This window comes from Dendrobium catenatum, unplaced genomic scaffold (genome assembly GCF_001605985.2).
Source record: "Dendrobium catenatum unplaced genomic scaffold, ASM160598v2 original_scaffold_101791, whole genome shotgun sequence".
Lineage (NCBI taxonomy): Eukaryota > Viridiplantae > Streptophyta > Magnoliopsida > Asparagales > Orchidaceae > Dendrobium > Dendrobium catenatum.
The window spans coordinates 243,201-315,289 of NW_021420229.1; the positions used below are offsets into that span (position 1 = coordinate 243,201).

General features: G+C 34.8%; 2 protein-coding genes across 2 annotated transcripts; one reads left to right on the plus strand and one right to left on the minus strand.

Annotated features, from left to right (window-relative positions):
• Window positions 1-11,964: 11,964 nt before the first annotated feature.
• On the plus strand, window positions 11,965-41,681 carry LOC110105512 (ABC transporter G family member 44-like). Its single transcript, XM_020835043.2, has 27 exons — window positions 11,965-12,066; window positions 12,402-12,529; window positions 13,874-14,113; window positions 14,201-14,321; window positions 14,432-14,520; window positions 14,584-14,668; window positions 14,787-14,946; window positions 15,043-15,119; window positions 15,268-15,321; window positions 15,424-15,514; window positions 15,613-15,914; window positions 33,124-33,405; window positions 33,488-33,804; window positions 33,886-34,046; window positions 34,460-34,563; window positions 34,659-34,815; window positions 34,903-34,992; window positions 35,064-35,194; window positions 35,301-35,630; window positions 35,716-36,006; window positions 36,108-36,191; window positions 36,424-36,557; window positions 36,638-36,865; window positions 36,966-37,162; window positions 37,221-37,495; window positions 41,337-41,411; window positions 41,550-41,681. Exons 1-27 carry the CDS (start codon window positions 11,965-11,967, stop codon window positions 41,679-41,681), a joined length of 4,437 nt encoding a protein of 1,478 aa, XP_020690702.2.
• Window positions 41,682-42,134: 453 nt separating this feature from the next.
• LOC110105513 (ABC transporter G family member 44) lies at window positions 42,135-53,174 on the minus strand. The gene is made up of 24 exons (XM_020835044.2): window positions 52,852-53,174; window positions 52,641-52,761; window positions 52,444-52,532; window positions 52,294-52,378; window positions 52,025-52,184; window positions 51,856-51,932; window positions 51,665-51,718; window positions 51,466-51,556; window positions 51,288-51,352; window positions 50,647-50,928; window positions 50,252-50,568; window positions 50,010-50,170; window positions 46,450-46,553; window positions 46,198-46,354; window positions 46,022-46,111; window positions 45,800-45,924; window positions 45,377-45,706; window positions 45,004-45,294; window positions 44,821-44,904; window positions 44,461-44,594; window positions 44,151-44,378; window positions 43,871-44,042; window positions 43,518-43,772; window positions 42,135-42,515 (listed from the first exon to the last, which is right to left on the minus strand). The coding sequence occupies exons 1-24, from the start codon at window positions 53,172-53,174 to the stop codon at window positions 42,258-42,260; spliced, it is 4,053 nt and encodes a 1,350-aa protein (XP_020690703.1). The 3' UTR covers window positions 42,135-42,257.
• Window positions 53,175-72,089: the final 18,915 nt, after the last annotated feature.

Sequence of the window (72,089 nt, forward strand, 5' to 3'; positions counted from 1 at the left end):
TTGGAAGAGAATTCAAAAATTGAAGAGATTGAACCATAATGAGTTTTGGCCAAAAGTCTGAAAATCCCCTTAAAGGGCATTTTGGTCATTTTAACATCTAGTTAAATTTGGGTTAAATTGGATAAAAAATATAGTTTAGTGATCAACATACCTTAATAAAGGTTATAGGTATGATCAAAGGCCTTGAGATAGGTTCCAATGTTAAAATTGACAAAGTGTTTTGTCTAGTGTCATAGGCCATAAATATTTAAAGGTTTTACAACATTTAGAAATCCATTCAATTTTTGGGACTAAAAGCCTCAGATTGAGCTCAAATTTGATGGGTTAACTCCAGGGACATGTCTAATCAATATGCAACTAACAAATCATGAATTTAAGGTTATTTGACTAGGTTTTCGGGTGATAGAAAACTTACCCACCTAGAAAGGGTTTTAAACATAGTCTTTTGGCGTTGGATATGGACTTAAGAATTTTGTGTTTCGATTGGATTTTGGACTTGGTTGATTGAGTTTGATTTATTGATAGCAATTAGAATAAAGCGAATTATTGGGATTGATCTGAGTATGATTGATGTTTGATTAGAGGTTGCCTTAGGATTTGTGATTAAGAATTGAGATGGGATTTAATCAGAGACTCGAGCTAAAATTTGGATGAGATCTATATGACCGACAGGTGGACAATTATCATCCCTTAGATTACTAAAGGGATATTTGGATTGGACTTGTTGACCTCATACAGAAATGAGTTCAATTGTCACTACCTGCTTCAGATATTTTTCTTGTACCTATGAACACACAATCAATATATATCTCTTTCCTAGCTCTTGCTGACCATCACATAATTAGGTACTTCTCAGAGATATTCACAATATTTAGCTATCTCAAAACTCTTATGCAATGAGCATATATTAAATCCATAATATCAAACTTTCCATAGGTGCATTAAATGCTACCTTCTTTTGCATCAAAATGAATCACCAAAGGGATTGATGGGCCCTTTTTCTCTGCACTCTTCACAAAGAACTTTGATGAATCACTTGAGGCATACTATATGCTCATTCCACCCATACTATATAAAAATTCTTTCTCAATAAATAAATAAAGATTTTTTGAGTAAAATTAAACATATTCCATTAATATTGGGTAACTTTTTATTGTATGTACTGCTATGAACTTACTGTATTTATAATCTTCATTCTTCTCATTCTAGTGCCATGTGATCACCTTTTTTAGGCCCAAAAAATAATATGTTATTGAAGTTGTTAGCTTCAAAATGTCATGGCACATTATTAGTTGACTCACTATATTGCATGGATAGAATGTCCATGCTAAAATAATCCTTTTTGAATGCTATTGACCACTTATTTCTTATCCTATAAAGCTCCTCCAACTAACCATTATCATGGAGGCTCACTTCTGTGATCATTTGACCCCATATTTATTTTTTGAACTCCTCCTCAGAGTCACACTTGTTCAAAAACTTATAAAAGAGTCATATAACTTTGTCACTGTTATTGATGCACCATACTTTTGATGGAACCTTCTTAGAGATATGTTATCTGCCCAGTCTATGACATGGGTGAGGTAATGTAACTTCTATGGGCCTAGCCATTGCCTGGTCTTAATCAATAAATTTTATTATTAGATATTTATTACTCATTATTCATATAAATATTCTAATCAACCACGTAAATAATTTAATTATTTTCTCGAACAAAAAAGTCACCCCAAGTAGAATATTTTGCCAATGATTATTAATCTTGATATATGATGTATAGACTAAATTATATTTATTAAGCATGTAACAAGTATAAAAAATGACCACATCTTTAAAGAGTTCATAATAAACCATATACATCCTATCAATCAAAATATAATTCAATAATCTATCAAATTCATTAATTTGTATGTCCCATGCGAGCATAGGGTCATCAACTTATTGATCATTAAATAGTTAAATTAAAGAATCGATGATCTCATATTTAATATTTTCTTTTTTCTCTTTTTAAATGTAGTTATATGCATCTGTCTTAGAGAATCCAACATTCTCAATACCTTCAACTTCATTGGCAAGGTAAAAAAATGCATCAACTATTCTAATTCCATCCTTTGTCATTATTTTTAGAACTGATGCTTTATCATCACTCATACTCTTATATGATCTTAGTAGTTATTTTTCATATGGACTAGCTAAATTATGATTGTGGCTTCCTATAATTTTTTACACTTTCTAATTTTCATCTTCATCTTCTATATACCTAATCATAGCTGGACAATATGTTCAAATATCTGATTTTTAATATTTCATTTGGAAATTCAAATTAGGATCCTTCTTGAAACAAGATTTTAAACAGACAAAATTCTTACATCTTATCTTTAGGGAATTCAACCAGTAATTATGATATTCTATGTGAACACTAAAATTAATATTATGTGCATACATGCAATACTTCTCGTATGTCTCCTTCTTACCATTATACACACCCTGTGTACAATGCAAAAAATATTAAGAGAAAATTAACACAACCTATTTATATATGTTGGAAATATCCACAAATGGAAAATAATTATCCTGTACCTGCACTATGTATAAGGTAAAATCCCTTTATACACACTGTGTGTACTAGTTATACACATTGTGTACAAGCTTTATTCTATTTGTCAACCTTGTTTACAAGTTGAATTTTCTTGTACATATTCTTTGTACACAATGAGTGTATAACTTGTACATAGTATGTGTACAATTTATACATAATATGTGTACAAGCTTATGCATAGTATGTGTTCAATGGTATATATAGAGGGCAAGGAATTTCTCTTGTACAAACACTATATACAAGGTGTACATAGTGTCTGTACAATCTTCCAATTAGTGTGTACAAGCTTGTGCATAATGTACATATAAAGGGATCCACAAAGGGCCAAGAATTCCCCTTGTACACACACTATGTATATGATGAATTCCTACAGTATAAATACTATGTACATGGTGTACACAGTGTCTGTATAATCCTTATATCCAAGTTTTTAATCATATTAATTATGGTTAAAGGCAAGACAATATTTACACTACTAGGAACATTGTAGTTTCTAGATGAGATATTTATGAACACAACATTTCCAAAAAAAAAAAAAATCACCATAACATGAACTGTGTACAAGTGCATAAGGTATTTAAAAGTGTAATTAACTCCTCAAAATATAATTGTAGAATACACCCTAACCCCTAAAAACTATACATTTTTCATAAACCCAATAAAACTTTGGAGGAGTATTAAATTTACTTATAAGTTTAAATCTACAGCTCGTCCAACCAAATTCACTTCTTTTTATTAAAAATTGTAATCTTTGCACTATCCTGTAAACTTTCTATGGTGTGCTACAGTCTTCTTATCTTTAAGTTTTCAACCTGAGCATCCTGTGAGCATGTCATCTCATTATAGAATTTAACGACATCCTAATCAGTCTCCATGCATCTTCATCGCTTGTTCCTCATTTTTCTTTCTTAGCATCTATAAAATGTTTTGTTCCCATAAAACCCTAAATTTTGGGGATGAAGCATGGGGTTTTCAAACAAAAAAAAAAAGAGCAAAAATTGAATTTATTGGATTGGGTCGTCATGACAAGCTTAATAAAAAAAAATCCACATGGCTACATTTAAAAAAAATAAAAAACTCGTGTCAAAACATGATTGCAATCCGAACGAGAAGCTATGTTTGGATTCCACACAGAATAATTTCTCAAGATTAGGGGCATAAAGTAGTGGTATCGAAGAGAGTTTGGGCTGATTTTAGTGAGATTTGGGTTGCATGAGTTTGAAATATGAAGGGTTGGTGGGGGGGGTTTTAAAGTTGGCTGATTTGTAGGTTGAGTGATTGGGATTTGGTTTTGTGGTTATGTAGTGGGCTGTTGGGCCTTGGAGGGTAGAAAGGTTAGGGAGATTATGAGGGAGGTGGTGGGCTGATTTGCTATTTGGTGAGTTGTTGGTGGGCATTAGTTTTACAATGGGCTGATCTCTTTTTGAAGTGGAATGGGCTGCGGTAGGTTGGACAATGTGAATACAACAATTGAGGATTAGAGTGTTGTTTTGAATGTCTTGGGCTGATTTGCGTTGAACGAGGATAGTGGGCTGATTTGATTAGAGGGAGCTGAAGTCTTCGTACAGGAAACATGATATGAGGTTAGCAGATTTTTTTTATTTTAATTTCATAATAAAAATTTATTATTATAATAATTAAACAGTAGCGCTCCTAATGTTAGTTTTGCCTTGATTTGTGCACATTCTCTTAAAATTCGTGCATCGTTTTCATGAAATTCATGTTGATTTGCATGCGTGATTCTATTTGGGCAAAATTATTATCTATTTTGAATATTGTTGATGTTCTGAACGTAATAGCAATGTCCGTTTTGTTATCGGACGCAATTTGGGCAATGCCGCGCATCTAGTTTGGTTGTCGATTGCTTATTTTAATCAATATTCCCTGATTTGACTTCGAGGAGCTCTCTCATAGGCAAATTCAATGTTCTAATTGCAATGACGCAGTCCGTTTACCAATCAGAGGTCATTCGACTCATCAAGTGATACGCCGTATAGACGCTCGTCACTTAAATCGTCCGATTTCCATTTTTTCCCTTTTTTTTTTTTTTTAGTTTAGGGGTCAACGCAAGCAATTAATTAATATTGTATTTTCCTTTTTTTTCCTTTACGACATGTGCATGCAAATATTTTTCAAAGCAATAAAATTTCTCTTATAAATTTGTGATTAATCCGATTTCTTGCTTCTTAAAATTCTTTTTGAATGAATTATGAATTATGAATATCAAATATGGATTACTAAATACTAAATATCAAGTGTCAAGTACCGAACATGAATTTATTTTACCTAAAAAAAATAATTTCCAAGTATAAGCTTTAATAAAAAAACTTAGAATATTATCATTATAATGACAAATATTATCCCTAAAATGACGATTGTTGAATATTTTTCAAGAAAAGGATGAATTTCAAATATGATTATTGATAGACAAAAATTGAATATTGTCCTTAAAAGAATGAATACTGCCATTAAAAGGATAAATAACCAAAATTATTGTTGATAGATGAATAAATATTATACTAAAAATACTTAGAATATTTTCTCCACTTCACAAAGAGCAAGTATTAAAGATGCAATGTGTGTTCAAGTAATTTATTCGTTGAAAAAGACTATCAAGGCATGCATATAAGTGCTTAAATCTTACTCATTCAATAATTTTCCTCTATACTTCCCAAGGATAAACCATCTCCTTAATGAGTCTCGCCTTATGCCAAAACTTTTGTCTTATCGGGGTGTCCATTTTGTACTTAGTAATTTGGCCAAATATTTAATTATTTAGCAATCCTTCTGAATATGAAAGAATAGCAAAAAAAATATGAGAAACTTAAAAATTTTATTCTTTCCTTGAATAAAAATTTATATGAGAAAAGTAAGGAGATTTTATCATTTAGGGAAATTTTTTTTTTCAATTCATATATGCTTCATATTCTCAGTACTACCTTGCCATAATAAATTTATAGTTGGTAGGCACCACAGTCAACTACTTTGTTGAAGAAATGCAGACCATCCCAAAGTATAATTCAACTTAGTGAGTTTATTTACAACATTCCTAGAGAGGCTTCCCCCTCTTTAATTTAGGCAAGATGTGATTTACTTTATTTTAAGGACTACTTGCATCTCAAGAGAAGTGATTTCAAATCAACACTTTTCATTAACATAGTGACACATATTTTATATATTCAAAGATTAAAAAATATATGTTTTTTAAATATTAAAAACCTTGGTTTAATTTAGGAATATTTCTTTTTAAAGCTAGAAGAAGAAAAGTAGAAAGCACTAAATTATGAGAAACTTAGAAATGCTCAAAACTATCCTATAGTTGGACTTTAATATTTTAACATTTGAATTCAGTATTTTAGATATTCCTTTTATTAGAAATTTAATGTTTATATTTTATCATTATAAGATTAAGAAGTTATCCAGGAGATGAGAGCCTATGATGAAATAGCTTAAAACCTATCAACCTCAGATCATATAATTTTGGTGAGAGCCACTTCTAGGGCGGTAGCTCAAGCATGGAATGCAAAGGACTTATAACTTTCAACCCTACCAAAACTTTGAGTAAGTCTAACTCTAGTAGACTTATAAGCATGCTAGGGAACTGCTATTAGCTAAACTCATATAATCATTTCTACAACTATGATGTCAAAGTCTTTCAGACAATATAAAATAGGGTATGCTATTTTTATTTAAGAACTTGAATTTATGACTTACCCCCTAAAGCCAAGAAGCTTGACCATAATGCTTTTATTAATTTTTTTTACTATATGATTATTAAGTGAGATGTACTTATTTTGAATATGTGATTCAAAATGTCATGTATGTTTTTGGGTTCCACAATGCACACCAAAAAAAAAAAGTAAAAAATTATTGGGCTTTGCCATAATACAAACTAGCCTAACTATATATAAAAATGGGTTGGCCTTTGTGTATCCAAGCTGTCTTTGAAGTACTCCAAGCCTCCAAGGCATCACCATATGGCTCATATTTTCTCCTTCAAGTTGCAAGCTTACAAGCCTCACATAGTTTTCATATCAGAAAGAATATTTATAAAAATAAAAATTACATAGTTGCTCCTACAAAATAGATGTTGGCACATGAAAGAAAGTATACATCATTCTTTACATTATTTCATCACATAAATGATAGGGATTTGTATTATTTCATTATGCACATGCAATATCTTGTATGGAAAATTTTTATCATAGTGAACAAATGCATGAATTTGTAGTCACTTTCTACTTTATAGAAATGATAGGGATTTACTGAAACTATATATCAATTAGGGGAAAACTAGTAATAATAATGATCTTAATTTATGATAGTATTATTATTCATTATTAATCACTTAAATTAGAAATGAACTTATAATCATACTTAAAAAGCAAATTATATTTTTAAAATTGGATTTATTTACTATCACTCAATATTTTAAACATAGTTTTCTTATTTCTTATTCCAGCTGTGTATCCTAGGAAACTAAGTGACATTTATTTGGTGCGTTAGATGTGTAAAGTAAAATGAAGGCATGCATTCTAATTATTAAGCTATTTGTGTGAAGTAAAAAGGATGCAGTGTATTGCTTTATGGAGTTTAAATAGCTCAGATAGCTCATTTTTAAGGAATTATGAATTCACTTGGGGGCTATTTGGTTTGCTATAAATGGGGTGTAAAGTATTCCAAATGCAAGGGCTTTGAAAATATTAGTGTTTGGTTTGAAGTAAAAGGAATACAGCGTAAAATTTGAAGTAAGAGGAATTCACACTCTAGTTCAAATCCAGTATATTTGGAATTCCTCCAATTTGGGCGATTTCTAAATACACCCAAAACTCACCTGCCATTGTCCCCGCCAGCCAGCCATTGCAAGCCTCCACCCATTGCCGCCGTCATCCACCACCATAGCTAACCCACCACCACCGTTGGCCACGACTGACCACTATTTTTATGCACTTTAATTATATTGATTAATTTTACTTCAAACCAATAAAATAAAATAAAATCTCGTGCATCCTTTTTACAATCATCCAAACAACTCCAAAATATTCATTTTACACAACATTTTTTTTTCATACAACCCAACAGCCCCTTAGAAGAATTCCAAATTTATTAGCTTGCAACATGTGTCACCCCAAACTCCATGTCCTTCAACTCCCTATCAATAAGCCAAACCTTGTATTCGATAACCATGTGCTCCATTCATGCTGTTTGTGCCATCCCTAACCCCACACTTTAGTCTCAACAACATTACACCCATTGTCCTCAACCCTAACCCCATGTGAATGACCTAGTGTCAGAATCAAACTGACTGCTAGCAATCATCCTTATTGTGCCTATAGATATTAATCAAAAGGCAATGCATTTCATAGTTTAGGAGAAATATTAAAAAAAGGAAATTTGTGAACTTATTTAATTTAAATTGCATTTAAAATACTCATGTGTTCTAAATACTTAACAACTAAGTAGCCCCAACTCAAATTGTCCACAACTTTTATCTTCATTTTATTTCATTCTTACTCCAAATGCTTCAAAATCAAAAAATAAAGAGTAATTAATAATTTATATCCTGCATTTTATACTCTAAATAAATTTAATTCAATATGACAATCTATTTTACTCATAATCTTATTAAAATTATCATAGAATAAAATATTTGCATCAAAATTTTAATTCATCGTAGCACTGCCATTTCTAATAATTGGGGATAATTTCAGATATTTTTTAAAGCTTTACTAAACATAACTATTTATTGGAATGGAAAAATGCTTACTATTTTAAAAAGCATAAACAATTAGTTGCAATTGTTTCATGAAAATGTTAAGATAAGACTTAGAGAAAATTAATGAAAAGTATTATTTAAATGGCATTTGATACATAGAAGCATTGACCTTCTCTTCACTCAACATTAATTAATCATCATTTCCAAGTGCAATAAGAGCTATTATTTAATAAAAAAATTTGCCATTTTTTTTTGGAGATTTTTGATTCAATTAAAGCCAAATTCAAACATACATCACATGCGCAAGCTTTGAACCCATGACTTTCTCGTTGGTAGCCAAAGCTCTGAACCAACATATCAAGGCGAGCTATAATCTTGTAGTTGACACAACCTTATTGATAATAGAATGCAATCATTAAGAATTTTCATCAATTGCTTGTTCAACAAAAATGGGCAAGCAAATCCTTGGAATTTAACTAATAGCTTAAAAAATTTGAGGTTTGTTTGGGATAGCTGAAGCTTTTTATAAATTTGGTTACGATGTTGTTATGAGAAAAGTAACTTTGAGTCAGTTTGGAATGGCCACACCTTTTATAAATATAATTATAAAATTGTTGTGAAGAAAATGATTTTTTTTTAAAAAAAATGTTGTAGGAAGCAGCTTCCTAGCTTAAAAATTTCATAAGAGTAGAGAAACAATAGTGATCAAATAAAAATTATGGTTGCAGTTTAAAGAGTAAAACAATAAGAGAATTATTCAAACAAAGTCTTATTCACTCAATCTATAACTTTTTTTTTTTTGCTTAAAATTTTTTTTCTTTTGGAATTAGCTTTTGGCAAGTATTTTAGTATTCATACATAAAGAATTGGCATGTTTACATTTTATTTTTACTGATTTATTTATTTATTGCTCGTGAAGAGATTTGCTTTCAATGAATGTATTATACTATGTACAATTTTGTTTGTGAATAATATGGTTTTTTTTTTTATTTTACTTTGGATAGTTTTAATTATTCTTAAAAATATAATTCAGTCAATTAATCCAACGACTATTTTATTGACACATTGAGAAAATCCCTGATGCTATTAAAAATGCATGTCCAAAACATAATTACAACATATCTTGTCTTGTATAGGATAACTTCCTGCTGAGATTCATTTGGAAAAAATTTAATGAGAATTTTGTTTCTAAATCATCAGAGATTTAATATTTTTTTTCCAGCTGGAAACCATTATTGCATAATGATGATTCTTTTAATGCTATATATATATACAGCTAATATTTTGTATATTATATGCGCAAAAGTGACTGCCATTGTAAATAACTATGAGTTCATTTTGTTGTCCATTCATCTAATGTTTTTTATTTTAATAATTCTATCAATTTAAATAACACATTCATATTTCAGGACAATATCTTAAAAAAATGGAAAGAATGCATTGCCATTATTCATGGATGTATAAATCTTGATTATGTAATCTGAATTGTATAAATCTTGATTATCTAAAGAATTGATTAAGCATACGATGGCTGGTAGGAGAGCCATCGACATAATTATTTTTTTAAAAAATTATATCTTGAGCAATATTTTCCCATGGCGGACTCCACAAAACTGATGAATTAGTTGAGAAAGCTAGGATAAGCTACAAAAATAGTTTGACAATTACTCAATGTGTTCATGAATGCGATAATATTATTAATAATAAGCATATATTTGTGACACTTATTGTATTTCAACTAGCAGAGTTTGATATAATATTAAGAATGGACTAGCTATATAGATATCATGCCGCGATAGATTATCATAAGAGAAGGATAAACATTTATATACTAGGTGTGAGAACCTTTAATTTTGATGGTATCAGAGGAGTATTAGCATGTTTTTTATGAATAAATAGATCCCTTAAGCTGATATTTCAAGGTTGTGTTAGGTACCTTGCTCACATGGTGGATAGCTACATGCCAAACATCAGTTTAAAATATGTTCTAATAGTCCAAAAATTTGCTTGTGTTTCCTAATGATTTTTCTTGCTTACACCCTGATCATGAGAACAAATTCACTATAGATCAAGTTGTGGGGATTACTCCAATTTCTAAGGCACTGTACCATATGGCAACGGTCAAGCTTTTAATGCCTCAGAATCTAATGAAAAAAAATTAAAACTTGGACCTAACTGTACATTGTGAACCAACACTACTCAACAAGTCACACACATCAATCTAAACTTTCAAATAATTCATTTATTATGCATTTAACCAATAAAAGTAGTTCATAAGAAATATATAGGGCTGAGCATAATATTACTTATAAATATCTAAAATAAAGCAGATTGTGCACTTAAAGTAAATAAAAAACACTTCATATATTAAAGAAAAAACTTATTCCTCCCATCAAACTTTTTGACTTTCAAAACTTTATCATCAGTTTGCGCGTGTGCTCTCTGGCAACTCTTTGGCAATCTAGGGTTTCCTTGCGTGAGCTCCAATTTCCCCTCTTGTGGCATGGATTTGTTACTTTTTTTCACTTTGATTTGTTTTCTTTTTTGATTCTTTGCTCATTTCGTGTTTTGTTATGAGTTTCTTTTCATTTTTCTGGCTTGGGGAGATGACGACTCTGTCATCATCAATCCCATCATCTTCTTCATTTCCTATTGGAAAATATTGTTCTTTTAAAAATATTTTGGTTGGCTCTTCTTCTTTTGCTACTAAACTTCAATTTGTTCAAACTTCCTTTAAGATTTTGTGGTCTCTCAGCTGGATGCTCCTTTTGCTTTAACTTTGGTTGGCAAGTTCCTTCTTAGGTGACCAAATCTGGATGTTATACACAAATTTTTTATTAATCTAAAACTTTTAGGTTCCTTTCATATTGATTTGTTGGATCAATGGCACATTGCAATTCAACTCTCTAATGATCTTGATTATAGCTACATTTTTTATAGGAGATTCTACTATATTTAAGCTTGCCAGATGCGGTTACTCAAATGGACCATGAGTTTTGATGTTCGTGAGGAATCCCCTATTGCTCCTATGTGGATCTCCTTCCCAAATTTGAGACTTCATTTCTATAATTCTCAAATTTTATTTGGCCTTGCATCGATTTTTGGTAGGCCTCTGCAAACGGGCCAAGCTACTACTTCTATCTCACATCCATCTATGGATCATGTTTTAGTCAAGTTGGACAAATCTAAGAAACATCCTAATGAGATCTAGATTGGGTCGAAGTTCAATGGTTATATATTTCCAAAAAGTTGATATTGAAAATTTGCCCATTTTTTATTCTCACTATAAAATACATGGCCATGTTATAAATGGGTATCACCAATTACATCCTCATCGTAAGGAAATGTTGTTCCTTCGGCTTCTCATGATAATGAGATTCTTATTCCTAATGATAGAGTGGTTGAGGGCAATACTTCTAAGCCGCGGGATAATATTGACGGCCCAATACCATTTCCCATTGCTCATAAAGAACCACCTTCCACCAATGTCAATTACTTGATGCGTGTACAGGGAGATAATATTAACTCTATCTCTTTCTTATCTATCAGTTGTGAAAATATGGATGAGCAAATGTTGTCTATCACTACTAATCAAAATATTCTTATATAATCTTCTATTAGTCCTTATATTTTTAACAAAAAATTGTCTGATATGGACTTTATGATGATCAATAATGTTTGTACTAATATTGTGACTTCTCAATCTGTTGTGAATGATCAGGAGGATGGCCAGCTTATTTTTGTGAAAGGAAATGTTGATAATGACAAGAATAATAAAGAAAGTGTGGAAGATGGCTATACCTTTTAGGAGGGTGAATTGCCTCAGGAGGTAAGGCAGGCAGGTATGCACATTGATAGTAAACTTCTCTCAAACTCTCATTATCATGGTAATGCTTTATTGATTTGGAGGATATAGATATTGTGGCTAAATATTTTGCTAAAGATGATAATGACACTAAGTATATCAAGTTTCAAAATATGAAAGATAGGAAAAACAAGAACATAATATTACAATCTCCTAGGACCACCCATTTGCAAACTACTTATTAGCACTTTTTTTATGATTAAATCTATTATTTGGAATGTTAGGGCATTGGTTGTTTCCCTTCTAGGTTAAGGGTTAAGAACTTATGTCGTATTTACAAAATTTATATTCTTGTTTTGCTTGAACCTCTCATTACTTCTGCTAAATTACTTAGTACTACTAATATTTTTGGGTTTTAAGTATTCTTTTTCGAATTCTGCCAATAAGATTTGGTTATTGGATATTTTACTCAAGTTTTGCACTGTAATATTAAAGTTTTAAATTTGAACTATTGTGCCTCTTTTGTATATGCTGCTTCTTCTCGCAATACTAGAAAAGTTTTATGCAAGCAACTCACTAGTTTTCATAGTATTTAAAACTTGCCCTGGCTTATTGGTGGTGATTTTAACACTATTTTAAATCCCTCTGAATGTGTTGGCGACTCTATTCCTATCTATCACTCTATGGACGATTTTAATAATATGATTATGGATTGTAATTTAGATGACACTAGCTTCTCTGGTAATAAATTTACTTGGAATCATGGTCATTTATGGCAATGGTTGGATCGGGTGTTGTTTAATGATTTTTTGTTGAACTCTTTTAATTATATTTATGTTGAGCATCTTAGTCATACTCTCTTTGACCATTCTCCAATGTTAATTACTCTTAAGACTAGGTATATGAGTTATTTGCCTCAATTTAGATTTCAAAATATGTGGTTGCTTCATGATTCTTTTATGTACTTGTTCTAGGAAAATTGGCATGTTCCTTTACATCTGGATAACTCTATCTTTGATATAAAGAGACTTTGGTTTAAACTGAGATGACTTAAGCAAATTATCAATTGTTGGAATCATAATATTTTTAAAAATATTTTTACTAATATATTAAATACTGAAGATAAAGTGAACACTATTGAGCTTAACTTCAATTGTTTCCTTCTAACAAGAATTTTAGTTTACTGAGAGATGCTAAAGATTGTATCTTTAAATTACAAGCTCAGGAGGAAGCATTTTGGAAATAAAAAGCGGTTGCGAAGCACCTTGTTGAAGGTGATAATAACATCAAATATTTTCATGTGTTGTTTAGGAGGAAATGTGCCAAAAACTCCATTAATAAAATCCATCGTGATGATGGCTTTATTACTCCATTAATAAAATCCATCGTGATGATGGCTTTATTACTGAGGATGTTGATGAAATTGCTAATTTGACAATCCAGCATTTTCAAACGTCTCAATAAGGATTTTACTCCTGCTCATATTGATAACCCCTCTATTATCCCTAATAATTTCACCTATTTCACCATAATTTTGACAATTTAACTTTAGCATAATTAAATACGTAAATGAAGGAAAATCAGTGCCAATCCAGCACCTAAAGGCCAACGGTTTCCTTTGCTCTATTTAAATCATTCTTTCCCTCTTTCCTCTTCATTCTCCAACAACAAAAAAAATGCTGGGAGGGGATCCGTACCTGTCAAGAAGCAGCGCCATTCCTTTCTCAATAACCGGTGATGGCACAATATCTTCCAGATCTTCTTCGAGGCAGAGAGACGAAGAAGAGGAGTGGGATTTGAGATGGGCTGCGGTCCAGAAGCTTCCAACTTACGACAGGGCAAGGTGGGGAATTTTGAAATTTGAAGATGGTGGGCTTAAAGAGATCGGGATCAAGAACCTCGGCTTTGTGGATCGGAGAAACCTGCTTGAGAGACTTTTAAGAGATGGAGAAGACAATGAGAGGTTTCTTCTCAAGCTCAAGGAAAGATTCAATAGGTATGAGTTATAAGTGTCAAGTTAGATAGACTTCGTTTTATGAAGTTCGTTTTTGTTAATTCCTAATGCTGCTTTGTTGATTCCCAGAGTGGGAATTGATTATCCAACCATTGAAGTGCGGTATGAGCTTCTAAATGTTGAGGCTCAAACACATATGGGAAGCCGAAACTTGCCCTCCTTCGTCAATTCAGTTCTTAACACAGTTGAGGTATACGAACTGTTCATCGTGGAATTTTCTGATACTTTTGTTTTGAGTACGCAGAGCTCAAAGCTGCGATGGATTTGTTACCATTTTTTTTTTTTTTAATTTTGATGTAGTTCATGGCCAACTACCTTCATATACTTCCAAACAAGAAAATACCATTTACCGTACTCAACGATGTTAGTGGAATCATCAAGCCACAAAGGTATCTAAATGTCTCTCACTTTTTATTTATCTAATGGTTAGCTAATGAGAATGAAATTTACAGGATGACACTGCTTTTGGGACCCCCCGGTTCAGGGAAGACTACACTGTTATTGGCTCTTGCTGGGAAGCTAGGTTCAGATCTTAAGGTCTAATAATTTCTACAGTAACTTTAATTATCTTAAGTTTTTAAATTTACTGAAGTGTTTTATAATCTATTGAAGCGTAAGCCAATGAAAGCAAATATATTAAAAGAAACTGATGCAGGTTTCTGGAAATGTGACATATAATGGTCATACAATGGATGAATTTGTTCCACAAAGAACAGCGGCTTATATAAGCCAAGATGATCTCCACATAGGAGAGATGACAGTGAGAGAAACCCTTGCATTCTCTGCTAGATGTCAAGGGGTTGGATATCGTTATGGTGAGGAAAAAATCTAAATTCTACATGATGAAAAAAGCCCAAAAATTTATATGGTTGCAACATTTACTCAACCTGTTTTCCTGTCTATGCTTGCAGATATGTTGACTGAAATGCTAAGGAGAGAGAAGGCTGAAAATATCAAACCTGATGCTGATATAGATGTCTTCATGAAGGTTAAATGAACAATTAACAATTAATTCATTGATAAACTTGTTATTTCAATCCATTAAACCAAAATTCTTTTATTATATTATGAAACTATCACCTTGAAATAAATCAAATAAAATGTAAGACTACAATATTACATGTTTAATTTTCCAGGCGTCATCAATTCAAGGGAACGAAACTGGCGTGATCACAGATTATACTTTGAAGGTATTCTTTGTAGTTGACCTAAAAATAACTGATTAAAAATCAAGGAGGAAGTAAGAAACAAAAAAATTAGGTAATGTTAACCTTTTTTAAATTTGGTAATAGATTCTGGGATTGGAAATTTGTGCTGATGTCCTGGTAGGCAATGAAATGTTAAGAGGTGTTTCTGGAGGACAAAGAAAGCGTGTCACCATAGGTAAATTTACTTAGTTTCACAATTCATTAAGCTATCATCGCTCTTCTGATCAAGAACCTGCATAGAATTTTATAGTTAACAAATCTATGATGACATAGGCGAGATGATCGTTGGTCCAGCACAAGCCTTGTTCATGGATGAAATATCAACAGGCCTTGATAGCTCTACAACTTTTCAGATAGTGAACTCACTAAAACAAATTGTCAGTATTCTTGGGGGAACCGCCGTTGTCTCCTTGCTTCAGCCAGCACCTGAAACTTATGAGCTCTTTGACGAAATCATCCTCCTTTCTGAAGGACGTATTGTTTATCAAGGTCCTCGTGAAGCTGTGCTCGAATTCTTTAAGTTCATGGGTTTTGAATGCCCCAAGAGGAAGGGAGTTGCCGACTTCTTACAAGAAGTAAGTTCTATTAGAAACTTTGTTACGTTAAACATTTCATGTTTTTTAAAGACGCTGAGTTAAAACTATTAGGAAAGGATATGTTTTATTATTTTCAAAAGCACATGCTATTTTCTTTAATATATTCCTCCCCTCTGATTGAGATTGCTGAATGTTTAACTGACAAATCACTATCACAATGCCACTAAACCATTGAAACTTCAGAGAAGTAATATGAAGATATCTCTTCTGAAGCTGTATGTAAAATATGGCGCAGAGAAGAGGGAATGGAGGAATAAGCGTATTAAGCCAGTGGTAATTTTTTTTAAAAGAAACCAGAAGGCCATAAATTTGTCTATTGAAATTCATATGTAACATATAAAGATTATATTTAAAACAAGATAGCATTTGAAATTTAGAGGCATCTTTCATGACCAGGGATATCTTTCTATAATATAAAAAATTTAAGGAAGTAGCATTGAATTTTAGGCATTTGATTTGATCACCAAATGCAAAGCATTTTAAATATATATCTATAAACATTCATCTAATCATCTTCACAGTTTCCTTTTAATTTTAATAAGCTCCCTTATGCATGTATACGAAACTATTTTAAAGCCAATCTTTCCTTTCAACATTCTTGACATTAGATTCTATAAATATTGTAAGCCTTTATAGTTAGCTTAATATTAGCTTGAAAAAACAAGAACAAAAGAAATCAATTACAAAAATTTTACATAGGCATACAAAAATTTATGTGGTCCAGTAAGTTCACTTATAAACACAACTACAAAGTGATCGAACAATCTACTAAATTTTAAATTGGCACATGGGGATATTACACTTCATATAAAACTTATGATAAAGATAAATACATCACTTTATATATATCATTGAACAAGTGAAAATGAACTACATGTTGCGAAGATAAGTACTAGACATGGAGAAGATGTTATTTATACTTGTTACGGGCTGGAACGTTCACGATAGTAGAGAGATAAAAAGCTTATTGTCTTAGCTTTGAATGAAGATCCACTACACATACAGATAAGAGAGAGGGATGCAAGAGTCATAAGAGATCGACACAAGGATTTTTACGTGGGAAATCCTGAAAGGGAAAAAATCACGGGGTCTGACCTAGTTAAAATGATTATACTAGTGTTTATTGTTGATTACAAATGAGGCCCTTCCTTGGGGGAAGGCTTTGGCTCAATGTAGAAAATATACATTATATATAACACATTACATGGTGGGAATGGGAAAAATCTTGTGATATGAGAGTTTTTTCTTAAGAGAGTGTTGGTCTGTTCATTTAGTCGGTAGGACCGCAAGTGACGGTGGTCAGAGGGATAGTAGTCGGTGGGTGACGGAGGTTGGAAGAACCGTAGTCGGAGGGCGATGGAGGTCGGAGGCATTGGAGGTTGGAAGGACCGTAGTCGGCATGTGACGTAGGTCGCAGGAACCATAGTCATCTGGCAACAGAGGTCCGAGGGACTATAGCGGCGGTCGAAGGAGGTCAGAGGGATCGTAGTTGGCTGATGAAGGAAGTCGGAGGGACCATAGTTGGCGGGTGATGGTAATCAGAGGGATCATAGTCGGTGGGCGATGGTGGTCAGAGTGATAGTAGTATGTGGGCAAAAGAGGTTGGAGGGATTATGTTCGACGAGCGACAGAGATGGGAGGGATAGTAGTCGATGGGCGACGATGGTCAGAGGGAATATAGCCGATGGGCAACGATGGTCAGAGGGCCCATTGTCAGCGGTCGATGGAGGTCGGACAGATTATAGTCGGTGGGCGACGGTGGTCCAAGGGACTATAGTCGACAGGTGATGGAGGTCAGAGGGATCATAGTAGGCAGGCGATGGAGGTCGGAGGGAATGTAATCAGCGTGTAATGGAGGTTGGAGGTGTAATAACCCAAACAATAAATTTTTTTAGAAGTCATTATAAGTCAAATTTAAAAATTATCTTTCCCATAAAATAGGTATCATTGTGTTTTAATTACAAGATTTTTTTCATAATTTTTGACACTCTAAAAATTCTTAAGAAATTGATACCTGTCGGTACAAGTGGGGATTTTTGGATCGTTAGATGTCCATTTTGCAAACTGTTTAACCAATATTTTGTAAATAAAATTATTTTATTGATATTTTTGAAGCCGAAAAAACATTTTAATGAATTTTTTAGTATTTATTTGAAATTTTTCGCCTGATGATTTTGAAAAAGTTGTGATTTTTGCTTACTCTGAAATTTCTTTTGACACCTAAAAATAGTGTTTCAGTTCAATTAAAGCTTTAGAATAATGTTTTACACAATCTCTAAGTTTGTTAATTTTTGAAAATGTAAATTTTTGCTTAGTACGATTTTGTTGCCCACCGTTAGAACAAGTTGATCATGTGATATATATTGAGCAAGTGCAATGGACATTGACATTATGTTGACACTGATATGATATTTCTGAGCATGTGATACACGGATATAGTTATTTTTATATGATTTTACTATGTTGACATGATTGTGATAGTCTTTATTGATGTTTTGATTTGATGTTTATATAATTTCTCAACTGATTGTAGTATTGATACGACAAATACTTTAGTGAGTCGACACCTGTATTGATTTATCAATTTCTCTATTATATTTCCCTATGATCATGTGAATGTTACTATTATGATTTGATTGCTGACATGCATATTGCTTGTTTATCGTACGTTGAGGTCAGTTATAGATTTGGTTGCTTGTTGGGCTTGTGAGCTCATTATATATGGTTAAATATTTTTAGGTCAGGGCAAATGAATAGGAGTGTGAGACTGATCAGGATTTCTTCAAATTTAAGTTCTTGTTATTTTAGTTTTTCTTTCGTACTCAGGATAAAAGTGTTGTGATATGATTATATAGATCCTGAGTAGTGTATATAATATTTGGGGAAATGAATAAATATATTTATATTTATGTTTTGATCGATAATTTAATTTCTGCTGATATTAGGTAGCTATTGTTGTGTAAATTAAAAGAAAAAATTATTTAAATTTTGATTATGGAGCATCACAGGAGGGATCATAGTTTGAATATGCCTTGAGATTCATGCTAGCTAAAGATATTTTTGGTGACGTATCAATAATATTGTTTTTATTCTCTTATTTTCTTTGTATAGAAGTCCAAATGTAATTTTCCCTTATTAAGGTCAAAGGCTTCTCCTCTTGATAGAACTAAAACTAGTAGCATCTTCTTCTTTAAGCACTTGACGTCTGTCCTACAAGTGTTGACTCATTCCGCCCAAATCCTGTTGCTTGCACCTTCATCCCGATAAGTGGGTTCGACCCATCCCACCTCGTGGCCCCACCACACACGGTTCACTACCAAACAATGTAGGGCGGGGCGGGCTTGGGATACCGTCTCGTCTGCTTTACGTTGTAAGACGCAATCATGTAACTGTTTGGGATAATGCTTTTTAGCAAGGTGTGGTAAAATTTGCACGTCCACATCTTACTTTTGGCGACCAAATAGAAGTCCACGGTTCCGATATGACAAATGGTGTATATACCCTTCATCTCCTTGGATGAGATCCTGTTGAAATTTTATACCCTAGTCCTTCTAGATCAATTCCAAATTTCCTGCCTCTGCCTTCGTGCCTTCAGCCCTTCGTCGAGCTTACGTTTGAACAATCAGGCAAACAATATCATAGTACCAAATACCCCAAAAGACAAAAATCTCCTTCGCCTGCCCATTGCCACCATCATCGATTCCACAACACTATTGAGATGAGGTAAAGGTAGGCACTAAGGTTATCGGGGTTTAGCGACATGCCGTAGTAAACCGTGCCGACACCGAAGCTCACCGCTATAATCGCTGATAGCCGTTAGACCGCCCATCGCTTCCCATATAGAATACCCGCTGTCGAGATGATATTATTTTCTACCGCACCTGTGATTTCGATTTTTGTCAAATCGAGAAGAAGCTCTGCTTCTCACAAAAGGTGAGATTTTTAAGTGTTTCGGTGGCTTCTTTCGTTCTTCCTTTTAGTAGAAGCCAGTGAGGGGATTCATTCATTGATAAATGGATGATGCTGCTGTAGAAAATAAGTGTAGAGTTAGAGTGATCTCCAAGATAAGGTTTTGATAAATGGATGATGCAATGGCGGCTCGTTTTATTTGTTGTCCCTAACATGCATTATCCCAACTATTATTAAGTATGCAAAGTGCTTTTTCATAAAAAAAAAAAAAATTGAATCGTTATTAATTAAATATTTCATAAAACTGATAACAATTTCAATTTAAAATCATTAGTTTTAGTTTGTTATCATATAAAATTTAAAAAAAAAATTATATTTAAATAATTTTCTTTCATTTCAATATATATAATGGTATAATGGTCGTTAATTCTGATGCAGTTCTAGCACAACAATTCGACAGTTATATTTTCTAAATAAAATATAATGCTTTGTGTATAGTAACTTCAAAAAGTAGCTCTCTGCATAATAGTTTTACAACCTGTTTTACCGACAGCTGCAGCTGTTCCAAACACACCTATAATCTTTCGCTCAAACGACACAACCAGCTGCTCATTTTCACATAACTTAGTGCAGGAGTCATCTGAGGGCGGCCATTCGACATTCAAGCGCTCGCTACTTTCTTTGTTCATTCACATGCAGGAATGCCCCGTCTCTCCCTCTTCTTTCTCTGTGTCGCACGTATACACAGGAAGCATAACACCTCACTATCTTTACCACTCTTTCATGCGAATCCGCACGAAGAATCCACTCTATTCATTCATATATACAGCCACAGGAAGTCAACCCAAAAAACACTCCCTCATTTCCATGCAGCTTGGGCCTGACCCTTTGCAGGCAACCTGTGCATCCGGCTACTGCTACCAACGCCTGACCCGATCTCATGTATCCATTTGAACCATCCCGCATACGCGACCAGTCGAACGAACCCCGTGCAACCCAAGCTCGTTTGATCCTCAATCAGTCAATCTGGCCCCAACTGACCTCTTAATCGCATAGCCAATCGTCGTAGTCATCCCTATATCTACACTAAAATGTATAAATATAAATAAATTTCTTTTCTTCTTGGCTTGCCTAAATAATAGGTACAATTAATTTGAAGACCTACATCGTTGTACCTTTGATTCGGGTAGGAATGTTCAATTTGAAGCTCTCGCACCATTGTATCTTTGATCTGGGCGGGAAGAATTTGATTTGAAGATCTCACTCCATCATATCTTTGATAAAAAAACTATGACAAGTGTCATCTCGACCTCCCATCACTGTTAGGGGACATTGGATGTTTCCAGATTTTGGGAAAAAAATAACTAATAGTAAATAAAATAAAAAAAGAAAATGACTCACTAATTTGTAGATATGTATGGTTGTATCTTTAATCCGGGCATAAATGTTCAATTTGAAGCCCCTACGCCGTTGTATCTTTGATCCGGGCGGAAAGAATTTCATTTGAAGACCTCGCGCCGTTGTATCTTTGATTCGAGTAAGAAAAACAATGACAAATGTCGTCTCAACCTCCCTTTTACGGTAAAGGGACGCCGGGAAGCTAACAAAATTGAAAATAACAAAGAGCCCTCATATTTAATTAAATTTTAATTAATTTTTTTTAATAATTCAAGCCAAATTTTATTTGAACAAGAGTTGAACGAGCTTGTCGATACTAAAACAAGGTGAACACAAATATGATATTCATGAACGATTTGAACAAAAGTTGATTTTGAATACCAAAATTTAAGCGAGATGAACACAAACAAACATTTAGTTTGTTCGTTTAAACCCCTAGCTACATATAATCTTTAATTCTTGAATTATGTTATTTTGTTAACTTTAGTAGCCTATCATTTTTATTTTGGAATTCTCCATATAATCTCATGATCCTAGTCCTATTTAAACCTTTTCGTTCTTTTACCAACCCATTTTATTAAGGAGTTCATGTGGCCATTTTCTCCATACTTACACCTTTAATAATGCTACAATTTTTTAATTCTAAGCCATCATACTCTTAACCATCGTCACATTGTTGTCATTTGATATATAATTTTTATTTTTAAATAAATAAAAATTTATGATATAAAAATTATATTAAAAAAGTTTTTTTTTAATTAAATATTTAAGACACGCATATTCATTTTATTTTTAATTGGACATATTTTTGACATGTCCGATAAGTGTTAGAGTCACGTCGGATTGTTGACTTCTGGGCAATATCCAAAATAAAACAAAATACAAAAAATATATACCTGCACTAGCCAATGTTTTCTCGTCTGCCTCAACACATCAAATACCTCAACCCCCGAGCACCACTTTACATGAAAACACATCTAGTCGAAGGCCTTAACCGAACTTCCCTCACAGCCAAACTCCACGAGCCATCTAACCTACCCATGCTCTCGAACTTTTATTTGGTCCGCTCACCTGATGTAGCTCTACGTTTAGACGCCAGTAAAATAGTGCCACGTGTTCTCACTATTTACCGTGCGGCCCGACAACCTCAACCCGGAACGGAGACGGGATTGCTATGTTCGCGTGTTACTAGATATTGCTCAGTATTTGCTCGGTATTGGTCGATTTTGCTCGGTATTGCTCTGTATTGGTCTTCACAGAGCGATATTTTTCATTATTGCCAAGCAATACCTAGCAATACAGAGCAATACCGAGCAATACGCGATCATAGCAATCCCGGATCAAGTCGTTGGGCCGCGCGGTATTGAGTAAGATCACATGGCGACATGTTATTGACGTCCGAATGTAGAGCTACATCAGGTCACCTGACCTAATAATTGTTCCCTGCTCTCACGCGCTGACTACATCAACTCCTGCCTAACTCCGCAAGCTCAGTGGCCAACCCAATCTTCTATGAAGCCCGAAGTCCCTTCCTCCTCTCAGGATCCCCACCCTAGCCAACGCATGTAGCTTTTGCCCGTGACCAAATAACCCACGACCAAATTCCTCTAGCCGTCATCCTCTCCGAGCACTACAAGCCCAACTCGACGCTTCTCTAGTCGATCCCCACCTACCAGTAGCAGTTCACGCTAGTCTTCCTCCACACAAAATCTACTCTCTTACTCGACTTGCTTTAGTTGAACCCTTAAACACTACCTTGACCCATGAACAACCCAAAGCCCATCCTCATCACTTCAAACAGCCTACTCAGCCCGTTAACAAATCAGCCCACCAAATCAACCTATTGTAAACTTTCCCCTATCCCAAAAGCCTAGCAGCTCTTTTACACTTAAAGCAGCCCATTTCACCTCAACTCAATAGCCCAACTTGACCCAAAATCAAAGTGGTAAGGTTCTTCTTTATTATTAATTGTTATTTTTTTTATTATCATCACTTATTTACCCATTTTCAACATTAATCACCGTTATTAATAATTAAGTCAACCAATACATTTGTATATGTATATATGTGTGCACATATACATACGCATATGTATATCGATCTCAAAAAAAAAATTGCGAATGGTGAAAAGAAATTAAAAAAAAAATGTGTATGATTAAACAAAAGAGAGGAAGAAAACTAAAAAAAAAAAGAAAGAAAAATAGAGGAATGATGATGATAAAAAAGGAAGGAGAAAATATTTTGTGCATTTCATCACCATAGTTGATGTTGTCATCAATCGTCATCCAGGTATAACCTTCTAATTGAAAAAATCTCGCACTCAATGCTTGCGGTGAGTCAGCAGACCTACGTGCTCATGTAGCACGGTGGGAGGGAACTTGGTGCGACGCTCGCGACGAGGCAAGTAGGCCTTTGAAGTGCTCACGTAGTATGACGAGGTGAAATTAAGTACCTTTAAGTGCTCGCGTGTTGTAGCGGGGGAAAGAAAATTGCATGTCTTTAAATAACCCCGAAGACTCTTAAGCGCTCAAGTAGCATAGCAGGGATTGAACAAATATAGCCGCGATGTCATCCGACACCTACCTAAAGCGCTCATATAGCATGGAGGGGAAGGCTATGACTTCGGATTTCCCCTAAATAGGGAAGACGCCAGAAGACTGTCAAAATTCAGGGTGAAAGCGCACAAGACTTGAGCAAATTACAGGCCGTGGATCGTATTTGAACTCAAGCTCAAGTGAACAACAGAGGACTTGTGAACCTGATTTGAATCAAATGACATCAAACTATACTTAATTTGAATTGAACAATCACAAGGGAACTCGAACCTGAATTTGGATAATGACAGGGGATTGTATCTGCACTTGAATTGAAATTCGTACAGCAAAGAATCGGACCTTAATTTTACAAATTCATGATAAAATTTAAAATATGATATGCTAATTAATAATTCGAAGCATTTAAATAAATGTCATGCAAGCAAGTCGAAGGACTCAAATGAATATCAATTAGCATTACAGATGCATGTGAAAGTGTCCTATTAACAGAAAGCTAGCATGCAAATGAATACAATAACCTGTCGTTTAATGTGCATAGAGAAATTATGTAATGGATGAAACTGACTTGGTAGTTAGCATGAGTATGCGGATGTATACATCAACTCAATTGCAAACAACGAAGTTCCTTGCATACACACATGACGCAATAATACGATGAATGTGAGTATATGCTGGCTGTGATGCGAGATATTCCATATACAAAGTAATATATCTACAAGTCGTAACCAACAACAAATAGTGAATTCTACAACATTCCTACAAGCAACGATAGTTGATATGTAATAAATGTGATGGATCTCCTATAAACATACGCAAGCATCATGCGGTGAACAATACAACACGTTCATGAGCAAAACATGAAAGGCATTCAACAAATAAAGCAGTTTCTTTACAACACTACCTTGTAAAAAGTTAATGATAGTCGGCACATAAGTCATGTAAAGAAGACGCAGTAGTCTCTACTACATCCATCGGAGAACACTAACAAAGGGCTATGGATTATAGAAGACACTACAACTTGCCTGCAAGTGACTATGGAAGAATCATCATACACCATCTACTAGAACTGTGGAAGAGAATGAATGTCCACTAGCAATGATGAGATTTTTGTATGCACAACAATGATAAGTGGAAGTTGGCGGTGGGTGTCACGATTCCTTACAGTCAATAAGTAGCCAATGACCCACAAATACATCGATTCATTATAAGCAGAGATGAATAATATATAGCAAATGCAAGCTCCTACGAGCTGCCGTAGAAGATCTATTATATGTCCAATATATTATCCACAAGCAAAATGCAAGAGAAATGCAACAAATGCAAGTGCCTACGGGCCACTGTAGAAGACCCATTGACATTTAATATGTCACCTACAGGTAAATACAAAAGGGCTGCAATAAACACAAGCTTCTACGAGTTGCCATAGAAGACCTATCATACATCAGAATATGCTTCCCCACACATGCACTATAATATGTATACACACAAATACAAAGAAATTCATGTGTAATCATAAACCTGCATGGGCCCTGGCAAGTGTTTTACCGGTACACACGTGACATCAAGGGATGTTACTTGGGTCAAATGATAAATCCATGTTCTAGCCTGATCCTTCTATGCAAGTAGATAGACATCGACATGACTCGAATCATAAAATTAAAATACAGTCACGACATCAACTAAAATATTTATTTTATACATTCATAATAGGTCTTCAAGGTTCACTACAAAACAAATTCATTGGCAAAGGCACAAAAATAACAAAGAACTTAATCGTCTATCAGCAAGAAAATAAAGTCGACAGGATTCAATCAATAAAATATAATTGTCCATTAATATCCTAATGATGACTATGTTGACAAAAATTTCAATCTTAGGGGTACCAAAAAATCCAAAATGCCTATGAAAATCCAAAATTCTAGAAATCATACCATACATCAAATGTTTTAAAATTAAAAATAAACTATTAAAAAGCTTAAAGCAAAACCCATCCACCCTCCACGATGGTTTACTGAGGTGGATAAATTCAAATATCACTTCAGCTCACAAAAAACTAATTTTGGTCAATAATATCACTAGGATTCATTCTCAAATAGTCTCTTGCCAGTAAGAATGTGACACATGTTCTCTAATCGACGATTTTACCGCCAAATGACGCCGCAGCTAAAGGGTTATGATCGGGGCACTCTGACCTGGGTGGTTTTCCGCCAAATGACACCACAAAATTATGGTAATAGCCAGAGCCTGTATGCTCCTCAATGGCATTAAATCCTTGAGATATGAATCAATATGATATAATCGATAGGGCACAAAGCCCTTTGTTAGCTAAGGTGGATTCAAATTTATCCCCTTAGATAAATACTCAACCCAAGTCTACAAGGTTCCCTTGGATGATGTAACCCATTACTGGTAATAAGGGTCCTTCTGTCAGGTTGGGTCAACTACCTCCTATGACTAAGTAGACCAGGGATCATAATGATCTATGATTATGGAACCATGGGATCTTGATTGAGTTCATCATTTATTTCTCCACCATCCATTTTAAGTGCAAGATGGTGACATATTTAATTTTAAATATTACATTCCCAAATACCAACCAATGCTACTACTATATGCCCAATACTACGCATCTATGAATTCAAAGTATCTAATTAATGACTAACCTTAATTGAAAGTTCTCTCTCATTATTGAGAGGGATAATTAACTATAAATAAGAACTCATATCATAAAGTCTTAGCAAAATGAGGGCAAAATCTTTGGGTTGTGTCTTCTTTACAAACATAATCTTCCTTCTGAAAAATTGTCCTGAAACTTAATCCGTTAAAACTCCCTCAAAAGCAAGGGAGGTTGGGCTGCAAATTTTTTATGCCCACAGATTTTTGGTGACTCCACTGGAGTTTGGTATCTATTTCCATCTTTGACTAGTCATTTAAGCGTTGCAGTAGCAATTAATTAATATGGGCCGAAATTCTAAATTTCTCATAACGATCATTTAACGAATTAAAATTTTAATATTCTAATATAATCAGTCAATAAACTATAGAAATATTTTATTAAGTAGGGTTTTCAAATTAATTTAATTGCTTGATTATACTTATTTTGGTATTCTATTCTCTGTAAGTCTCTATATTATGAAAGTGTGGAGTGATGTATCAAACGCTGATTACTAACTCTTGCCTTTCATTTGTGTAGATAGATCTGCATAACACTTCATTCATCATTAAGCTAGGGAATATCGTGATCAACAATAGGAACATTGGAGCCACCATCTAATTCGAATCTATAATTTCCTATAGCTTTTGTAATGGCTGCTATCGTCCCTGTATACATCATGGATTCTAAAGGGCTTGCCAGGAGGTCCCATTATGCTGGAACCTCTAAACATCATGCGCATCTACCAGCGTAGCAGCCCACTGTTGAAAATTCTCGCAAGAGAATTTCTATTTTTGAGAGGCTATCACAGCTGAAAGCCCCAACTACCAAAAGGGTTATAGCCGACGAAATAATCTTAGTGATGACTACAAACACCACTACTATGCCATCTAGTTTACTTGAACCTGAGATGCATGATGTTGAAGCCTCCTCATCTAGAGGAAGGCTTATGAGGCAAAGAAGAAGAAACAACGTTGAACTGCAAGCTTAACAACAATTATCAATTCACCTATCGAATATGCCTACCCAAGAACCTAAAGTCAATGTTCCCATTCTCAACAAGTTTATTGACTTAAGATGGGTGAAGAGGAATAGCTCTTATAGCAAGCTAAATAAATCTTTTTCGGATCAGCGGCCTTATGCCCCAGTTCCTCAAAAAAAGGAGCATAAAATCTTGTCGGTCAGGGTGTATAGAGTCCTGAAGATTGTAAATGACAAAAGGCTGAAAATGAAGAAGCTCCAATAGCTGCTAATGATTGAGGCCAAGAGGACCCCACCAAGGGAGCTACCATCTGTTATGGTAGTAAAGAACAAGGAAAGAAGATAAGTTTTACCCGGTGAGCATTGAGGTGTCGACACCCTGGGGAACTTCTAGGGGATCCTGTCATCTGTCGGCCCCAGACAAGGAGGACGTCAACTTTGATCGTAGGTCCCAGTCGAAGAAATCTTCCTACCAAATCAAGAACTGGAGATTCAGTGGCGGGGCCGCTTGGAGATCCGAGTACAAGAAGAAGAGGAGGAAGATGAAGAGTATACCATGGATGTTGAGGTAGTCTATATGGTAAGGTATGAACATGATGATGAGAGTGGTGATGAGAATGATTTACCGCTCAAACTAATACAATGATGCTGTTATGGGGCTATGTATGTTGCCAATAGAAGTGGACACTCTTTGGAAGAAGAAGAAGTTGAAGAAAATCCCTTTGTCGCCGACACTGTCACATTAGTAAACATGCAAAGAAAGATAAGGCATTAGATGAGGGCCAAGGATAGAGAAATTTATCAATTGAATGAGAAGATAACTGAGATGATGACCCAAATTGAGGCAAAAAATGCATATGATGCAAAGAATTGCTATCACGGGCCCTACACCCACACATTACGCCGATCCTCCAAACCTCCAAATGCCTCAAGTTTTAGGAATACGGGGCACTCCTAAAGGCAGTAATGAAGTTAATAACATAACCTGCCAACCCACTCCCCAAAACATAGCAAGCACCTCTGAGCCTGTGACGACTGCACAACTAGAGGGAATAATCACTGAAAAAATCAAGTCTACTATAGTTGTTGATTAGGCTGAGAATTGACAGGCAAGGATCGCCGGTATCTTGTTGAATACATCCAAGTGCTGTACCCAAAAGGGTACTTTATCCTAAAGTTTAATATCTCAATTGGTAATAACAATCCTAAGTTGCACTTGGCACAATTCAAAGCCATATGAGGGAATACATAAGGCAATGATGCCCTATTCTTAGAATAATTTGTCAACAGTTTAATGGCAGCTGCTTTCGAATGGTACGCTGAATTGCCAAATGACTCTGTGAAGAAGTTAATAGTTACAAGCAATGTTGACACTTATGATGACACTTAAGTCTCCTCATTGTTATGCAGAAAGGATGTTCTTGTAAGAACAGGTTTAGGATTTGTCATGCGAAAATATCCGTAAGAGGAGATTTGTCAAGCAATCATATACGGGGAAATTAAATTCGATGACAATGGCAATGAGGAGACCTGTGAAGTAGACACTTATGATGATCAGCCCATAGAAGTCAAACTTATATAAGAAAAGCTTGAAGATGATGGACAGGTCGCTACAATGAACAAGCTAAAAGAAGTCAACTTGGGGATATAAGAAGACCCTCACCCAACCTTCATCAGCTCCTTCTACTTAAAGACCAAGTGGAAGAAATAAAAGAACTCCTTTGTGAATTTAGGAATTGTTTTGCCTTGACATACATTGAGATGCCTAGCTTATCCCCTGACATAGCAGTTTGCAGATTGGCTATTAAGCCAGAGGCAGCATCTGTTAAACAAGCTCCAAGGAGAATGAAATCGAAGATTAAAGTACAGGTGATTGCAGAGACGAAGAAGCTTATAGATGTATGCTTTAGTTGTTAAGAAAAATATGCCGATTGGATCTGCAACGTTGTCTATGTGAAGAAGAAGAATAATCAGATCCGTGTTTGTATCGTGTATCGACTTTCGAGACCTCAACAAGGCATATCCAAAAGATGATTTTCCACTATCAGTGTCAGAACTCTTTGTGGGTAATACATCCAAATACGACATGTGCTTATTTATAGACGAATCATCGGGTTACATTCAAATCAAGATGCTGACTGAAAATGAAAAGAATATATTATTCATAACACCCATTGACATATTCTACTACACGGTTATGTCATCCGGTTTGAAAATTTCCAATGCCACCTACCAATGGGCAATGACACACATTTTTTATGAATTAATATATCAAAAGATCGAGTGCTATGTAGATGATCTTATTGTCAACATCATGAATGAAAAAGATCACTTAAATAACCTTAGGATCATATTTGAAAGGATAAAAAGTATGGTTTGAAAACGAACCGTGTGCTTTCGAGGTCTCCTTAGGAAAATTTTAAGGTTATGTTATTCGTCACCAAGACATCAAAATTGACCCCAATAAGATCAAGGTGATTATGGAAATATCACCGCCAAAGAACCTCCATCAACTTCACTCTTTGTAAGGACAACTGGCTTTCGTTCGATGATTCATGTTGAATTTGTTGGGTAGGTGCTAGCCATTTTCGAAGCTAATGAAGAAAGACGTCTGTTTCAAATAGGACAGAGAATGTCAAAAAGCTTTTGATAGTATCAAAAGATACCTATTAACCCCTCCCATTCTCGTAGCTCCAATTTTGAGGAATCCTCATATATTGTACACGACAACACCAGAAGAGTTCTTTGGAGCATTATTGGCCCATTACAATGAAGAGCAAAAAGCGAATGTGCTCTGCTACACCATTCGGAGGATGATTGGAGCTAAAATACGTTATTCTATAATTAAGAAGCATTATCTGATGTTGGTTTTCACAGTTTAGAAACTCCACCATTACATACTTTCTCATAAAATTACATTGATATCAAAGATCGATCCGTTGAAGTTCTTGATGACAAACCAACGTTGACATGTCATCTAGCAAGGTGGGTTGTGATACTACTGCAGTTTGATATCATGTATATGCCACAAAAAGTGATGAAGGGGCAAGCTTTAGCTGATTTTCTTGTCGTACACCCTATCCTTGTAGATTCTCCGCTCAACGATGATTTTTCTGATGAGAAAATCATGCAGGTCAAGGAAAGAGAGAAGCCACAAGTTTGGGCGATGTATTTCGATGGATCATTATCAATTAAACTTGCCCAACCACCAAATCTTGAAAAAGCCTGAGCCGGCATTGGTCTCAATTTCATTGCGCCCAAGGGAGGCATAATAAGGTTTTCATTTAATCTAACTAAACCTTTGACCAAAAATAAAGCCAAATACGAGGCTCTGATAGTCAGTTTGGAGATCGCAATTTCATTCAAGATTCGGAGTCTTCAGATTTACGGCAATTCTCGGCTTGTTATTAATCAAGTTCTGGGCATCTTTAAGATTTGCAAGCTTAGCTGGCTCATTATCCTAGGTGAGCTCTGATGCTTCTAAAATTAGTGCCAAATATTAAGATAGCTTGAGTTTCTCGAGGTTAGAATGGCAAAGCAGATTGCCTAGACAATTTAGCCAAGGAGACAATGAATATAGGTGACGAGGAACCTATACTGATTATAGTTTACACTCGTTGGGTTATAGAGCCAGTAATTTTGCAATTCCCATAGGCATAGGTAATACGGGATTCAAACCAGTAGGATGCAACTCCGGTATATCCGAAACCTTCCCAACAAATCATTATTGAAAATCAGCTAGAGAGCATTGTGATACACATTTGTCAACGACACACTGTATTGATGAGCTTTTGATCAAATGGAGCTAAGATGCCTAGGAACAAAGAAAGCTGATAGAGTGGTAGCAGAAGTTCACGAAGGACTTTGTGGCATACACCAATAAGGTTCCAAAAAATAGCTGTTAAAATTAAGGGGATGGGTTATTATTAGCCATCGATGGTGAAGAATTGTATTGACCATGCTAATAGGTGCCACGAGTGTCAGATTCACAGTGATGTTATACATTAACCACCAAATCCACTGTGACCAATAGTAGCGTTCTGACCATTTGAATGTCAGGTCACTGATATAATCAGACCAATAGATATGTTGTCATCAACTAAAGACCGCTTCATACTGGTAACAACATAATACTTTTCTAAGTGGGCAAAAGCAGCTACGTTCAAAGGGCATGTTGGGAGTGTTTTGAATGGATGGTCAATATCAACTCCTTTGATCATGGACTGTTTATCGAGTATTTGAGTGCCTTAGTAATGCTAGAATTCTACGATCTGGGCTCATTGGAATCGTCTTGTTGAGCTGCTTGATTTGACCATAAGCATGTCATGTTTGGAAATTGTTTGGTCTTTCAATTTATGATTTGAATCTTCCAAATGCACTTCGGGTCTTCGATTTGGACCCATTTGGACTTGGATTGGGTCGAATTTGGTGTCGTTGGGTTCGTCCTTTCGAGATGTTTAGTTTGACTATAAGTTTGTTAAAATCAGAATTTGGTTGGTCCCGAATTTAATTTTAGAAGTTTCTAACTTAATTTTGTGTCGTGTTCGTGCTTGATCAAGATAATTTTTTGATGATATATCAATACTATTAAAAGTATATGGCTGGTCTTTAATTTAGGTTTATATAGATTTCTATATATCAACATGCTATAAATTTAAAGTAAGATTTAATGAAAATAACCATGAGGTTTTATGAAGGAATAGTAAAATAGGTATGTTTTGAGAAAAATTTCATGCCAAATTATGCTTACATTCTTGAAAATTATTGAATACTGCACACACTTTAATTCCATCACCTTCTTATGCTTATTCCGTACAATACTTGGGACCACAGTAGAATACATTGCGAGCCTCTTACTGTAGAAACACACACGTTGATATTATAAGAAAAATTCCAGTGTTTGCCTTTTTATTCTTCTTCCCGCTCTACTTGCTTCATGTTGATACCTGCATCACGGAGCATGTGGAGACATTATATTTCATATAAAGCTAGAGGTAAGAATTGAAATATAACTTGGTTTGAGGGCAAAAATATTTATAATAAAAAATGTATTATAATTTGAACCGGCCGGTTCTTAAAAATCAGGCCGGTTCAACGGTCTAGCAGTTGAACCGGTAGTTCAAACCGGTTTGATGCAAGCCCGGTTTTCTAAGAGGACCGAACCGGCCATAGGACTGGTTCACGGTTGAACAAAAAGAACATGTTGTTGTTATTGAGAGCCTCTCTGCTGTAACAATTCAAATGATCGCTATCCTACTACGACTGAAAGCTTTACCTATTGATAGAATCGAAACTAGCAGTACGTTCTAGAAGTAGAATAAATCTCTTGTATAAGAACATAAAATTCTCCTTTCTCTCTCAATTGCCTGTCCCTTTCCCCTCTCTCTTACACTTCTTGATATTTGCTTGTGGTTATGGGAAACAAAATCCCTTACTAGGGCTCTATTTATAGTGATACCAAGAAATGAGCTTGGAGACAAAATTTATTACAAAGTCTCACAAAATATAAAAGATCTCACTTGATATCTCAAAGTAAATTGGTGACGATCTTCAAAGTATTCTAATAGCAAAATGCATGCATTTAAAGAGTATATTCAACTGTATCTTGTATAGATTTTATTTTGAGAAAATTTTGCTCCAGAATTCTAATATATATAGTCTCCAACATAACCTAATTGCCTGTTTACATCAGGTGATTTCCGAGAAAGATCAAAAGAAATATTGGGCACAACATGATAAACCATATGAATATGTGCCAGTTAAGGAATTCGCAAAAGCATTTGGCTTATTTTATGTAGGACAAAACCTTCGAACAGAGTTATCTGTTCCTTTTGACAGGAGCAAGAGCCACCCTGCTGCTTTAACAACCTCAAAGTTTGGTGTCAGTGGAATTGAAATACTGAAAGCCTGCATTGAAAGAGAACTGCTTCTAATGAAGAGAAACTCTTTTGTTTATGTGTTTAGAGCTTTTCAGGTAAGAGGATACCCCTGCAATTAAAAACCTAATACTTCAATCTGACAAATCAAATTCATGCATTCATTTCCTTGTCTTTCAGGTCATGTTTATGGCATTTATAATGATGTCGCTATTCTGGAAGACACAAATGCGTCACAATTCTATAGATGATGGACAGATTTACAATGGAGCTCTCTTTTTTTCTCTTGTCACTATCTATATGAATGGCTCCTCTGAGCTTGTTTTAACCATTATTAAACTACCTGTCCACTTCAAGCAGAGGGACTATCACTTCTATCCTTCATGGGCTTTAGCATTACCAAATTGGATCTTAAATATACCATTTTCAAGCATTGAAGTTGCAATTTGGGTGCTTATCACTTACTTTTCCATAGGATATGATTCAAGTGCAGTAAGGTCAGATGTTTTTAAGCTTAAACATTCATGTTTTATTCAATATTTCATTTCTGGGTCTCAAAAAAATAAATTTTTTTGTAGGTTTTTCAAACATTACCTTCTGCTGCTTCTTGTAAACCAAGTGGCTTCAGGAATGTGTCGCTTCATTGCAGTACTTGGAAGAATTCCTGTTATTGCTAATGCATTGACATACTACGCACTGCTGGTGATTATGGCGTTGGGAGGATTCATAATTTCATACGGTTCTTTTCAAACCATCTAATATTTTTTAATTTCAATATTGCAGTGTTATAGGAAAATGCTTTGGCACAACTTAAAATTCATTTTGATTATTTGTGTTAATCTTAGTTTAGAGCTATGTTATTTGTTCCATTAGGGTCCTCTAAATTTTCAGTTATTCCTTCATATAACAATCTTATCAAAAATGATCTTTTCTAGCTCAATTCTTTAAAACGTTATTCTTATTTTATTGTTGTACATTCTTAGAACATGTCCTGATTATCTTTGAATGTTGGGATGATACAATTGAGAAATTGTAAACTTGACAATTCTATGTATATTTTAGAAAATATTCAGCCATAGATGCTGGTTGTACTATACGGTTTCTTATGTTATTCTAGCAGTATCTTAACAGTTATGCCTCCTCATTTGGCAGGGAATGTGAAGAAATGGTGGGTATGGGGTTATTGGGCATCACCACTAATGTACTCACAAAATGCTATTTCAGTAAATGAGTTCTTAGGGAAGAGTTGGAGCCATGTAATATTTTTTTTCTAGTGAACTAGTCATATAATCTCATAATGTTAAGATGTCTTAAGAAAAATGCATGACCATGGTTCTTAAAATTGTTGCAGATTTTACCTGGAACAAATGAAACGCTTGGAATACTAATATTAAAGTCTAAAAGAATATTTCCGGAAGCAAATTGGTTTTGGATTGGTGCAGGAGCCTTGTTTGCATATGTTCTCATATTCAACTTCCTTTTAATTGTTGCTCTATCTTATCTCAAACGTAAGACTTTACATGCTCTTCACTAATCATATATTGCAAAGAAATCACAAGCTTTTTGTCCAAGGTTTCTTATTTATAATCTTACAGCACTTGCGAAGGGCCAATCAACTGTGTCTGAGGAGGCTGTGCGGGAGCAACAAAAAAGAGTAATTGGAAAATCTACGCTCCAATCAAGAGGTATGAACTCCATTTATAAATCTTAAAGGTAATTATGTTTATTACCACATCTATATTACCTCATATAGAAGAAGAAACCAGAACATTAACAGAAGGAAGCGCTGAAATTTCCAACTCAAATACGACGAAAGGAATGGTGCTTCCATTTTTACCATATTCCATCACATTTGAAAACATAAGATATTCAGTGGACATGCCAAAGGTAAATTATAATTGAAAAACTTGATAAATAAGTGCATATGAGTGTAAGTGTACCAAATTCTTGTTTAAATAACTACTGATTTCAAATAATAAAAACGTGTTTATAGGAAATGCGAGCTCATGCTATTGAGGATAGGTTAATGCTTCTAAATGGGTTGAGTGGTTGCTTTAGACCAGGAGTTCTTACTGCTCTAATGGGTGTTAGTGGAGCGGGAAAGACCACTCTTTTGGACGTACTTGTAGGGAGAAAAACAAAAGGATATGTAGAGGGAAACATCACCATTTCTGGATATCCTAAGAAGCAAGATACTTTTGCTCGTGTTTCAGGATATTGTGAACAAAATGATATTCATTCTCCAAATTTGACAGTTCATGAATCCCTTATTTTCTCTTTGTGGCTTCGTCTTCTTCCTGAAATTGATTTAAAAACAAGAAAAGTGAGTGAAATATATAAAAATATGGTTATGCTATCTTCATTTCGATCATAAAACATTTCTTTTCACATAAAGTTTTGGATAATAGATGTTCATTGATGAGATAATGGAGCTTGTTGAGATGAGGACATTGCAAGATGCTTTGGTTGGAGTGCCTGGATTAACTGGATTGTCAACTGAGCAACGCAAGAGATTAACCATTGCTGTTGAGCTCGTTGCAAATCCTTCAATAATATTTATGGATGAGCCAACCTCTGGCCTTGATGCTAGGTCAGCCGCTATTGTAATGAGAACTGTTAGAAACACAGTTGACACAGGAAGGACAGTAGTGTGTACAATTCACCAACCAAGTATCGATATATTTGAATCTTTTTTTGAGGTGAGTTGTCCTATTATATGATTAAATTTTATAGGGTTACATTTATTAATATGCTTGCCACATAATTTTCATGAAGTTAATATATACTTTTTGAACTACAGCTCTTCCTGATGAAGACAGGAGGTGAAGAGATATACGTTGGACCATTGGGGAACAACTCTTGTCATCTTATCAACTATTTTGAGGTAAAAAAAAAAAAAAAACATTTTAGAGCAATTTTTTTCTTACTAATTCAAAAGATTCACATTTTAACCCACAAGCAAGACCCTTTCTCCCAGGCTACAAGATACTTCTCTCTATTCCATCAAAATCTGATGAAAATGTCTTGCAACCCAAGTTTAAGTGTGTTATATCCTAGTTGTAGATATCCCAAGTCTTTTTTAACTCATTACATAATGTGCTTTTTTAATTATTCAGGACATTCCAGGAATCTCGAAGATAAAGGATGGTTACAATCCTGCAACCTGGATGTTAGAAGTAACATCTTCAGCACAAGAAGATGCATTAGGTGTTGATTTCAATGAAATTTACAAAAACTCTGAATTGTACAAGTAAAGCTCTTGCCTAATCCTTCATCTGGTTCAAATTGCAACTTGTCATAAATTCATGTCTCTTAATTGATATGTTGCAGGAGAAACAAAGCATTAATTATGGAACTAAGTCAGCCTTCTATTGGATCAAGTGATTTATATTTTCCAACACAATATTCACAGTCATTCTTAACTCAATGCATTGCATGCTTATGGAAACAAAACTTGTCATATTGGAGGAATCCTACCTATTCTGCAATGAGATTTTTTTTCACTGTGATGATAGCCTTGATGCTTGGTTCAATATTCTGGAATCTTGGTGGTAAAAAGTAAGCTGATAAATAAAAGGATGTCAATACCACTAGTATTTCATTATCTTAAATTTGCATTTAGATTGTTATAATTTTCTGTTGAATGGTATGGCTACAGAGACACACAACAGGATTTGTTCAATGCTATGGGTTCCATGTATGTGGCTATTTTATTTTTGGGGGTCTCTTACTCAGGTGCAGTACAACCAATTGTTGCCATTGAGCGCTTGGTCTTCTATAGAGAAAGAGCTGCTGGAATGTACTCAGCATTTCCATATGCTTTTGGACAAGTAATGCACCTAATAACCTTCCACTGTGCCATCAAGTTGCTTCAACTTCTATTACTCATATTTCTTATTCTGCATTTGTCAAGTTGTAGTTGAGCAACCATATATCTTATCTCAATCATTATTATACTGCATCATTGTGTATTCAATGATTGGGTTTGAATGGACAACAACAAAGTTCTTATGGTACATATTTTTCACATATTTCACATTGCTGTATTTCACCTACTATGGCATGTTGGCTGTCAGTTTGACATCGAACGACACTATTGCCTCTATTGTCTCTTCTGCTTTCTATGGAATATGGAATCTTTTCTCAGGATTCGTAATCCCCAGAATAGTGAGTTTGAACTTATTTTATGCTTATTTATTTGCCCATGGAAAAAAAACCTATAGTAGAATAAAATTATTTAATTTTCACTTGTTTTATCTATGAAGTTTCATTTGAGGGGCTTGTTGTCACGCCCCAATATCTAATTAGAATAATTTTTCTTATTTTTGTTTAACTCATCATCAATAAATAGAGACCCAGAGCCAACTAAGCATTCAATCACATAAATATAAATAATTTACATTTCATTAAAAAAGTCATGTACAATAATCCAGTATAACTTTTTCCTCATATCTACTTATACACTAAAATGATTGGATTTCAAAAAGAATTATTTTAAAATAGAAACATACCTACAACCTAAACTTTTCACCTTATCAACTTTTTCTCTAGTTAGCTAGGTTTTACCCTTCCTGAAATAACATGTAAATAAGTAGGATGAGCAAGCCACTTGTTCAATAGGCTACTTGAGACCTACTAAAGAATTCAAATTTAATAATTAAAATAAATTGCATGAGAAATAAAAAGGAAGTTTTACAGTTCAGTTTAAGTGATGTGATAATTATACAATGTTCTATTCATGACATGATTACAGTAGTTCACTTAAGTATTAATAGTGGTTATGTGTCAATAATATACATTTATCAGAAACAATGACATAATTAGTTCTTGAACCTGTACGTGACAACAACATGAACTTCATTTAAACTTGAACATTACGTCAAAATGAAATGACCGATATATATACAGATTATAAAAAATATGATTCACATGCACATGCCTCAAAGCCTTCTTATATATTGATTTTCACTTATATTTCCACTTGACCATCTTATAGTTGTTTTAGGATAGATGAAGAAATTATATATATAGCTCAATTCCCATTATAACTCCACTTTCACTTATATCTTCACTTGTTCATCTCACACCTACTCAAGACACATGGAGGAGGTACATGTGTGCATATGCCCTTATAACTATACTTGTATTGAACAAAATATGAAACAAACACCACCACTTATATCACTTCTTTTCTCTCCACACATCCTTCACCACATGAACATGACATGTACATTTCATCACATGGACATGGAAACATTTATATGTTCGATATGTATGAAGATATTTAACATAATGCATAAATGCATGAAAGAAACACATATATGATAATTTCAATAGTATCCATGAGGTAGAACTTGTACACACTCAACAATAACAATTCAAAAAAATCATTTATTAGGAACATTTGAAATCTAATTTTGGGGCTTTTATTGTTTTACAACATATTCTAATAAAATTAATATTGGTAAAACACATGGAAAAAATACACATTTAAAATTACCCGATTAAATTTTGAGTTTTTTTTTTGTCAAAATACAGGACATTTTTAGATATTTGATGCTGCTCAATTGTGTGGGTGACCTTCATTTGAATGCAGCGTTCTATTTGGATGCTTATACATGCCTTCTGTCCTCTTGTAAGGATGTTACAGATTTGGTGGCGTGGTATCGTACTATGCTCATTTACCCGTTTCATGCAGGTAGACTGTCGTGCACAAGTTGTTGCTTTCTACAGGTGAATTATAGTGCACTAACGAATCTCCTACTTTTGCAAAAGCTCATAGGAACTTGTATTCGCTGCATTCTTCATGCATTTCACTATGATTTTGGTCCCTATAATACATCCATTATTGTTGCAGGTAGATGTATTCATTTATAGATTGAAATTGACTATAGGATATTGTATTTACTGATGTCTTTCTACATCTATCCATAGGCAGAATGTTGTACATACATCTACATTCGTAGGTAACTCGTATGTATTGCAGATCTTATATCCTTACTTGCATACAAATTAGTGTGCTTGTTTATATATTGATGTAAATTGCTGGAGTGTTATAAAGCAATTGTATCAACTGCTAAATGCCCTTCATACCCCCTTGAATTTTGATTAGCTTGAAGATCTCCAAAATTCCTTTGCAAGAAGGTTTTTATGTTCGTTGCATATCTGATTCTTCTTCTTGAAGGAGATAGATATATCTACTTGCATGATAGATCAATGGGTGAGTTGTGTTCACTATATTTCCCCCATTTATATTCGCTAATGATTTGTTGAACTCACTGCACTAAGATCTAAATAATCTATAATAGATTGGTGTGTGTATTTGTAGATTATTGTTGACTATCAGAATGACTACAGTCATCGCTAATTTTCTAACATACATTTGTCAACAACCTACTATGCTCATTTTATACTTCCTTTCAATGTTTATGGAACTCATTTGTTACTTATGAGAGAGCCATAAGTCTTTCAATCGATCCTTGTTTGAACAATCATGATTGTCATTTATCATTTGCATGTTTGACCAATCATTTAATTATTCAAAATTTAGTTTTTTATTAGTCACTTGAATTCTATATCATTATGTACTTTATTTATACTCAATGTTTAAATCCAGGTTTAAGTCAAGTTCAAGCTCCTTGTGGGCTTATTGAGTTCAAATTCTGTTCATATCTACTATGCTTGATTCAAATCAAGTCCAAGTTCAGAAGTCCTTGCTCATCTCGAGTCTTGGTTCAACCACAGTCCCTTGTGGTTCATTGTCACTTGTTTGGATTTAAATTCATTTAAGTTCAATTTATTATTATTCACTTAGCAAGTTCAAATTGCATCCTTTATATTTATTCAAATCCACATTAAGTTCATTATAATTGTTTTCAATTTGCCATCGGTTCAAATTCAAGTATGAGTGCGGTCCCTTGTAAGTGTTTATATGAGTTCAATCAAGTTTCCTTCACTTAGTTCAAACCAGGTTATCTTCTTCTTTATCCAAGTGCTTTGCATCTTCAAATGAAATTTCAACAACCTCCCAACGTCTCCCCTGTTTAGGGGAAAAACCAAGAGTCACAGCCTGCCTGCTACGTCAAAAAAGACGTGCACGGTCAGTGTCGTGGGACACCGCGGTCGTAGTACCAAGAAAGGCGTGCATGGGTCTTTAAAAGCACATATTTAAAGAACCAGTTCTTTTCTTACCCTGTTGTGCTAAGAAAAGCGCACACAAGAATCACCTGCCTCGCCGTAGGCATCTCATCGAATTCCCTCCCACCACGCTAAGAAAAACGTGCATAGAGGGTCCCTCGGTGCACTGCAAATGTAAAAAAAGACTTTACGAGGGAATACCAGCCTCGCCGCTAGCACCACGACGAACTTCCTCCCATCGTGCTAAGAAAAGCACGCATGGGTGATTATTCACCGCGCTACAAGTGTCGAGGATGGTTGGTTTTCTCATGTTTGGGATTTATACATTGGCAAGGTGTCGATGCGACAACACGATGGTGCAAAATACACAAAATCATAACATCCTTCTTTTCTCTCTTTTTTTTTGGATTTTTCTCCTTTTTTGCGATAATAATAACATAATTATTATAATTAATAATAACTATAATTATTAATAATTAACATAATCATTATAATTAATAGTTATTTATAATTATCAATAATTATAACAAACTAATTATCAATAATTATAATAAATGATTATTATAATTAATAATAATAAAATATAACTAGCAGTAATTGGTGGGGTGGGGTGGGGGTTTAGGGATTACTTGGATTAATTGGGTTCCGAATGGGCTAAGTGAGGGGGGAGGGGGGGGGGGAGTTTATTACCTTGGGTTAATTTGGGTTCCGAATGGGATAAGTGGGGCTCGAGTTAGGATGATTTGGACTTGTAGTTTGAAAAGGGTTGACGTATTGGGCTTAGAAGGTTAGGTTAAGTGGAGGGCAGGGCAAATTATTGCATCAGGTCACGGAACACGTTCGATTCTCTCTATCTACAGTGCTACAGTGACCTGTGCTTTACTGTACACAGAGAGGATCCGTTCAGAGGCGTCGGGCTAGAGGGGTTCGGATGCAAGAGAAAGAAGGAGGTGCGAGTTTCGTCCAGGTACGAGTAGGTTGGCTAAGGCAGAGGTTTTGATGGTCGGTTGAGGTTGATAGAGGCTTATGAGGAAGGCCGACGGGAGGAAGACCTTCGGCTAGAGAAGCTACCGAGATCTCTGTGGTTTGCAGGTTCTGATCGCAGGCAGTAGACTCGGCGAATGGAGTTCGGGAAGAAGAGGATCGGAGGTTTGCGAATGAGGTAGGTCTTCGGTGGCTCGTGGGATTTGGGGTTCTCACGCGGGAGGAAGAAGAAGACAAGCTCATGCCTTTTTGAGTGGAGAAGCGAAGAGAAGAAGAAGCAGAACCGAAGAGTGTCGCTCTCTTGGCATTTTAATGAGCGAGAGCGAGCTGCAGTCGAGGAGAGCTCGCTGGATATCCGGGAATGATCGCGAATCAGAGCAGCTCGCAGGATTTCAGGTGGTATTCGCGGAGATTTTGGCGGCATTTCAACTGATACGAGGTATGCGGGATTCGCAGGCTTCGACAGTTTGAGGTACGTACATTTTTTTTCTTTTCTTCTTTTGGTTCTTTACACAGAGGTCAACAGTCATTCAAGGAGAGGTGAACTCATGGAATTGGAAAGGCATGAACAGCTAGCGCTTAGTGAGGCTCTGATACTATACTGAAACTAATGAGGGAAAATAACTTATATATTTTCAATAGAATAGGTGCCAATACATGGGCAAATACATGAAAAAATTATAGAATATATTATATAATAATAATATAACTAATACTAGAATATCCTTGTTATTAACATTTCAATTTGTTACAATAACAGTGGAAGCCCCATTTCATGTTACAATTACAAAATTTAAACTTATTACTTTTCTTTTACTGCAAAACACCATCATCTATTTTGAAAATTGACAAATTTGATTGCAAAACCAAATAAGAAAGCAAAGAGAATTGCAAAAAAGACGACAACAATTGCTACCACCCCCAAAAAATCATATTTATATCCAAAGTAACTATTTAAGAACTCTGCCACTGTCTGTTTTGTATCGAGCAGATTATTGTCATTTCCATATTGTGATACAAGCAATCCATATAGAGTCCATGAAACAGGACAAATCCAATAGTACCAACTCCACCAAATTGGCAGTGCCTACAAAGCAAATAAAAGCAATAAATATTATTAAAAAAAATAGAAAAAATGTTTTTAAAAAGTATTGGAATTTACTAGATCATATCAATTGATTGAATGTAAGGACTCACTTGGTTGCACGTAGAAAATGTATTTTAGAAAATGATGATTTAATTAGAAATCAACATGACTTTCATACATCACATACTTCTGAAGTAAAATAGTTTTATTTTAATGGACAGATAAGTCGAAAGAAATTGTAGAAAATATGTAACAACCACTTTGAATTTTATATTACTTATTTCTAAACAAAGTATGGAAGATGTATAAAGACTCCAAAAATCTTATCATAGAAATAAGATAATGCAAATTATGAAAAAGAGAAATACTCTAAGAGGGGTTAACAGCTAGAGGGAGCACACAAATTACAATCCTATAGCTATGAGTAGAATAATCAATGATTAGAACCCTTAATCAATTACAGTCTGGCTCGTTAAAAACTTTTATTATTATTTTTTAATTAAATGTTCTTTAAAAAAACAGACATATTATTTGAATCGAACATGTTTCGACAGTGTCCAATACGTGTCCCAACTGTGTTGGGTGCATGTCCGTGTCCGACACTGCATACCTTCACAAATAGGAGTGTCGGTGCATCATAGATATACATATATATCTTTCTAAAACCTGTTTTTCATCTACTATGTAATATCAATATAGGGGCTCAAATCAGAATTATATCCTTAAGTTTCTCAAAGATGATGATTACTTTTCATACACAAAAGAGTGAAACCAACATCATTTCTAAAACGTGTTAGATTGAAAATGTTATAAAAAATATTTAAAATTAAAAAATTCTATCATTTTATTGGATGTAAGTAGAAGTCTACATTAAGTTTAAACTCTACAAAACCCTCAAATGAAATTTCATATATAAAACAAGTGAAAATAAAATCATTATATTCAACTAGATATTTTTTATCAATAAGCAATCAAATAAGCATAAGAAAAGTTCAAACTTACCTTCTTGGGGACAACAAATCCTGAGAAAAGGTTCCACATTCCATAGAAAAATGATGAGACAATAGCGGCAATGGTGTCGTTCGGTGTCAAGCTGACAGCTAACATGCCATAGTAGGTATAGTATAGCAATGTGAAATATGTGAAAAATATGTACCATAAGAACTTCGTTGTTGTCCACTCAAACCCAATCATTGAATACACAATAATACAATATATTACTGATTGAACTAAGATATATGGTTGCTCAACTACAACCTGAAAAATGAAGTATAGGAAATAAGAATACTAAAATTTGTAAAGTTGTAGGAAGCATAACTTGATGACACATAGTGGAAGGAGATTAGGTGCATTACTTGTCCAAAAGCATATGGAAATGCTGAATACATTCCAGCAGATCTCTCTCTATAAAAGACTGTGCGCTCAATATTAACAATTGGTTGTACTGCAGTTGAGTATGAGACTCCCATAAATAACACAGCCCCAAACATGGAACCCATGGCATTGAACAAATCTTGTTGTGTGTCTCTGCAGCCATATCATTTGTCAACTGACTACTATCATTATAACAGTTTAATGCAAATTTATAAGAATGAAATACTAGTGGTATTGATATTCTTCTATTTGTCAACTTACTTTTTACCACCAAGATTCCAGAATATTGACCCAAGCATCAACGCAATCATAAGAGTGAAAAAAAATCTTAATGCAGAATAAATAGGATTCCTCCAATATGACAAGTTTTGTTTCCATAAGCATGCAATGCATTGGGTTAGGAACGATTGTGAATATTTTGTTGGAAAACATAAATCACTCGATCCAATAGATGGTTGGCTTAGTTCCATAATTAATGCTTTGTTTCTCCTGCAACACATTAGTTAAGAAATGAATTAATTTATGACAAATTGCACTTTGAACTAGATGAAAGATTAGGCAGGTTCTTTACTTGTACAATTCAGAGTTTTTGTAAACTTCATTGAAATCAACACCTAATGCAATTTCTTGTGCTGATGTTGTGACTTCCAACATCCAGGTTGCAGGATTGTAACCATTCTTTATCTTCTGGATGCCTTGAATGGCCTGGATAATTAATAACACAATAAGAAACGCATAAAAACAAAAGAGTTGGAATATCTACAGTTCATTTTAGCTCAGATGTAAGACGCTTCTTGTGTTGCACGAATTCTGACGCAACATAGAAAGAAATATCTTCTAGCTTAGGAGAGAGGGTCTTACTCATGGGCTAAGATGTGATGATGTTTTAAATTAAGAAAAAGAAAAATAATCTAAATTATTATTTTTTAACCTCAAAATAGTTGATAAGATGATAAGAATTATTCCCCAATGGTCCAACATAAATCTCTTCACCTCCAAGCTTCATCAAGAAGAGCTGCAATACAAAAAGTAAATATAAACATAATGAAAATTATGTAGTACACATATTCTTAGATAACCTTATAAAGTTTAATCATACAATATGGCAACATACCTCATCAAAGGATTCAAATATATCAATACTTGGTTGGTGAATTGTGCACACTACCGTCCTTCCTGTGTCAACAGTGTTTCTAACAGTTCTCATTACAATAGCAGCAGACCTAGCATCAAGCCCGGAGGTTGGCTCATCCATAAATATTATTGAAGGGTTTGCAACGAGCTCAACAGCAATAGTTAATCTCTTGCGTTGCTCAGTTGACAATCCAGTTATTCCAGGCAATCCAACCAATGCATCTTTTAATGTTTTCATCTCAACAAGCTCCATCACCTCATCAATGAACATCTATATCCAAAACTGAATGTGAAAAAAATGTTTATAATTGAAATGAAGATGATATGAGCAAATTTCTACATATTTCGCTCACTTTTCTTTTCACTGAATCAATTTCAGAAGGAAGGCGAAGCCACGCAGAATATACAAGGGATTCATAAACTGTGACATTTGGAGAATGGATATCATTTTGTTCACAATATCCAGAAATACGAGCAAAAGTTTCTTGCTTCTTGGGATATCCAGAAATGGTGATGTTTCCCTTTATATATCCATCCGTTTTTCTTCCTGCAAGTACATCCATAAGAGTAGTCTTACCTGCTCCACTAACACCCATTAGAGCAGTAAGCACTCCTGGTCTGAAGCAACCACTCACATCATTTAGAAGCATCAATTTATCCTCAATTCCGTGAGCTCTCATTTCCTATAAACATGTTCATGTTATTTGAAATCAATAGTTACTTACATAGTAATTTTCCTATGCATTTATTTATCAACTTTTTCAAATCTAATTTACCTTTGGCATATCCACCGAATAACTTATATTGTCAAATGTGACGCAATAAGGTAAAAATGGAAGCACCATTCCTTTCATTTCATTTGAGTTAGCATTTCCTGCTATTGTCGTTCTGGTTGCTTCTTCTATATGAATCATAATCAGTTATTGTTCCAAGAACACCATTGTAAATAACTGTTAACATAACTTATTTTTTAGACTTATAAATGGAGGAGTACATACCTCTTGGTTGCAGCGTACTTTTTTCAAATATGCTATTTTGTTGCTGCCTGAAAACCTCCTCAGTTACAGTTGATTGAGCCTTCCCAGGTGCTGTAAAATTATAACAAGACACCTCTGACTAAAAGCTTGCGATTTATTTGCAGTATATGATTAATGTAAAGCATGTAACTTCTTACGTTTGAGATAAGATAGAGCAACAATGAAAAGAAAGTTGAATATGAGAACATATCCAAACAAAGCTCCTGCACCAATCCAATACCAATTTTCTTCCGGAAATATTCCTCTAGATTTTAAGATAATTATTCCAAGTGTTTCATTTGTTCCAGGTAAAACCTGCAAAAAATTCAAGCGCCATGGTCATGCATTTTCCTTAATATCTATTACTGTTATGAGATTCTATAACTAGTTTGATAAAAAAATATATTTACATGGCTCCAACTCTTGCTAAGGAACTCATTCACCGAAATAGCATTTTGCGAGTACATTACAGGTGATGACCAATAACCCCATAACCACCATTTCTTCACATTCCCTGCCAAATGTAGATGCATAGTTGATAAGAAATCGCTACTATAACATGGGAAGCCGTATGGTACAACCAGTATCCATTGATAATTAACTTTATAATTATAAAAAAATGTCAAGTTAAATATGGTTTTATCACGATCAAACAGCTCACATTTTTTGAAGTTGTATCATCTAAACTATCAATGAAAATAAGGACATTTTTCTAGAATGTCCCCCAATAAAACTAGAATAACTTCTAAAAAAAAATTGTGGGATCCAAAAATTCATGCCCCTATTTTGCTGAGAGACTTTAGGTATTCCAGCTCAAATTTCAGTCATCTTATATTAAAGATAACATACTGCCTAGAAATTTCTTCTTTGTTTTACAATTTGCCTCTCTACACCCTTACACCATTTTTACATAAGAACAAACAAAGATATGCTTAGAAAACTACCAAGGGACTCAACCCTTAATGAAAAACAAAAAAGTAAAACTGTCAGTTCGTTTCGTAGTGTCATGATCCCACCATAGCGCTCAACTCTGTAACCAATCTACTCATAATGTGTAGCGTTGAGGTCTAGATCGTCACAGAGTTGGGGTTGGGGCACCACAACGCTCCACTCTTTGTCTTTCTCCAAGCAAACTATAGAGCGTCGGGGTGCTTAGGTACAAAACGTCGAGGCATTGTACGGTTGTATGGGAAAATATATTTTTGGTGCAACGCACTCAAACCCAAGAAAGGGGAGGACCCCACGACGAGCTTGACTAATAGAATTGAGGTTTAACGTACTAGTACAGCTTGACTGATCAACACAATTATATTTCACACAAAACTAACAATTCACAAGACCATTATGCACTTCTAAAATGAGCGGCACAGTTCTTGAGGTGGTTCTATTTTTCTTGAGACAATTCATGCCTCACGAAGTAGTTGTACACTTCTCAAATGAGTGGTATGCTTCTTAAGACAATGGAAAGCTTCTTGAGGCAACATATTTGAATTTTATAATTATATTTCAACATGATTTGACAATTTTAAATTTTGATTATTTGAGCTAGAATTATCATTAAAAGGCTTGCACAATTTTATTTTGAAATATTACAAAATTGCATTCAAACTTCTATTAGCCTCTATGTGTGTTGCGCATTCAATGAGATTTTTTACAATTTACAAGTTAGAATCTTGTCAGATTTTTCACATTACCCTTTAAGGTTTTGTTCATATTCTTTAGCAAGTTGTTGTATTCATTATAAATCTCTGTAAGTTTTGTTTTATTCAAACCTTGTCTTCATTCATCATGACATAGTTGTGTTTCGAGTGTACATATTATTTTCTCATCTTTTTTTCCAAATTTTTGTACTATTTTTATTTTATTTTGTTGCATTTATATTCATAAACTCCTTCATCATATCATTTTAAAGCTCTTAGCATATTTGATCCATAGAAAATTTCAGCATCCTTCCAACACCCCAACTCCTACGCATATGAGGCATCTTAGAAAGTGCTAGGCACTCTCACCATACTAAACAAAGCATGCATTATTGATGTTATGAGACACCATGGCCACATCTTCTATCCCACTACATGTAAAAAGCACGCATAAGCTTTTATATACTTACACGAGGGAATATGCAGAACTCTCCGCCATGTTGATGTTATGTTTGGAATCTAATTGTGTAATCAATCAAATTGTTTTGTTGCCTCGGTCCTCAAGTTTCTCGTGCTCCTGGAGGTGCAGAAGGTTTATTCCAAGCTTGAGTTCGGGTGCAAACGCACCGGCGTTGAATGATAGAGAGCAGAGCGCCGCAATGACATAGATATGGTGATGTAGTCGATCAAGACAGAAGTTCAAGAGTCACAGCGCTTTCGACTAGCACTGCGAGATAGATTGAGTGGTTTTATATCTTTTTTTTCTAGAGGGCTGCGTCCCTTGGAGTTATTTTACTTGGCTTTCTCTTGTATTTTGAAAGTGTAGATATTGAGAACAGTGCATGTGAGAAGAGAAGGAGAGGCTCAGAGAGGAGAGATATGTACTTATTTATACCTATTTTCATAGTGAATTTCTTGGTGTGGTGTGGCTTCATGGTTTTTTCTTTATTTTAGAGTTTTTCACGTTAAATCCTGATGTCATTTACTTTTCTGCTTGTTTCGACATTGCGGTGTTTACTCCTCATCTCATTTAAATTTAATTAAAAAAAAATCATTTCTAATATTTTATAACTGAATCCTTTTAGGTCTACCTCTACCTTTCTTAGCATAAACCAAATTTAGTACATATACTCTCCTAATAGGGTCATCAGAAGGTCGACGTTTAATATGAACAATCCTTCTATGGCGACTCTCTCTCTCTAATCTTATATGCCATTGGAGTTACTCCAACCTTTTACGCATATGCTCGTTTCATATTCTTTCTCTAAGAGTAAAGCCACTCATTTACCTAAGCATTTTCATCTCTGCAACACTTAATTTTATGCTTCTCTTTTGATGGCCAACATTCTGCGCGATAAAGCATTCTAGGTCTCACCACCATCTTATAGAACTTTCTCTTAAGTTTGAGGGATACTTTGATGCATACTTTAATCATCAAATTTGAATTCTACTAATAATATCTCCATCTATTTCACTATTACTCTGAACAATAGATCCGAGACATCTAAAATATGTGAGAGAAAAAGATGGGAAGAGATGAGAGATGATTTTGTTTGAAAGAGGGGAAAGAGAGTGTAAAGAAAAGCAAAGAGTTAGAGATATAAAGAGAGAGATCCCACTATTGTAGAGAGAAAAATGGATGAGAGAGAGAAACTATCCGAAAAAGGAGACAGGGAAAGGTGAGAGGTGGTGGTGCTTTGGGGTAGCAGGCATTTGGAAGTGCCTTGTGAGGAGAATGGTGAACTGGGGCTGCTAGTGGAGGAGGTTATGGCGAAGGATTGAGATGCGCAAATGGGGTGGAGAAGGTGGTTTGACGAAGGAGGTACATGCTAGGCAGCTAGGTTGTGAGCAGGGTAGAAGGAGGTGTAGGTTCGGCGACGTGCGAGAAGAAGCGGGAAAATCGTGCTAGACTGGGAGCGGGACTAGGGTGCGGTGTTGTCCAGGGTAGCATATGATGAGGTTGGAAGAGTGGCAGAGGAGTTGAACCATGGCAGATAGGTGCTTAGGCTTCTGCAAGAAGAAAGCAAAGGAGAAAGCAGGCTAGGAAGGCGCGTGCTCCTTTGACAGGTAAACCTGAGAAATGAGATGATGGGCCAAAAACATGCGGCGATGCACCACCTGCTTGATTCGAGGCTACATCATATAGGATTTATAAAATGGATTTGATTTGAGTTTTATTTAATACTACTAAATAATGTTCATATTCATATCTCTAAGCCAAGTTGAATAACAAGTAATAAAAATAACCTTTTTTGATTGTACCATAGCATTTCCCTATAGCACTTATAATATAGAAATGAAAAGGTTGCTAGATATAGTTTGAAAACAACCGTGTGAAATTAAGAATCCACCCAACACTAAAATCACCAATATTATGTAGGCTGCTAATACATTAGCAATAACAAGAATTCTTCCCAGTACTGCAATGAACCGAAACATTCCGGATGCCATTTGATTTACCAGAAGCAGCAGAAGGTAATGTTTGAAAAACCTGCACCAAAAAATATTGAGACACACAAATAAAAGTTCCAATAAAACATGAAAGTTATAAGTTAATTTAAACATTTCTTACCTTTCTGCACTTGAATCATATCCTATGGCGAAGTAAGTGAGAAGTACCCAAATTGCAACTTCAACGCATGAAAATGGTATATTTAAGATCCAATTTGGCAATGCAAAAGCCCACGAAGGAAAAAAGTCACAGTCCCTTTGCTTGAAGAAGACAGGTAGCTTAATAATGGTTAAAGCAAGCTCAGAGAAGCCATTGAACAAGATAGTGAGAAGAGAGAAAAAGAGAGCTCCCATGTAAATCTGTCCATCATCTATAGATCTGTGATGCATTTCTGTCTTCCAGAAGAGTGACATCGTGACAACTGCCATAAACATGACCTGAAAGCCAACGAAATGAGCATGATTTTGATTTGGGGGATTGAAGTATTAGGTTTTAGTTGAAGGGTACTGTCTTACTTGAAAAGCTCTAAATGCATAAACAAAGATATTTCTCTTCATTAGAAGCAGCTCTCTTTCAGCACAGGCTTTCAGTATTTCAATTCCACTGACAGCAAATTTTGAAGTTGTTAGAGAAGCACGGTGGCTCTTGCTCTTGTCAAAAGGAACAGATAGCTCTTTTCGAAGGTTTTCACCAACATGAAATGAGAGAAATGCTTTTGCGAATTCCTTAACTGGCACATATCGATATGGTTTATCATGTCGTGCCCAATATTGCTTTTGATCTTTCACTGAAGTCACCTGGGAAGAAAAACAAATAGTTCGCTCAAGTTGGAATAAAACATTCAAGATTTTAGACCATTTGGTCTTTTAATTAATAACCTAAAACTTTCAAATATGCCTAAGAGCTTCATTTGAGTTCATTTGGACTCAAATTGGATAGCTTTTGGCGTTGTTGGATTTGTTGTTGAGATGTTCAATTCACCTATTAGAAGTTCAGTTCAACTATAAGTTTATTGAAATCGTAGTTTTGATGATTCTGAATTTTCAGAAAATTTTCAATTCAAATAATGTCTCAAGATTCATGTTGATCAAATAAATTTTCTAAAAGAAAATATCATGTGCCTTGAAACCAAAAAAAAAAAATATATATATATAGAGGTATCAAGGCCCGTTGATATTTCATCCATGAACAATGCTTTTGCGGGACCAACAATCATCTCACCTATGTCACAATGAACTTTGTCTTAGATATGTTAACTGTAAAATTATGCATTGATTACTGATCACAAGAGCAACGATAACTTAATGAGTTGAGAAACTAATTAGTTCATTTACCAGTGGTGACACGCTTTCTTTGTCCTCCAGAAATACCTCTTAACATTTCATTGCCTACCATGACATCAGCACAAATTTCCAATCCCAGAATCTGTTACCAAATTTTATAAAAAAAAAAGTTAAATATTTTATAATATTCTTGTTCCTCGCTTCCTCTATTTTTCATTAGTGATTTTCTCAATCAAACAACAAAGAATACCTTCATAATATAATCTGTGATCACACCAGTTTCTTTCCCTTCCATTGATGATGCCTGTAAAATTAAACAAATAATACTGCAGCATTACATTTTTTTATATCATGTCAATGTGATAGCTTCATTTAATTTTAAAAGAAGTCTATTTAGATGGATAGAAATATGTTTCTTAATGAATTAGTTGCTAATTTCACCTTCATGAAGACATCTATATCAGCATCAGGTTTGATATTTGCTTCCTTCTCTCTCCTTAACAATTCAGTCAACATATCTGCAGACAGTACGCAGATAAACATGCTAATTTAACGTTGCAACCGTATGAGTTAATGAGGTTTTTTTCTTAACGGAGGATTTTTTCCTCACCAAAACGATAGCCAACCCCTTGACATCTGGCAGAGAATGCAAGGGTTTCTCTCACTGTCATCTCTCCCATGTGGAGATCATACTGGCTTATATAAGCTGCTGTTCTTTGTGGAACAAACTCATCCATTGCATGACCATTATATGTCACATTTCCAGAAACCTGCATCAATTTTTTTTAATTTTCATTGTCATGAGCTTCATAAGATTGAAAACAATCTCATAAATTTAAGATCTTAAGATCATTAAAGTTATTGTAAGAATTAGAAGACCTTAAGATCTGAGCCTAGCTTCCCAGCTAGAGCCAATAACAGTGTCGTCTTCCCTGAACCAGGGGGGCCTAAAAGCAGTGTCATCCTGTAGATTTCAAGCAAGGTTTAGCAAACCATTAGATAAATATGAAGGGAGAGACATTTCGATACCTTCGAGGCCTGATGATTCCACTAATATCGTTGAGTACGGTGAATGGTTTCTTCTTGCTTGGAATTATATGAAGGTGATTGCTAAAGAACTGCATTAAAATAAAGTAACTATGAAGTAACAAATCCTGATTGCTTCGAGCTCCTCATACTCTATAAACAAAAATACCAGAAACTTCCGCGATGAACACTTCGTATACCTCAACTGTGTTAAGAATTGAATTGAAGAAGGTGGGCGAATTTCTGCTTCCCACATATGCTTGAGCCTCAACATTTAGAAGCTCATACCGCACTTCGATGGTTGGATAATCGATTCCAACCCTGAGAAACAACAAAGTGGCTTCGGGAATTAAAAAAAAAAAAACAGAGCTTCATTTAACGAAGCCTAACCTGATAAATTATATTTCATACCTATTGAATCTTTCCTTTAGCTTAAGAAGAAACTTCTCGTTGTTTTCTTCTACAACTCGTACCAGTCTGTCGAGCAGGTTTCTCCTATCGTGATAGCTGAGGTTCTTGATATCGATCTCTTTGAGCTCGCCATCTTCAAAATTCAGAATTCCCTTCCTAGCCCTATTGTAAGTTGGAAGCTTCTGAAGCGCAGCCCATCTCAAATCCAACTCCTCCTCCTCGCCTCTCTCGCTCGAAGATATGGAGAATATTGAGCCTTCCCCGCTTTTCCAGAAAGGTGAGGGGCTTCTGCTTCCTTGTAGGTACGCATCCCCAATGTCCATTTCCTCCTTTCGTGTAAGAACGAAGAGGGAAATAAGGTTTTAAATAGAGAAAGAGCATAACTGGTGGCCTCCACATAACGGAAATTATTATGTGCAGAGATGGAAAGTTGAGGTGAATCCAAAGACTCTAATAAAATATTGACATGTATATTTAATGCGTCCGTAAAATTTTAAGTCAAGCTGATCAAAAGGACAGTCAAAGTGCAACTAAAATGCAAGTAAAATGCAATCAAAGCGTAGTAAAAAGCGCAACAAAAGAGCAGTTAAAACGCAGCTGAATCGCAATTAAAGCACAGACAAAAAGCGCAACAAAAGAGCAGTCAAAGTGCAACTAAATTGCAGGTAAATCATATAAAAAGTACAACCAAAGTGCACTACACGTGTCAAATTTTAAGTGGATATCCGGACATGTCTCTATATCTGGTATCTGTACCTAATAATTTTCCCCACATAATAGACACAGATAAATTGAATAGGAAAATTCTTATATTTATTTGAATTTATTTTGAAATTAAATATAATTAATAAAATTATAGGTAGAGAAAGAGACTCATCATATTTGCATCTAAAATTTTCTCATTTAATTTCCAAAAGCTCAATGATGATTAATTATGAGAAAATTGAGATAGTTGTTAAAAAGCCTATAATTTAGGTTTGATTTGGGACAAATTTTTTTATTATTTTCAAAAATAATTTTCTAATAATTAAAAAAAAAAACAACGACAAAAACAGTGACCTAAAGCTTTCCCAAACAAAGATTTGGCATTAAAAAAAAAGACTTTATTATGTATGTTTACTGATTAAATGTTTATATTTAAATAACTAAGTCAGAGAAATTTAATGATTAATAAATTTTAAACAACACTAATTTTTTTTTCTAAGTTGGAATTTCATGATTTATGTGGGATGGTGGAGTGATCCCTATTAGCGAACAGCATTTGATATTTACACTATTGCCATTTCTGTAATCTATTTAAACACAAACATTTATGTAAACTGTAGCTATTCTATTTTTCCTCTTAATACAATTTCTTTCTTTCTTCCCTGTCGTTCGCTTTCCTGTTTCTCTGCTTTCTTGGTATCAGAGCCTCCCATGGCTGATCAAGAATCAACCAACATTCATCCGACCACCTCCTCCCCTCTCTCCGGCCAAGCCGCGAACAACGACATCGTCATACCGCCACAGCTCAAATTTCTCATATCAAACATCAAGAATCTAATTCCGCAAAGCCTCACCGTGGACAACTATGCTATATGGCGCATTCAGGTTCTTCAACAATTCACCGCCAACGGGTACGCCGGACACATCACCGGTTCTTCTCTGCCTCCGTCCGAGACAAATACTCCGGACTTCTCTCGCTGGAAACTCGAGGACGCCAACCTGCTTTCTGCCTTATTTTCCACAATCTCTCCTACTATACTTCCCTACATCATATCCTTGACCACAGCCCACGACGTTTGGCAAATCCTTGAACGAAGACTTCAACCTACATGCCGCTCTCGCGTCGTCCATCTAAAGAATGAACTCCACAATGTGCAAATGAAGAACCTCACTATGCAGCAATATCTGACACAAATCAAAACAATCGTCACAACATAGCGGCTTCTGGCTCCACTGTAGATCCGGAAGACATCATTATCCACATTCTTAACGGATTACCTGCCTCCTATAATCCGTTCAAAGCCGCAATCCGTACCTACCCTATCGCGCTCGATCTTGATAACCTCTACTCCATGCTCTGCAGCGAAGAGGTAAATGTCAGTCAAGAACTCGCCAAAGATTCTTCCTCCGCTGCGAACAACACCGCTCTCTACTCAACTAACTACAATCCAGCGAAAGCAAGAACTCAAAAAAAGTTCTTCAAGAACAAGCCTCAGCAGCCATTTCAACACCCTTCCCCTCCGGTCACGACAAATTCGACTGCAGCGACCAACTCTCGGCCCATCTGCCAAATCTGTGGCAAAACCGGTCATATAGCACTCAACTGTTGGCACAGATGCAACTTTAAATTTGCCCCAACTGTATCAAGATCTCCCCAAGCCTTCCAAGCACAACCGACTACAACAAACTCTGAGTGGATCTTGGACACGGGCACCTCCGCACATCTAACACCGGACATATCAAATATTCAGTACCCTCACTCATACACCGGGACCGACAGTGTTTCTATCGCAAATGGGTCAACCGTGCCAATTCAAAATTCCGGTCAGGAACTCCTACCTCTACCCGAAACACCCCGTAAGCTTTATTTACGAAAGATTTTTCATGTTCCTTCTCTAGCTCAAAACCTCCTGTCTGTTTCAAAATTAACTACCGATAATCCTGTCACTGTTAAATTTGACGCTAACAGCTTTGTGATCAAGGATATTCAGGCACGTCGTCCTCTTCTTCGTGGCAACCTTCGTGACGGTCTCTACACCATATCACACCGGCAAGCAACTGCTACCGCAGCTCTTCACGCCAGCCGAACCAACGCCCAGCTCTGGCATGACCGCCTGGGTCATCCCCACCGTCACATTCTATCTGTGCTGTCTCATGTCATACCTGACATCAAGAATAATTCTAGCTTCTTACATTGTACTTCTTGTAGTGTTTCTAAAAGCCACAAATTACAATTCAATAAAACTGTTTCTACTACTACGTCTCCCTTTGAACTGCTGCACACTGACGTTTGGGGGCCAGCCCCGATTCCTTCCACAGACGGTTCACGATACTATGTTCTGTTTACCGACGATTACACTCGCTTTACGTGGCTTTATTCTATGCATACTAAGCAAGAAACCTTCTCAAAATTTAAGATGCTTTACAGATTAATTAAAACTCAATTCAACATGACCCCGAAAACTCTTCGCTCCGACGGCGGCGGCGAATACACTAGCACTGAATTCACCACTTTTCTCAACACACACGGCATACAACGTCAACTCAGCTGCCCTCACACTCCCGAGAAAAATGGGGTGGCCGAGCGTAAACACCGCCATCTTTTGGAACTAACTCGCACTTTACTTCATGCATCACATGTTCCAAACACCTTCTGGGCCGAAGCCTTGTCCACCGCAAACTACCTCATCAACCGTCTCCCCTCAAAATCAATCAATCTTGACACTCCCTTTCGCCGCTTGCACGGTCGCTCTCCCAATTATTCTTTCCTTCGCAAGTTCGGCTGCCTCTGCTTCCCTTGGCTTCGCCCTTATGCTCCCAACAAACTCTCCCCTCGCTCACAAGAATGCATCCTTCTCGGTTATTCGACGTCTCACAAAGGTTACAAATGCTATAACCTTCACACACACAAGATTCACATCTCAAGGCACGTTGAATTTCACGAGCACATATTCCCTTACAAGAATATCAAGTCTCAATCTCAAGAGCCGTCACCCACTACTCCAACTCACATATCACCCTACCTCCTCACCCCGGTCTCCACGGTCACACCCCCTGTACACCGGCAAACTGATCTCACCGCACCATCTCTCACAACACAACGCCTACCACCTAGCTCTCCAACACCAGCACCAATCATTCCAACCGCTCCACACACCTCCACTCCGCATGCTTTGCTCCCTGTGATCCCTCGGCAACCATCTCACCACATGACCACTCGACTGAAATCCGGAATAACCAAACCAAAACACATTTTTTCTCTTGTTAGCTCTAACTCTTCTCAGGAGACCCCGAGCAACTACAAACAAGCTGCCAAGATCGGTCACTGGCAGCAAGCTATGTCAGAAGAATTCGACGCTTTGACGAAACAAGGAACTTGGACTCTAGTACCACCACCGCCCAACAAACCTATTCTCGGCTGTAAGTGGACTTACAAGACAAAGACTCTACCCAATGGCAAGATAGATCGCTACAAAGCACGTCTTGTAGCACTCGGATACGATCAACAACTAGGCATCAACTACACGGAGACGTTCAGTCCGGTAGCTAAAATGACAACAATTCGTATCGTGCTCACACTTGCAGTGCACCGCAAATGGTCGATCCTACAACTCGACGTATCCAACGCCTTCTTGCATGGAGATTTACCTGACGACGTCTACATGCGACAGCCGCCAGGCTTTACCGATCCCACCAAACCCGATCTGGTATGCAAACTTCAGAAATCTCTATACGGCCTCAAACAGGCACCTCGACAATGGTATGAAAAACTAACTCAATTTCTTCAAAAACACGGGTTCAGGTTCAGTCGTTCGGATCCCTCGCTCCTCATCCTCAAACAAAATCATATCCAAATCTTCTTTCTAATATACGTTGACGATCTTCTCATTACAGGTAATGACGAATCAGCAATTCAGCAGCTGCTCCTCGTGCTCAGATCCACCTTTGCTTTAAAGCAATTAGGGGTGATCTCGTTGTTCCTCGGCATCCAAGTCATCCAACAACCCGACGGCATTTTCCTCACCCAGCAACATCATGCTGAGAAGATTCTAAGGGAGACCAACTTGCAAGATAGCAAACCAGCCTCCACGCCAAGCACTCTCAAAAGCAAACTGCCAGAACAGGACCTGCTTCAGTATTCCGATCCAACTCTCTACCGTCACATAGCCGGATCTCTGCAATATCTATCCATAACAAGGCCAGACATAGCCTATGCAACTAATCAACTCTGCCAACACATGCATCAACCCTCGAACGCAGACTTTCAAGCCTTAAAATGCCTTCTTCGCTACCTAAAAGGAACTGTCACGTATGGTCTTCCCATTCGATCAGGCGATCTCACTCTCCGAGCCTTCACCGATGCGGATTGGGCCGCCGATTCAACGGATCGTAAGTCGATTTCAGGCTATTGTACATTCTTGGGACCTACGCTTGTTTCATGGACAGTAAAGAAACAAGTCACGGTAGCCAAGTCTTCCACCGAAGCAGAATACCGAGCGCTCTCGGCGGCCACCTCCGAGGTCATCTGGCTCCGAAGACTGCTCGACGAACTTGGCATGACTCAAACCGTCCCAACTACAATACATTGTGACAATATATCGGCAATGGCAATCGCCAAAAATCCGATCCTACATGCCAGAACCAAACATATAGAGATCGACTATCAATTTATCCGTCATCATCTACACTCGGACAGCATTCGGCTTGCTCACATTCCTTCCACGGATCAAGTCGCAGATATCTTCACCAAATCCTTTGTCTCTGCTCGCTTTCATGACCTTCGACGCAAATTAACCATTCAAGATCCGAATGATTAATTTGAGGGAGGCTATTAGCGAACAGCATTTGATATTTACACTATTGCCATTTCTGTAATCTATTTAAACACAAACATTTATGTAAACTGTAGCTATTCGTTTATATTTAAATAACTAAGTCAGAGAAATTTAATTATTAATAAATTTTAAACAACAGTAATTTTTTTTTCTAAGTTGGAATTTTATGATTTATGTGGGATGGTGGAGTGATCCCATTATAGAACCTACGTACATGAGATTTGGTGGATCCCAAAAGATAAAGAGTTCATTTGAGAAATTTAGATCTTCGGGTGGACCCATTGAATTCAAACTAAACTATTGGTCACATTAGAAACCTTATTAATAAAAAGGGTGAAAAAAAATATTAAAAATAAAAAAGAAGAGAGAAATAGAAATCATAAAGAAACTCTTATTTTATTAAATTGCCAAAAAGTATAAAATTGTTTTGAGTGATTAAATGCAATATCTGTTGTGGCACACATTGTTGCATTTGTTCTAACTCGGTCTGGAAAGAACAATGAAATGAAAATTTTAAATTCATACCTTATGCATATATTTGTAAGTGTTTTGTTTGTATGTGAATATCCAAATCTATTCTGAAGTGGGTCTTAGGAGTCTGTATGCATGCATGAAAATATGATATTTTTTTTTCTTGGATGCACCGTGGCGCCAAGATGGCGGTGTTGCAACATTGAGCTATTCAATAATTTTTGAAAAAATAGCTAACACTGTGCTGCTGTGATCGAGGACTGCGGCGTCCTCTAAGATGGAGAGCATTGCACCTGTGTGCTCTTAGATGGAGAATGTTGCGGTGTTGTAGAGTCGAGCGCAGCATTTTTAGATCAAATTTTTATAAAAATAACAAAATCCATTTTTCTCTCGTTTTATTAAATCCCCCCTAAGTTGCATTTTAGAGAGAGAAAGGAGAAAATCTACTGAGAGAAAGCTGGGTTTTGATGACTCTGGTCCATTTTCTATTATCATCATAGTTTTGAAAGTTATACAGACCGAGGTTGGTTATATTATGTCTATCTCCATTTTCAAAAATATAAAAATGTTATATTAAATTTTCAAGCGTAAAATCAAGAATAACTTTACGATGGCAAACTTTCATCATATAATTTTATGTTAATTATAGATGCGACTATTTTGAATATTTAAGTTTTTCTCAAAATTTTGTGCATTATTTTATGAAAATTAGAAAATAAGACTAACCACAGAAAATAATGGTGTAGTACAGTTAAAACTTTGAACTAATATTCTAAACAATCTCTCGTAATCTAATGAAATTATGAAATTATGAAATTTTGAAATTATGCTCACTAGATGAATATATTGCCTACCAATAATGTATTTTGTGCATTTTTTAAAATTGTATATTTACATTTTTTCTACAACACAATGATATGTATGTTTATCTAGTTAAAATGTATCCTTTTGTGAAGCTTTGATGTTGGAGGAAGTTTTGTTGTGCGGGATGCACATGAAATCATAAGTGCTTAAATTTTTGAATATTTGATATGTGAAAAGCATTGGGAGTCATAAGAGTATGTTTACTGATATGATAGCTCAAAGGGTCATAAGGGCTTGAATTTTAATATATGTTTCTGATGGGAGGTATAAGAGTCTTAAAAAAAATGTTATATTCTATTATGATATATAGAGTACTTGTTTATTTACTTTCCCTATATTATTATTTAAATTTTTGATACCTGTATGAATTATTTTGTTCAACATAATAAGTTGATATTAACAGCTTTTATAATTTTCGTTAAAGTCATAATGAATTGATTATTTAAAATTTATATTGGTGGGTGTGACTTGATGAGTTATGTTGGCTCACGCATAATCTACATTTTGTTTTAGGACAGGAAAAAGGGAAAGAATCGGTTGAGTAGATGTAGTTCTAGGTTCTAATATGTCTGAGTTTGTATAGATATTTTCTGATTTTTATACCGTCGTGACTATTTATTTATTTATTTGCTCTATTCTGATTTGCATCCATTCATTGTAGTATATAGTTGTTGTAGAAATATTTTGATGATAGAAAAGAATAAAAATCGTGGATAGTTTATTTTTCTACTTATTGAAAGTTAATTAGAAGCTTTGCGATATGTTTAATTTGAAAAATATGAAAAGTCTATAAAACTTTGATCTTAGGCTTAACCTGTCACCATTCAATATGATATGACCTATCTTTTTTGTGGATCATATTGAGTTGGATTGTAAAAGTCCCTTTTGGGTATTAGAGCAAAGGTTTTGGAGGAATGATTATAAAATAGAGCTATATGAAATGATTTGATGTCAAGTGAGATAGTTATGAGTAGTGTTGTGCATTCATTTCTACTTGTTTTCATATGTATGTTTGTTTAGTCGTGTGTTCTAAGTGTTTTTCAAATAGATCCACAAGACCTGGAAATGATAAATGTGCAGAGTGCAAGTCAGGAAGCACCAGTGTAGAGTACTACCCATACTGGTAGTTTTAATTCTTTCAAGTAAAAGTTCATAAAGGTTATTAAACTTTTAAGAACAAGTCTGAGGCTAACCAAAGGGGGGTGAATTGATTATTTTAAAAATTACTTAAAAAATAAATGAAATGTTTTTTTTAATCTTTTTTAAATATTTTAAAATAATTAAGATTATCCCATAATGCCGAAGCTGATTAAGTTCACAATAATCAGAAAGTTCAACCACAAAAAATCACAAATGAGTGTGAAAATTAAAATGTAGAAAAATAAAAGAATTAGCACACCAGGTTTTATGGTGGTTCTGTCAAATATGACCTACGTCTACTCCGTAGAGGCCTCCTCCAAGTATTGCACTAAATCTTTTAGTGTTTCTCCTTTAGTCCCCACAGCTAGGTGGAGAATCCCTTACATAAATCTCTTCCACCGATCTGGTGAGGTAGAGTACCTTGAATCTTTTTCACCCTTCGGGTGAAGGTAGAGAACCTGAATCTTTTTGCTCCATCTTAGAGTAAGCAAAGAACCTGAATAATTTTACTCTCTTCTAGAGTAAGCAGAGAACCTGAATATGATGCTGAAAAAGGTCTCCCTAGAGCCAACAATGAATCAATAAAGCAGCTTGAAGAAGATAATGGAAACCTTACTTGGAGTAACCTTTATGAATCCCTCACAACTCCCTCACAAGAATTTCACCCTTCCTTCTCTCCCAAAGCTCTTCTTTTCTTCATCTACCTCTCAAAATAAGATAATAACAAAAGATCTCTCAAAGGATAGATATGAGAGCTTAAATAGAGAGACTCCAAAAAGTCCTAATTTTTAATTTGCCATCAAAGTTCATCAGTACGATTATTTGATCATCATGTCCTATTAGTATAAAATAGTATATTCAGATAGTACGACCCACATTGTCATGTACGATTAGTTCAAGTATTTTTACTAATTATCTTGTATAATTCTACAATATAATATATGATTAATTTAAGATAATATTCTGATCATATATTACGATAAGCAATGATGGGCAATGATTTAAATATTGTCTCATACATCTCTCGGGTCATCATGTACAATATCCTTATATGATTAGAAGAAAAATCATGGTTTTTTTATCTTGGATGATGCGGGATGATCAAGTATCATCCTATGTATCTCTCGTCTCATCCAGTATGATCATTACCGATCATCCTATACTATCTGATTAAGCAACTCTACCATAATTAGTCCCCTAGTTGCATGATCAATTTAAGCATGATTATTATAAATCATCCAGTACGGTGTATATCGTATTGTATGATTAGAAGAAAATTTGAATATTAAGATATTGCCTAAATTGTGAGTGCCAGCTATATTTCATAATCACAACTGATCGTCTTATATGAAATGAATCGTACAATATAATTTATTTAACCACTCTTAGTTAATAGTGTGCCCTAATTAGGGTTTTTTATTTTTGACTAATCATAGAATATGACATACTATACTGTTAGTTTAAAACCCAAAAATTTCTCTAACTCACCAACTCACTCCCTTGAGTGAGTGTGTGCGCGTGCAAGGTTACTCAGCCTAGAATCCATCAGATATATGAGTTGACTCAAGAAAGATAAATGTACATTAAAATTGAAATTACAGATAGACTCAACCCTAGTCTACCCTATCATAAACTGATTGACATTGCAATGGACTTATTGACCTTAAATATTAGTGAGTAGGGTAAAAAGAAATATGTAATAATAACAGTGATAAGGAAAAAATAATATTTATTATCATCACAAATTATAGTACTTGGGCCTAGATTTACAATAATTTTCCCCCTTTTGATGTGACAAACATTGTTGTTTAAAAATATTGAAGGCTTTTTACATTCTCTGAAAGTCTCCCTCATAATGTGAAATTTTGAAAGTAAGGAAAGCTATTTTGTTAAGGAAATATAAGACATAATTAAATAAAGAAGACAATAAAGAAGAAAACTAATTTCACTAAAACAGAGGATGCAAAAAATACAGTACTCCCCCCTTTTGATATTACAAAAAGGAAAAAAAGAAAACACTAAACATAATAAAGTAAATACATCACAAAAAATAAACAACAACAGAAACAAAAATAGACTATAACCCATAGGGATCCTGATTAAGAGGAGGTGGTGGTGGTGGCTAAAAGTAGCGGTGAAGAGAGGCAAACTGATATCCAAATAAGGCCATATCCTAGTTATCCTATTGCTGATGTTGTACTTCATAGGCATCAAAGAGAGCTAAGTCTTGGTCATTCTACTACTACTGCTTGGCTACGTAGGAGTTATAATGAGCCTCCCATTAATCAAACCTCAAAACCAGCTGATTAATTTAAGACTATTGACAGATAGGGATAGGTTCAAGAATAAGTCATTCATCGTCTTCCATAAGCTCTTTGCAGATATTGTGACGATGAGTACTGTGAAGGATGTGGAAGGAGCTATTGGAATAGAATGTAGGGTGATAACCAGGTGGAGTTGGAAATTGAAAATTATATTTTGACTCTAGGACAAAGGCAATGAGATATCCTATGGCTAGGTTAGACTTTCTTTTGTGGCCAAAATCTCTAATGCAGGTTAGATGTTCAATATAATGAATGATAAGATCAAATGTATTAAAGTCAAGGTTAGACATGATATAGTATGTAGTAACTGAACGAATAGGTGTAGTATGAATATGATCCCAAGCTGTAGGAATAATTAAATTATGAAGGATGTGTTGGATGGTTCGGGCATCCTTCACTAAGGTGTTGACTTGGGCTACATGATAGTTGACATTGGTTTCCCTAAGAGTGGTGTTAGTAGAAGCCCAATTAAAATCAGGATATAAAGCTAATGTGGATTTTATCTCCAGAGGTAGAAGGTGATGGAATTCATGAAAATCTTGGTAATTTATTTCTACAGGTCTTCGATTAATATACAATTATAGGGAAGTAAATAAATTATTAATACAAAGGTTTGCAAAGAAATCAAACAAGAGTTCAAATTTAAATGAAAGGCTAGTGTGAGAAGGAAACCAAAAGTTGTTCGAGCAAACAAATTGAGCACTTGAAAATTCAAAACTTTTTGGTTGACAATCTTGGAGGGGGTTAAGCCAGCAGTTTTATAACAGTTGCAGGCCGCTTTATCAGCTTCCTCAGTGAATCAAGGATCTATAACATATCTAGAAGAGCTACCACATTTTGTGCATATATATTAACTTTTGGCGCACATTATTTGATTTTTGATGCACTTTGTGCATCTTGCAATTATTTGGCGGTCATTTTGTATCTTTCAGTTTTATGCCTCTTTTTATTTTTACATGCTTCCTTACTTTCTAAATCTTTAATAGAATTTTTCAGTTGTGATATTATCTTTTAAATATAAGAGAAGATAAACTTACTCTCTTATATAAGGAAGGGTAAATTGTAAAATAGAATCCTATCCATATGATAAATACAAATAACTTGATTAAGAAAACTTGAAAGTAGTTCATTGACTTGGAATATTATTCATATGTGATAGATTACTATAGTAAGATTAAATAGATCTCCATTTCAAAGTCAAAATTTTAATCTGAAATAGATTTTGATTTAAAAAGATACTACACCACTATAGGAGTTAGAGGAAGAGAAACAATCATCAATATTTCTTCTTTTAACTATTTTAGAGGAGTCAATCACTACTTGCATGCTTCTAAATAAAAATAAGGTAAAAATGTCATTTAAAAAAATAGCTTAAACAACAGAAGTGAGCAGTGATATGATTCTTAAAACACTGAAGGAAAATAATATAAAAAGTAAAAAATAAAAACACATAAACATTAACAAACATACAAATAAAAAATGAAACATAAAGCACCAATTTCAAGCATGAATATCTATCACACCTAATTTGATTCTTAAGGTGCTGAAGGTTTCAAAGGCTAGTGGAACAAGAGACTAATGACTATCATATAAATTGACATATTCCATAAGTGCTTTTCCTATTAACTTTGCATCTTGCAAAATCTGAATCAGAATATCCTAAGAATTTAAAGGAAGTGCTATGCCTAGGATACCAGATTTCTATGTCTTGGGTTCCTAAGAGATATCTAAGGATTATCTTCATAACAGTCAAGTGGGAATCTCTTGGATCAACCTAAAATCTAGCACACAGTTAAACACTAAATATAATATTAGGTCTACTAGTAGTTAAGTAAAGAAATTATCCAATTATTCCCCAATATTTTTTCTGATAAACTAATTTTCCATTTTAATTCTTATTTAATTAAACAGTAGAACTCATGGGAGTGTTTACTGGCTTGACTTTATATTTTTTAAATTTTTCCTTAATTTATTTTGATTGGCTAAGAAATATTTCATCATCCTTCTTCCTTATACTAAATCTAAGAAAGTATGTCTATTGTACCATCATACTCATCTCAAACTCCTTACTCGTTATTTTTAAAAAATTATCACATAGTTTTTTATGAGAAGATCCAAATAGAATATCATTAACATAAATTTGGACAATAAGTAGTTCATCTCATGCCATTTTCAAAAATAGGGTTGTGTCTACTAAAAGTTTGTGATGGTTGTGAAACCCTAAGGAACTAGTCTCGAGGCTAACTGAGAGGGGGGGGGGGGGGGGGGGGGGGGAATTGGATATTTTAAAAATTCTTTAGAGAAAAAGAACTTATTTAAAATCTTTTAAAACTCACACATAATTATTGATACTAGTGATGGTTAGATAATCACAACTATATTTTCACTGTCCAAGTGATAGTTACAGAAGTATGATTTTTGCTGAAGAAATTCTTACCTGGAGCCATAGAGATTCCAAACAGATGCTTGTAGGTACTAGGCAAGATTTTTTTTTTAGGAGAAACCCACAGAGGGGCCTACGCGTTTATATAAAAAGCGATTACATGGTCCTTAAAAAGGGATCTCAAGCTCATTAATGTTAAGAAGAGATACAAAAATAAAGGCAAAAAAACATATGAGCTCATGTTCCCTACTAAGAAAAAGTACAAAAAGACCTAGGTATATTCTATGTTGCACAAGAGCGAGCACCCAAAAAATCATAGAGGTACACAAAATAGTATTTAGCTCCAGAGTCCTCATGTAAAAACCTGCAGTGAAAGCAATATGTAAAAGAGGGTAATAGACAGAAAAGCAAAAACAACAATAAAAATAGTATTGAATCAGGTTATCGCACCAATGAAATTCCAAATTACCACCAAGAGTAAGACAACCCGAACCAAGGAGAAAATGTCTCATAAACCACCAATTGAGAAACATATAATACAATATAAGGTTCATATCAGTAATTCCATTCCATGCAGCAAGAAGAAAATCATCTAAACATATCATCCCAACCAATAAGCCAAAACCAGATAATCCTTAATAATAATAGCCAACCATAACCACAAAAGAAAACTTCTAAGAATAAAGGGAGAACCCCTAATGAAGGAATTCATGGAGCTGAAATATGACAGTTCAAGAAGCCAAACATGAACCCAAGAGATAGCAGCAAAAGGAATATTACCTTGACTCAAAGTGCTCCAACATAAATGAAGCAGCAAGCAGATCAACCCAAGGGAAATGCAGACATCCCAAACACCCGTGAAAGGCTTCCATTCCAGCCAGTTAACAAAACCAAAAAAACCTGCACATAGCCTCGCCAATCTCACGGTTCATAGCAGCATAATCAAAGAAATTCATATGAGAGAATTCATAGAACCCGTAAGGCAACTACCAGCCATTCTGAAATAGCCAAAACCACAAGGCCATAACATAATAGAAAAAGGAAATATACCCAAAAATAGAATTCTCCAACAAAAATTGAGAAGGCTCAAAATCAACCCAGATGACATACAAAAGGCCCAGCCAACCGAGAAAGACCACATAAAAACTACGTACAAGAAATCAACAAAGAACCAACAAACCCTTCCACCTTAAGGAATAACATAAGGAACACTAATCTTATCCAAATTTGAAAGACCCCTAACATGAAGAGGTAAATTAGAACCAAAGAAATACACCATGGAATCCAACCCACAGCCCCACCTAGCAATGGAATTAGCACAAGCATTACCCTCCACATTAATAACATAAAATGAGTAGTTAAGCATGCTCAACAAATTCTTAATTTCCCTCCTCATGTAAAACAAATCAAAAGAACAAACCTTATCATTCCTCAAAATAAATGACTGATGACAATAAGTAGTACAAACCTCCACCATAATATTAATGCAATCAAGAGAGAAACACAACCTTAAACCATAGAGGATAACAAAAGTGGTAGCATCATTAACATCACAATTATAATGAGGATCAGCAAAACCCAAAATGAAATTACCGTTATAGTCTCTTATGACACCACTACAGCCCACCATAGTCTTAGTGTTAACAGCATCCACATTTAACTTAAAGAAATTACCAGGAGGCTTCATCCTAGAGGTACTTCTAGGGACATTATGAAAATTATCCCCATTCAGCTTAATCCCAAAGTCAACCACAGCTATGAGATAATTTTTGAAAATCTTAGCATAAAGTAACTTAGTATAAAAAAGGTCCCTAATCTTATCTTTAACATTTTGAATAATCTTATGATGATTCATAACTGCACCATTAAAATGAGAATTATTCCTATCCAACCATAAAAACAAAAGGATAAGATAAGGAATAGCATTCGTAATATGACCTTTAAAATTAACAAACCAATAGTTAAGTAAAGAAATAATAAAAGCATTAGCATTAAAGTAGTTTAAGTGCAAAATATCCTCAAAATAAGTCCAAGCCTTAACAACACAAAGACCAGAGGCAAAGACATAATGCATATTGTCCATATGATAGCAACATTGGCATTTAGAAGGAAGTATAAAGCCACGTTTAATCAAATTATCATCTGTAGAGATAAAATTATGTAAGATATGCCAAACAAAAACAAAAATCATATAAGGGATACTTTTATGCCATATCATTTTGAAAATCGTGGAAGCCTCTTTTTTAGATCTAAAAGAATGCCATGCATCCTTTAATCTAAAGTTACCATCTTTAGTTAAGGCACAAAGCTGAACATCAAAAGTTTTCATGTTTAAAGGGATCTGCAAAATTTGCTAAATAAGAAAATTAGGTAACAAATTAGAAAGCTTCTCAACATCCCAACCATTATCACTAAAAAAATAATTAACCTTCATAGAAGCATTAGAGGAAGAACTAATAATAGAATCAAAGGATTGGCTTCCCAACCATTGATCCTGCCAAAAGAAAGTATTACCACCAACAAGGCCCCAATAGATAGATGGCTCAACCGCCCATTTCACTTCGCAAAGATGATTCCAAACTTTAGAGTTACCTTTACTAAAACAACACATGGTGAGATGCTTACCCCACAATATTTAGCATTCATAAATTTAGCCCAAAGCCTCGAGTTTGTACGAAAATTATACCATAACTTAAAAGAAAAAGAATAAGCCAAATCCTTCAATGACTTACAACTCAGAGCCCCTTTATCAAAAGTATCACAACATTTAATCCAGGAGGACCAGTGGATTTTAGAATTGCTACTAGCCCCTTTCCAAAAAAAACTTATTGAATTTTTTATCAATCCTGTTACACACATCCAAAGTAGGAAGCAATGTTTGAAAGCTATAAATAGGCATAGAGCAAAGAATACTCTTAAAAAGAGTTAACCGACCACCAAAGCTTAGAAAGTTAGAATCCCATTATAAAAGTCTATTTTGTACAACCATAATTAAATCATCAAAAAGAAAAGATTTCTTTCTACCCTTATGAAGAGGCACTCTAACGTATTTTAAAGGTAAACAAACATGACTGAAACCAGTTAAATTCTTAATAGCCACAATACATTCCAAAGAAACTTTCTTAGTAGAAATAAAACCATATTTATGTTTGTTAAGAGCCATCCCACTCACCAATTCAAAATGTTGAAAAAACCTCAACAATCTATGAATCCTATTCAAAGAGTCATTAGCAAAAATAAAAAAAATCATCCGCAAAACATAAGTGAGAAATATGAAAACCATCTAACGTTTTAAAATAAAGGTTATGATACTTCTCAAAGAGATCAGCAAGCTCTCTAGAAAGGTATTCAGCCGCAATAATGAAAAGAACTGGAGAGATGGGATCACCTTGTCTCAAGTCATGAGTTGCCTTAAGGAAATCATTAGTCTTACTGTTAACAATGATAGAAAAATAAGGGCTTTCAATACAAAGCTTAAAGAGATTGATAAATTTTAAATCAAAACCAAATAACTTCATAATATTATAAAGGAAATTCCAATCAATATTATCATAAGCCTTAGCAATATCAAGTTTCAAAATAATATTACCACCTCTAACTTAACATCCAAATCATGACAAAATTCTTGAGCCAAAAGGATATTATCAGCAATAGCATGGCCTTTGACAAAACCCATTTTAAAGGGGGGAAATCAATTTAGGAAAAAAATATTTTTAAACGATTCATCAAAATTTTAGAGATTAGTTTATAATAAAAGTTGCATAGACTAATAAGTCTAAAGTAATTCCAAGAATTGATATAACTATTTTTAAGAAAAAGCACAGTATATGTGGTAGTAAAAAAATTAGGAAAATAATTAACATCAAAGAAATCAAGAATAATATAAAAGAGATTATTACCAATGATATGCCAAGTTTTCTAGAAAAACTTGGTCATGAAACCATCAGGCCTAGCTATCGACTCAGAGTTTATACCAAAAATAATATCTTTAATTTCCTCAAAAGAAGGAGGCTTAGATAAGAAGACATTATCATCATGAGAAGTAAGAGAAGGAATAATATTAGGATTATTAATAGTGGAAGGGTTGAAGTTTTTATTCAGATGATTTTGAAAGTGTTGAACAGCTAAGTTAACAATTTCAGCACCATCCTCAGTAACAGAACCATCAAACAGATTAATTTTATGAATGCAATTAATAGTGTGTTTCCTCCTAACCAAAGAATAAAAATATTTAGTTTTATTGTCACCTTTGACAAGATGTTTAACAGCCACTTTTTGTTTCCAAAAATTTTCCTCGTGAGCTTGTAATTTATAAAACCCATCTTTAGCCTCTCTCAATAAACAAAAGTTTGCTTCAGAAAGAAATAATTGGCATTGAGTCTCCTAACAATTCTCCTTATCTTTCGTAATTAAAATGTTAGAAAAAGGTTCTTACAAACATTATGATTCCACCAATTAAGAACAAACTTAAGTCTTTTCAGCTTATACCACAATCTACACATACCAAAAATATCATTATCTATATATAAAGGGGCAAGCCAATTATCCTTCAACACATTCATAAAAAAATCATGAAGTAACTACATGTTTTAAAATCTAAATTGAGAAGGAAAATCTCTCAGTCTAGGCTTGATTTTAATAAGAAGAGGAGAGTGATCAGAAAGGGTCCTGCTAAGATGATCAACATTAGTAGATTCAAAAGAATTCAGCCAATAGTCATTGAATAAAACCCGATCTAATCTTTGCCATAAATGCCCACGATGCAAAGTAAAATTATCATAAGAAAAACTAATATCAATATGGTTATAATCCATAATCATACTATTAAAATCCTCCATAAAATGATAGATAGGGAGAGAGAACCCTATACGCTCAGACGGGTTAGCAAAGGTATTAAAGTCTCCTCCCACTAGCCAATGAAGATTACAAATACTATGAAATTGAATAATTTGGTCCCATAAAATATTTCTAGTATAACCAAAGGAAGCAGTATAAATAAAGGAAGGACAAAATTGCAAGTTAAAACTCTCAATATTACAATGAATAACTTGATTAAAATCTCCAATAATGTCAACCCTAACAAAATCTTTCCAAAAAACCAAAATTTTATTGGCAACATTAGAAAAAACATGTTTAAAACCCAAGAATTTAGCTATACTAAGTAACTTCTCAAAAGAGATAAGAGGCTCAAGCAAGACAAGAAGTGAGACATTATAGATACGGCATAAGTTTTTCACTCTAGATTTAGAAGAAGAGCAACCATTGCCCGCTAGGCAAGATTCTTATTTTGAGCAACATTGTGAATCCCCTCACAAAATCTCTCTCATCAAATCTCTCTCTCTCTCTCTCTCTCACCAAGATCTCCTTTTTCTCTCCCTCAACCTGTCTCTTAAGAATACTAAACAACAATATGATCAATACAAATATCATTTATTTTATTTGGAGTGATATGTTGGACAACCAATTTCATATATGAGTAATCATATATTATGATCAATCATAATATTTTTCCATTATTTAATTGCCTAATAACTCAAGATTAATTAAGAAAGATTTTAATTAGGGCGTATAGTACAAACCAAATCATACTGTATGATAAGTACAAAATTAGTATCTTTCCTAACCTTTGGTGGCTAGGGTTTTGACAAAGCACAACACTTCGTATAGTATGAATGACTTTGTGCAGTGCAAAACTAAGATCATGTAGTATGAATTACTTAAAAAGAATAGAGTCTCTCAAAAATATTTTTATCTCTCCTCCTGTGTGTATGCAAGGTTACTTAGCAAAGATATACACCCGATTACATGATCTGACTCAAGAAAGGAGAAAAAACCTAATAAAATAAAAATTGTCTATAACCCTAATCTACCAAATCTTGAGATGATCAGAATTGTAAGAGAACGATGGACTGATTTCTTAAAACATTAGTGCACACATACATAGAACAAAAATATCACATAAACTAGATAAATCAGTAACAGACACAATAATATTTGTTATCATCAAAATCATAGTATTTGAATAAGGTTTGCAACATCTACACTTCCATTAACAAAGATTCTCTCTAGTAGGAATGTGCTTAGCCTTTCATATCATGCTCTGAGTGCTTGTTTTAGTCCATATAATGTCTTCTTTAATTTGAACACATGATTAGAAAATTATGAATTTTCAAAGCTTCGGGGTTGTTTAACATACACATCTTCTTTTATTACCCCATTAAGAAAGGTATTTTTGACATCCATTTAGTATAATTTGAATCCCTTACAGCATGTAAAAGCTAGTAGCACTCTTATAGCTTCCAGTCTAGCTATAGAGGAAAAGATTTATTCAAAATTAATTCCTTCTATCTGGTTCTGCCCCTTAGCCACTAATCTTGCTTTATTTTTGAACTCAACATCAGAATAATTAATTTTATTTTTGAAAATCCATTTAGTTTTAACAATAATATGGTCTTTAGGTCTTTCAACTAGTTTACAAGCATTATTCCTCACAAATTGATTTAACTTTTCTTACAT

What these genes read in the sequence shown, in the direction of transcription:
- LOC110105512 (XM_020835043.2), top strand. Translation starts at nt 11,965, where the DNA reads ATGGACTTTATGATGATCAATAATGTTTGTACTAATATTGTGACTTCT. An exon ending in AGCTAGGTTCAGATCTTAAG is followed by an intron (nt 14,669 to 14,786) that starts GTCTAATAATTT and finishes AAACTGATGCAG; the next exon opens with GTTTCTGGAAATGTGACATA. An exon ending in TTGATTTAAAAACAAGAAAA is followed by an intron (nt 35,631 to 35,715) that starts GTGAGTGAAATA and finishes TTTGGATAATAG; the next exon opens with ATGTTCATTGATGAGATAAT.
- LOC110105513 (XM_020835044.2), bottom strand. Translation starts at nt 53,174, where the DNA reads ATGGACATTGGGGATGCGTACCTACAAGGAAGCAGAAGCCCCTCACCT. An exon ending in TATCAACGGGCCTTGATACC is followed by an intron (nt 50,929 to 51,287) that starts TCTATATATATA and finishes TTTTCTTCCCAG; the next exon opens with GTGACTTCAGTGAAAGATCA. An exon ending in TTGATTCAGTGAAAAGAAAA is followed by an intron (nt 45,295 to 45,376) that starts GTGAGCGAAATA and finishes TTTTGGATATAG; the next exon opens with ATGTTCATTGATGAGGTGAT.